Here is a 72,089-nt window from a genome sequence, read left to right on the forward strand (position 1 = left end):
CGTTGCCATGACGACCATTACGACGTCACCGTTGCCATGACGACCATTATGACATCACCGTTGCCATGACGACCATTATGACGTTGCCATGACGACCATTATGACATCATTGTTGCCATGACGACCATTATGACGTCATTGTTGCCATGACGACCATTATGACGTCATTGTTGCCATGACGACCATTATGACGTCATTGTTGCCATGACGACCATTATGACATCATTGTAACCATGACGACCATTATGGCATCACCGTTGCCGTGACGACCATTATGGCATCACCGTTGCCGTGACGACCATTATGGCATCACCGTTGCCGTGACGACCATTATGGCATCACCGTTGCCATGACGACCATTATGACGTTGCCATGACGTCCATTATGACATCACTGTTACCACGACGACCACTATGACATCATCGTTGCCACGGCGACCATTATGGCATCATCGTTGCCACGGCGACCATTATGGCATCATCGTTGCCACGGCGACCATTATGGCATCATCGTTGCCACGGCGACCAATATGGCATCATCGTTGCCACGGCGACCATTATGGCATCATCGTTGCCACGGCGACCATTATGGCATTATCGTCGCCATGACGACCATTATGACGTCGCCATGATGACCATTATGACAGCACGGTTGCCATGACAACCATTATGACAGCACGGTTGCCATGACGACCATTATGACGTTGCCATGACGACCATTATGACGTTGCCATGACGACTATTATGACGTTGCCATGACGACCATTATGACGTCACCGTTGCCATGACGACCATTATGACATCACCGTTGCCATGACGACCATTATGACGTTGCCATGACGACCATTATGACAGCACCGTCGCCATGACGACCATTATGACATCATTGTTGCCATGACGACCATTATGACGTCATTGTTGCCATGACGACCATTATGACGTCATTGTTGCCATGACGACCATTATGACGTCATTGTTGCCATGACGATCATTATGACGTCGCCATGACGACCATTATGACGTCGCCATGACGACCATTATGACGTCGCCATGACGACCATTATGACGTTGCCATGACGACTATTATGACGTTGCCATGACGACCATTATGGCATCACCGTTGCCGTGACGACCATTATGGCATCACCGTTGCCGTGACGACCATTATGGCATCACCGTTGCCGTGACGACCATTATGGCATCACCGTTGCCGTGACGACCATTATGGCATCACCGTTGCCGTGACGACCATTATGGCATCACCGTTGCCGTGACGACCATTATGGCATCACCGTTGCCATGACGACCATTATGACGTTGCCATGACGTCCATTATGACATCACTGTTACCACGACGACCATTATGACATCATCGTTGCCACGGCGACCATTATGGCATCATCGTTGCCACGGCGACCATTATGGCATCATCGTTGCCACGGCGACCATTATGGCATCATCGTTGCCACGGCGACCATTATGGCATCATCGTTGCCACGGCGACCAATATGGCATCATCGTTGCCACGTCGACCATTATGGCATCATCGTTGCCACGGCGACCATTATGGCATTATCGTCGCCATGACGACCATTATGACGTCGCCATGACGACCATTATGACAGCACGGTTGCCATGACGACCATTATGACATCATTGTTGCCATGACAGCCATTATGACGTTGCCATGACGACCATTATGACGTTGCCATGACGACTATTATGACGTTGCCATGACGACCATTATGACGTCACCGTTGCCATGACGACCATTATGACATCACCGTTGCCATGACGACCATTATGACGTTGCCATGACGACCATTATGACAGCACCGTCGCCATGACGACCATTATGACATCATTGTTGCCATGACGACCGTTATGACGTCATTGTTGCCATGACGACCATTATGACGTCATTGTTGCCATGACGACCATTATGACGTCATTGTTGCCATGACGACCATTATGACATCATTGTTGCCGTGACGACCATTATGGCATCACCGTTGCCGTGACGACCATTATGGCATCACCGTTGCCGTGACGACCATTATGGCATCACCGTTGCCGTGACGACCATTATGGCATCACCGTTGCCATGACGACCATTATGACGTTGCCATGACGTCCATTATGACATCACTGTTACCACGACGACCATTATGACATCATCGTTGCCACGGCGACCATTATGGCATCATCGTTGCCACGGCGACCATTATGGCATCATCGTTGCCACGGCGACCAATATGGCATCATCGTTGCCACGGCGACCATTATGGCATCATCGTTGCCACGGCGACCATTATGGCATTATCGTCGCCATGACGACCATTATGACGTCGCCATGACGACCATTATGACAGCACGGTTGCCATGACGACCATTATGACATCATTGTTGCCATGACGGCCATTATGACGTTGCCATGACGACCATTATGACGTTGCCATGACGACTATTATGACGTTGCCATGACGACCATTATGACGTCGCCATGACGACCATTATGACAGCACGGTTGCCATGACGACCATTATGACATCATTGTTGCCATGACGACCATTATGACGTTGCCATGACGACTATTATGACGTTGCCATGACGACCATTATGACGTCACCGTTGCCATGACGACCATTATGACATCACCGTTGCCATGACGACCATTATGACGTTGCCATGACGACCATTATGACAGCACCGTCGCCATGACGACCATTATGACATCATTGTTGCCATGACGACCATTATGACGTCATTGTTGCCATGACGACCATTATGACGTCATTGTTGCCATGACGACCATTATGACGTCATTGTTGCCATGACGACCATTATGACATCATTGTTGCCATGACGACCATTATGACGTCATTGTTGCCATGACGACCATTATGACGTCATTGTTGCCATGACGACCATTATGACGTCATTGTTGCCATGACGACCATTATGACGTCATTGTTGCCATGACGATCATTATGACGTCGCCATGACGACCATTATGACGTCGCCATGACGACCATTATGACGTCGCCATGACGACCATTATGACGTTGCCATGGCGACTATTATGACGTTGCCATGACAACCATTATGGCATCACCGTTGCCGTGACGACCATTATGGCATCACCGTTGCCGTGACGACCATTATGGCATCACCGTTGCCGTGACGACCATTATGGCATCACCGTTGCCGTGACGACCATTATGGCATCACCGTTGCCGTGACGACCATTATGGCATCACCGTTGCCATGACGACCATTATGACATCCATTATAACGTTGCCATGACGACCATTATGACATTGCCATGACGACCATTATGACAGCACCGTCGCCATGACGACCATTTTGACATCATTGTTGCCATGACGGCCATTATGACGTCGCCATGACGACCATTATGACGTTGCCATGACGACTATTATGACGTTGCCATGACGACCATTATGACGTCACCGTTGCCATGACGACCATTATGACATCACCGTTGCCATGACGACCATTATGACGTTGCCATGACGACCATTATGACAGCACCGTCGCCATGACGACCATTATGACGTCATTGTTGCCATGACGACCATTATGACGTCATTGTTGCCATGACGACCATTATGACATCATTGTTGCCATGACGACCATTATGGCATCACTGTTGCCGTGACGACCATTATGGCATCACCGTTGCCGTGACGACCATTATGGCATCACCGTTGCCGTGACGACCATTATGGCATCACCGTTGCCATGACGACCATTATGACGTTGCCATGACGTCCATTATGACATCACTGTTACCACGACGACCATTATGACATCATCGTTGCCACGGCGACCATTATGGCATCATCGTTGCCACGGCGACCATTATGGCATCATCGTTGCCACGGCGACCATTATGGCATCATCGTTGCCACGGCGACCATTATGGCATCATCGTTGCCACGGCGACCAATATGGCATCATCGTTGCCACGGCGACCATTATGGCATCATCGTTGCCACGGTGACCATTATGGCATTATCGTCGCCATGACGACCATTATGACGTCGCCATGACGACCATTATGACAGCACGGTTGCCATGACGACCATTATGACATCATCGTTGCCACGGCGACCATTATGGCATCATCGTTGCCACGGCGACCATTATGGCATCATCGTTGCCACGGCGACCATTATGGCATCATCGTTGCCACGGCGACCATTATGGCATCATCGTTGCCACGGCGACCAATATGGCATCATCGTTGCCACGTCGACCATTATGGCATCATCGTTGCCACGGCGACCATTATGGCATTATCGTCGCCATGACGACCATTATGACGTCGCCATGACGACCATTATGACAGCACGGTTGCCATGACGACCATTATGACATCATTGTTGCCATGACGGCCATTATGACGTTGCCATGACGACCATTATGACGTTGCCATGACGACTATTATGACGTTGCCATGACGACCACTATGACGTCACCGTTGCCATGACGACCATTATGACATCACCGTTGCCATGACGACCATTATGACGTTGCCATGACGACCATTATGACAGCACCGTCGCCATGACGACCATTATGACATCATTGTTGCCATGACGACCGTTATGACGTCATTGTTGCCATGACGACCATTATGACGTCATTGTTGCCATGACGACCATTATGACGTCATTGTTGCCATGACGACCATTATGACATCATTGTTGCCGTGACGACCATTATGGCATCACCGTTGCCGTGACGACCATTATGGCATCACCGTTGCCGTGACGACCATTATGGCATCACCGTTGCCGTGACGACCATTATGGCATCACCGTTGCCATGACGACCATTATGACGTTGCCATGACGTCCATTATGACATCACTGTTACCACGACGACCATTATGACATCATCGTTGCCACGGCGACCATTATGGCATCATCGTTGCCACGGCGACCATTATGGCATCATCGTTGCCACGGCGACCATTATGGCATCATCGTTGCCACGGCGACCAATATGGCATCATCGTTGCCACGGCGACCATTATGGCATCATCGTTGCCACGGCGACCATTATGGCATTATCGTCGCCATGACGACCATTATGACGTCGCCATGACGACCATTATGACAGCACGGTTGCCATGACGACCATTATGACATCATTGTTGCCATGACGGCCATTATGACGTTGCCATGACGACCATTATGACGTTGCCATGACGACTATTATGACGTTGCCATGACGACCATTATGACGTCGCCATGACGACCATTATGACAGCACGGTTGCCATGACGACCATTATGACATCATTGTTACCATGACGACCATTATGACGTTGCCATGACGACTATTATGACGTTGCCATGACGACCATTATGACGTCACCGTTGCCATGACGACCATTATGACATCACCGTTGCCATGACGACCATTATGACGTTGCCATGACGACCATTATGACAGCACCGTCGCCATGACGACCATTATGACATCATTGTTGCCATGACGACCATTATGACGTCATTGTTGCCATGACGACCATTATGACGTCATTGTTGCCATGACGACCATTATGACGTCATTGTTGCCATGACGACCATTATGACATCATTGTTGCCATGACGACCATTATGACGTCATTGTTGCCATGACGACCATTATGACGTCATTGTTGCCATGACGACCATTATGACGTCATTGTTGCCATGACGATCATTATGACGTCGCCATGACGACCATTATGACGTCGCCATGACGACCATTATGACGTCGCCATGACGACCATTATGACGTTGCCATGGCGACTATTATGACGTTGCCATGACAACCATTATGGCATCACCGTTGCCGTGACGACCATTATGGCATCACCGTTGCCGTGACGACCATTATGGCATCACCGTTGCCGTGACGACCATTATGGCATCACCGTTGCCGTGACGACCATTATGGCATCACCGTTGCCGTGACGACCATTATGGCATCACCGTTGCCATGACGACCATTATGACATCCATTATAACGTTGCCATGACGACCATTATGACATTGCCATGACGACCATTATGACAGCACCGTCGCCATGACGACCATTTTGACATCATTGTTGCCATGACGGCCATTATGACGTCGCCATGACGACCATTATGACGTTGCCATGACGACTATTATGACGTTGCCATGACGACCATTATGACGTCACCGTTGCCATGACGACCATTATGACATCACCGTTGCCATGACGACCATTATGACGTTGCCATGACGACCATTATGACAGCACCGTCGCCATGACGACCATTATGACGTCATTGTTGCCATGACGACCATTATGACGTCATTGTTGCCATGACGACCATTATGACATCATTGTTGCCATGACGACCATTATGGCATCACTGTTGCCGTGACGACCATTATGGCATCACCGTTGCCGTGACGACCATTATGGCATCACCGTTGCCGTGACGACCATTATGGCATCACCGTTGCCATGACGACCATTATGACGTTGCCATGACGTCCATTATGACATCACTGTTACCACGACGACCATTATGACATCATCGTTGCCACGGCGACCATTATGGCATCATCGTTGCCACGGCGACCATTATGGCATCATCGTTGCCACGGCGACCATTATGGCATCATCGTTGCCACGGCGACCAATATGGCATCATCGTTGCCACGGCGACCAATATGGCATCATCGTTGCCACAGCGACCATTATGGCATCATCGTTGCCACGGCGACCATTATGGCATTATCGTCGCCATGACGACCATTATGACGTCGCCATGACGACCATTATGACAGCACGGTTGCCATGACGACCATTATGACATCATTGTTGCCATGACGGCCATTATGACGTTGCCATGACGACCATTATGACGTTGCCATGACGACTATTATGACGTTGCCATGACGACCATTATGACGTCACCGTTGCCATGACGACCATTATGACGTCACCGTTGCCATGACGACCATTATGACGTTGCCATGACGACCATTATGACAGCACCGTCGCCATGACGACCATTATGACATCATTGTTGCCATGACGACCGTTATGACGTCATTGTTGCCATGACGACCATTATGACGTCATTGTTGCCATGACGACCATTATGACGTCATTGTTGCCATGACGACCATTATGACATCATTGTTGCCATGACGACCATTATGGCATCACCGTTGCCGTGACGACCATTATGGCATCACCGTTGCCGTGACGACCATTATGGCATCACCGTTGCCGTGACGACCATTATGGCATCACCGTTGCCATGACGACCATTATGACGTTGCCATGACGTCCATTATGACATCACTGTTACCACGACGACCATTATGACATCATCGTTGCCACGGCGACCATTATGGCATCATCGTTGCCACGGCGACCATTATGGCATCATCGTTGCCACGGCGACCATTATGGCATCATCGTTGCCATGGCGACCAATATGGCATCATCGTTGCCACGGCGACCATTATGGCATCATCGTTGCCACGGCGACCATTATGGCATTATCGTCGCCATGACGACCATTATGACGTCGCCATGACGACCATTATGACAGCACGGTTGCCATGACGACCATTATGACATCATTGTTGCCATGACGGCCATTATGACGTTGCCATGACGACCATTATGACGTTGCCATGACGACTATTATGACGTTGCCATGACGACCATTATGACGTCGCCATGACGACCATTATGACAGCACGGTTGCCATGACGACCATTATGACATCATTGTTGCCATGACGGCCATTATGACGTTGCCATGACGACCATTATGACGTTGCCATGACGACTATTATGACGTTGCCATGACGACCATTATGACAGCACCGTCGCCATGACGACCATTATGACATCATTGTTGCCATGACGACCATTATGACGTCATTGTTGCCATGACGACCATTATGACGTCATTGTTGCCATGACGACCATTATGACGTCATTGTTGCCATGACGACCATTATGACGTCATTGTTGCCATGACGACCATTATGACGTCATTGTTGCCATGACGACCATTATGACGTCATTGTTGCCATGACGACCATTATGACGTCATTGTTGCCATGACGATCATTATGACGTCGCCATGACGACCATTATGACGTCGCCATGACGACCATTATGACGTCGCCATGACGACCATTATGACGTTGCCATGGCGACTATTATGACGTTGCCATGACAACCATTATGGCATCACCGTTGCCGTGACGACCATTATGGCATCACCGTTGCCGTGACGACCATTATGGCATCACCGTTGCCGTGACGACCATTATGGCATCACCGTTGCCGTGACGACCATTATGGCATCACCGTTGCCGTGACGACCATTATGGCATCACCGTTGCCGTGACGACCATTATGGCATCACCGTTGCCGTGACGACCATTATGGCATCACCGTTGCCGTGACGACCATTATGGCATCCATTATAACGTTGCCATGACGACCATTATGACGTTGCCATGACGACCATTATGACAGCACCGTCGCCATGACGACCATTATGACATCATTGTTGCCATGACGGCCATTATGACGTCGCCATGACGACCATTATGACGTTGCCATGACGACTATTATGACGTTGCCATGATGACCATTATGACGTCACCGTTGCCATGACGACCATTATGACATCAACGTTGCCATGACGACCATTATGACGTTGCCATGACGACCATTATGACAGCACCGTCGCCATGACGACCATTATGACATCATTGTTGCCATGACGACCATTATGACGTCATTGTTGCCATGACGACCATTATGACGTCATTGTTGCCATGACGACCATTATGACATCATTGTTGCCATGACGACCATTATGGCATCACTGTTGCCGTGACGACCATTATGGCATCACCGTTGCCGTGACGACCATTATGGCATCACCGTTGCCGTGACGACCATTATGGCATCACCGTTGCCATGACGACCATTATGACGTTGCCATGACGTCCATTATGACATCACTGTTACCACGACGACCATTATGACATCATCGTTGCCACGGCGACCATTATGGCATCATCGTTGCCACGGCGACCATTATGGCATCATCGTTGCCACGGCGACCATTATGGCATCATCGTTGCCACGGCGACCAATATGGCATCATCGTTGCCACGGCGACCATTATGGCATCATCGTTGCCACGGCGACCATTATGGCATTATCGTCGCCATGACGACCATTATGACGTCGCCATGATGACCATTATGACAGCACGGTTGCCATGACGACCATTATGACATCATTGTTGCCATGACGGCCATTATGACGTTGCCATGACGACCATTATGACGTTGCCATGACGACTATTATGACGTTGCCATGACGACCATTATGACGTCACCGTTGCCATGACGACCATTATGACATCACCGTTGCCATGACGACCATTATGACGTTGCCATGACGACCATTATGACAGCACCGTCGCCATGACGACCATTATGACATCATTGTTGCCATGACGACCATTATGACGTCATTGTTGCCATGACGACCATTATGACGTCATTGTTGCCATGACGACCATTATGACGTCATTGTTGCCATGACGACCATTATGACGTCATTGTTGCCATGACGACCATTATGACACCATTGTTGCCATGACGACCATTATGACGTCATTGTTGCCATGACGACCATTATGACGTCATTGTTGCCATGACGATCATTATGACGTCGCCATGACGACCATTATGACGTCGCCATGACGTCGCCATGACGACCATTATGACGTTGCCATGGCGACTATTATGACGTTGCCATGACAACCATTATGACATCACCGTTGCCGTGACGACCATTATGGCATCACCGTTGCCGTGACGACCATTATGGCATCACCGTTGCCGTGACGACCATTATGGCATCACCGTTGCCGTGACGACCATTATGGCATCACCGTTGCCGTGACGACCATTATGGCATCACCGTTGCCATGACGACCATTATGACATCCATTATAACGTTGCCATGACGACCATTATGACATTGCCATGACGACCATTATGACAGCACCGTCGCCATGACGACCATTTTGACATCATTGTTGCCATGACGGCCATTATGACGTCGCCATGACGACCATTATGACGTTGCCATGACGACTATTATGACGTTGCCATGACGACCATTATGACGTCACCGTTGCCATGACGACCATTATGACATCACCGTTGCCATGACGACCATTATGACGTTGCCATGACGACCATTATGACAGCACCGTCGCCACGACGACCATTATGACGTCATTGTTGCCATGACGACCATTATGACGTCATTGTTGCCATGACGACCATTATGACATCATTGTTGCCATGACGACCATTATGGCATCACTGTTGCCGTGACGACCATTATGGCATCACCGTTGCCGTGACGACCATTATGGCATCACCGTTGCCGTGACGACCATTATGGCATCACCGTTGCCATGACGACCATTATGACGTTGCCATGACGTCCATTATGACATCACTGTTACCACGACGACCATTATGATATCATCGTTGCCACGGCGACCATTATGGCATCATCGTTGCCACGGCGACCATTATGGCATCATCGTTGCCACGGCGACCATTATGGCATCATCGTTGCCACGGCGACCATTATGGCATCATCGTTGCCACGGCGACCAATATGGCATCATCGTTGCCACGGCGACCATTATGGCATCATCGTTGCCACGGCGACCATTATGGCATTATCGTCGCCATGACGACCATTATGACGTCGCCATGACGACCATTATGACAGCACGGTTGCCATGACGACCATTATGACATCATTGTTGCCATGACGGCCATTATGACGTTGCCATGACGACCATTATGACGTTGCCATGACGACTATTATGACGTTGCCATGACGACCATTATGACGTCACCGTTGCCATGACGACCATTATGACATCACCGTTGCCATGACGACCATTATGACGTTGCCATGACGACCATTATGACAGCACCGTCGCCATGACGACCATTATGACATCATTGTTGCCATGACGACCGTTATGACGTCATTGTTGCCATGACGACCATTATGACGTCATTGTTGCCATGACGACCATTATGACGTCATTGTTGCCATGACGACCATTATGACATCATTGTTGCCATGACGACCATTATGGCATCACCGTTGCCGTGACGACCATTATGGCATCACCGTTGCCGTGACGACCATTATGGCATCACCGTTGCCGTGACGACCATTATGGCATCACCGTTGCCATGACGACCATTATGACGTTGCCATGACGTCCATTATGACATCACTGTTACCACGACGACCATTATGACATCATCGTTGCCACGGCGACCATTATGGCATCATCGTTGCCACGGCGACCATTATGGCATCATCGTTGCCACGGCGACCATTATGGCATCATCGTTGCCATGGCGACCAATATGGCATCATCGTTGCCACGGCGACCATTATGGCATCATCGTTGCCACGGCGACCATTATGGCATTATCGTCGCCATGACGACCATTATGACGTCGCCATGACGACCATTATGACAGCACGGTTGCCATGACGACCATTATGACATCATTGTTGCCATGACGGCCATTATGACGTTGCCATGACGACCATTATGACGTTGCCATGACGACTATTATGACGTTGCCATGACGACCATTATGACGTCGCCATGACGACCATTATGACAGCACGGTTGCCATGACGACCATTATGACATCATTGTTGCCATGACGGCCATTATGACGTTGCCATGACGACCATTATGACGTTGCCATGACGACTATTATGACGTTGCCATGACGACCATTATGACAGCACCGTCGCCATGACGACCATTATGACATCATTGTTGCCATGACGACCATTATGACGTCATTGTTGCCATGACGACCATTATGACGTCATTGTTGCCATGACGACAATTATGACGTCATTGTTGCCATGACGACCATTATGACATCATTGTTGCCATGACGACCATTATGACGTCATTGTTGCCATGACGACCATTATGACGTCATTGTTGCCATGACGACCATTATGACGTCATTGTTGCCATGACGACCATTATGACGTCATTGTTGCCATGACGATCATTATGACGTCGCCATGACGACCATTATGACGTCGCCATGACGACCATTATGACGTCGCCATGACGACCATTATGACGTTGCCATGGCGACTATTATGACGTTGCCATGACAACCATTATGGCATCACCGTTGCCGTGACGACCATTATGGCATCACCGTTGCCGTGACGACCATTATGGCATCACCGTTGCCGTGACGACCATTATGGCATCACCGTTGCCGTGACGACCATTATGGCATCACCGTTGCCGTGACGACCATTATGGCATCACCGTTGCCGTGACGACCATTATGGCATCACCGTTGCCGTGACGACCATTATGGCATCACCGTTGCCGTGACGACCATTATGGCATCCATTATAACGTTGCCATGACGACCATTATGACGTTGCCATGACGACCATTATGACAGCACCGTCGCCATGACGACCATTATGACATCATTGTTGCCATGACGGCCATTATGACGTCGCCATGACGACCATTATGACGTTGCCATGACGACTATTATGACGTTGCCATGATGACCATTATGACGTCACCGTTGCCATGACGACCATTATGACATCAACGTTGCCATGACGACCATTATGACGTTGCCATGACGACCATTATGACAGCACCGTCGCCATGACGACCATTATGACATCATTGTTGCCATGACGACCATTATGACGTCATTGTTGCCATGACGACCATTATGACGTCATTGTTGCCATGACGACCATTATGACATCATTGTTGCCATGACGACCATTATGGCATCACTGTTGCCGTGACGACCATTATGGCATCACCGTTGCCGTGACGACCATTATGGCATCACCGTTGCCGTGACGACCATTATGGCATCACCGTTGCCATGACGACCATTATGACGTTGCCATGACGTCCATTATGACATCACTGTTACCACGACGACCATTATGACATCATCGTTGCCACGGCGACCATTATGGCATCATCGTTGCCACGGCGACCATTATGGCATCATCGTTGCCACGGCGACCATTATGGCATCATCGTTGCCACGGCGACCAATATGGCATCATCGTTGCCACGGCGACCATTATGGCATCATCGTTGCCACGGCGACCATTATGGCATTATCGTCGCCATGACGACCATTATGACGTCGCCATGATGACCATTATGACAGCACGGTTGCCATGACGACCATTATGACATCATTGTTGCCATGACGGCCATTATGACGTTGCCATGACGACCATTATGACGTTGCCATGACGACTATTATGACGTTGCCATGACGACCATTATGACGTCACCGTTGCCATGACGACCATTATGACATCACCGTTGCCATGACGACCATTATGACGTTGCCATGACGACCATTATGACAGCACCGTCGCCATGACGACCATTATGACATCATTGTTGCCATGACGACCATTATGACGTCATTGTTGCCATGACGACCATTATGACGTCATTGTTGCCATGACGACCATTATGACGTCATTGTTGCCATGATGACCATTATGACGTCATTGTTGCCATGACGACCATTATGACACCATTGTTGCCATGACGACCATTATGACGTCATTGTTGCCATGACGACCATTATGACGTCATTGTTGCCATGACGATCATTATGACGTCGCCATGACGACCATTATGACGTCGCCATGACGTCGCCATGACGACCATTATGACGTTGCCATGGCGACTATTATGACGTTGCCATGACAACCATTATGGCATCACCGTTGCCGTGACGACCATTATGGCATCACCGTTGCCGTGACGACCATTATGGCATCACCGTTGCCGTGACGACCATTATGGCATCACCGTTGCCGTGACGACCATTATGGCATCACCGTTGCCGTGACGACCATTATGGCATCACCGTTGCCATGACGACCATTATGACATCCATTATAACGTTGCCATGACGACCATTATGACATTGCCATGACGACCATTATGACAGCACCGTCGCCATGACGACCATTTTGACATCATTGTTGCCATGACGTTCATTATGACGTCGCCATGACGACCATTATGACGTTGCCATGACGACTATTATGACGTTGCCATGACGACCATTATGACGTCACCGTTGCCATGACGACCATTATGACATCACCGTTGCCATGACGACCATTATGACGTTGCCATGACGACCATTATGACAGCACCGTCGCCACGACGACCATTATGACGTCATTGTTGCCATGACGACCATTATGACGTCATTGTTGCCATGACGACCATTATGACATCATTGTTGCCATGACGACCATTATGGCATCACTGTTGCCGTGACGACCATTATGGCATCACCGTTGCCGTGACGACCATTATGGCATCACCGTTGCCGTGACGACCATTATGGCATCACCGTTGCCATGACGACCATTATGACGTTGCCATGACGTCCATTATGACATCACTGTTACCACGACGACCATTATGACATCATCGTTGCCACGGCGACCATTATGGCATCATCGTTGCCACGGCGACCATTATGGCATCATCGTTGCCACGGCGACCATTATGGCATCATCGTTGCCACGGCGACCATTATGGCATCATCGTTGCCACGGCGACCAATATGGCATCATCGTTGCCACGGCGACCATTATGGCATCATCGTTGCCACGGCGACCATTATGGCATTATCGTCGCCATGACGACCATTATGACGTCGCCATGACGACCATTATGACAGCACGGTTGCCATGACGACCATTATGACATCATTGTTGCCATGACGGCCATTATGACGTTGCCATGACGACCATTATGACGTTGCCATGACGACTATTATGACGTTGCCATGACGACCATTATGACGTCACCGTTGCCATGACGACCATTATGACATCACCGTTGCCATGACGACCATTATGACGTTGCCATGACGACCATTATGACAGCACCGTCGCCATGACGACCATTATGACATCATTGTTGCCATGACGACCGTTATGACGTCATTGTTGCCATGACGACCATTATGACGTCATTGTTGCCATGACGACCATTATGACGTCATTGTTGCCATGACGACCATTATGACATCATTGTTGCCATGACGACCATTATGGCATCACCGTTGCCGTGACGACCATTATGGCATCACCGTTGCCGTGACGACCATTATGGCATCACCGTTGCCGTGACGACCATTATGGCATCACCGTTGCCATGACGACCATTATGACGTTGCCATGACGTCCATTATGACATCACTGTTACCACGACGACCATTATGACATCATCGTTGCCACGGCGACCATTATGGCATCATCGTTGCCACAGCGACCATTATGGCATCATCGTTGCCACGGCGACCATTATGGCATCATCGTTGCCATGGCGACCAATATGGCATCATCGTTGCCACGGCGACCATTATGGCATCATCGTTGCCACGGCGACCATTATGGCATTATCGTCGCCATGACGACCATTATGACGTCGCCATGACGACCATTATGACAGCACGGTTGCCATGACGACCATTATGACATCATTGTTGCCATGACGGCCATTATGACGTTGCCATGACGACCATTATGACGTTGCCATGACGACTATTATGACGTTGCCATGACGACCATTATGACGTCGCCATGACGACCATTATGACAGCACGGTTGCCATGACGACCATTATGACATCATTGTTGCCATGACGGCCATTATGACGTTGCCATGACGACCATTATGACGTTGCCATGACGACTATTATGACGTTGCCATGACGACCATTATGACGTCACCGTTGCCATGACGACCATTATGACATCACCGTTGCCATGACGACCATTATGACGTTGCCATGACGACCATTATGACAGCACCGTCGCCATGACGACCATTATGACATCATTGTTGCCATGACGACCATTATGACGTCATTGTTGCCATGACGACCATTATGACGTCATTGTTGCCATGACGACCATTATGACGTCATTGTTGCCATGACGACCATTATGACATCATTTTTGCCATGACGACCATTATGACGTCATTGTTGCCATGACGACCATTATGACGTCATTGTTGCCATGACGACCATTATGACGTCATTGTTGCCATGACGACCATTATGACGTCATTGTTGCCATGACGATCATTATGACGTCGCCATGACGACCATTATGACGTCGCCATGACGACCATTATGACGTCGCCATGACGACCATTATGACGTTGCCATGGCGACTATTATGACGTTGCCATGACAACCATTATGGCATCACCGTTGCCGTGACGACCATTATGGCATCACCGTTGCCGTGACGACCATTATGGCATCACCGTTGCCGTGACGACCATTATGGCATCACCGTTGCCGTGACGACCATTATGGCATCACCGTTGCCGTGACGACCATTATGGCATCACCGTTGCCGTGACGACCATTATGGCATCACCGTTGCCGTGACGACCATTATGGCATCACCGTTGCCGTGACGACCATTATGGCATCCATTATAACGTTGCCATGACGACCATTATGACGTTGCCATGACGACCATTATGACAGCACCGTCGCCATGACGACCATTATGACATCATTGTTGCCATGACGGCCATTATGACGTCGCCATGACGACCATTATGACGTTGCCATGACGACTATTATGACGTTGCCATGATGACCATTATGACGTCACCGTTGCCATGACGACCATTATGACATCACCGTTGCCATGACGACCATTATGACGTTGCCATGACGACCATTATGACAGCACCGTCGCCATGACGACCATTATGACATCATTGTTGCCATGACGACCATTATGACGTCATTGTTGCCATGACGACCATTATGACGTCATTGTTGCCATGACGACCATTATGACATCATTGTTGCCATGACGACCATTATGGCATCACTGTTGCCGTGACGACCATTATGGCATCACCGTTGCCGTGACGACCATTATGGCATCACCGTTGCCGTGACGACCATTATGGCATCACCGTTGCCATGACGACCATTATGACGTTGCCATGACGTCCATTATGACATCACTGTTACCACGACGACCATTATGACATCATCGTTGCCACGGCGACCATTATGGCATCATCGTTGCCACGGCGACCATTATGGCATCATCGTTGCCACGGCGACCATTATGGCATCATCGTTGCCACGGCGACCAATATGGCATCATCGTTGCCACGGCGACCATTATGGCATCATCGTTGCCACGGCGACCATTATGGCATTATCGTCGCCATGACGACCATTATGACGTCGCCATGATGACCATTATGACAGCACGGTTGCCATGACGACCATTATGACATCATTGTTGCCATGACGGCCATTATGACGTTGCCATGACGACCATTATGACGTTGCCATGACGACTATTATGACGTTGCCATGACGACCATTATGACGTCACCGTTGCCATGACGACCATTATGACATCACCGTTGCCATGACGACCATTATGACGTTGCCATGACGACCATTATGACAGCACCGTCGCCATGACGACCATTATGACATCATTGTTGCCATGACGACCATTATGACGTCATTGTTGCCATGACGACCATTATGACGTCATTGTTGCCATGACGACCATTATGACGTCATTGTTGCCATGACGACCATTATGACACCATTGTTGCCATGACGACCATTATGACGTCATTGTTGCCATGACGACCATTATGACGTCATTGTTGCCATGACGACCATTATGACGTCATTGTTGCCATGACGACCATTATGACGTCGCCATGACGACCATTATGACGTCGCCATGACGACCATTATGACGTCGCCATGACGACCATTATGACGTTGCCATGACGACTATTATGACGTTGCCATGACGACCATTATGGCATCACCGTTGCCGTGACGACCATTATGGCATCACCGTTGCCATGACGACCATTATGGCATCACCGTTGCCGTGACGACCATTATGGCATCACCGTTGCCGTGACGACCATTATGGCATCACCGTTGCCGTGACGACCATTATGGCATCACCGTTGCCGTGACGACCATTATGGCATCACCGTTGCCGTGACGACCATTATGGCATCACCGTTGCCATGACGACCATTATGACATCCATTATGACGTTGCCATTACGACCATTATGACGTTGCCATGACGACCATTATGACAGCACCGTCGCCATGACGACCATTATGACATCATTGTTGCCATGACGGCCATTATGACGTCGCCATGACGACCATTATGACGTTGCCATGACGACTATTATGACGTTGCCACGACGACCATTATGACGTCACCGTTGCCATGACGACTATTATGACATCACCGTTGCCATGACGACCATTATGACGTTGCCATGACGACCATTATGACAGCACCGTCGCCATGACGACCATTATGACATCATTGTTGCCATGACGACCATTATGACGTCATTGTTGCCATGACGACCATTATGACGTCATTGTTGCCATGACGACCATTATGACGTCATTGTTGCCATGACGATCATTATGACGTCGCCATGACGACCATTATGACGTCGCCATGACGACCATTATGACGTCGCCATGACGACCATTATGACGTCGCCATGACGACCATTATGACGTCGCCATGACGACCATTATGACGTTGCCATGACGACTATTATGACGTTGCCATGACGACCATTATGACATCACCGTTGCCGTGACGACCATTATGGCATCACCGTTGCCGTGACGACCATTATGGCATCACCGTTGCCGTGACGACCATTATGGCATCACCGTTGCCGTGACGACCATTATGGCATCACCGTTGCCGTGACGACCATTATGGCATCACCGTTGCCGTGACGACCATTATGGCATCACCGTTGCCATGACGACCATTATGACGTTGCCATGACGTCCATTATGACATCACTGTTACCACGACGACCATTATGACATCATCGTTGCCACGGCGACCATTATGGCATCATCGTTGCCACGGCGACCATTATGGCATCATCGTTGCCACGGCGACCATTATGGCATCATCGTTGCCACGGCGACCAATATGGCATCATCGTTGCCACGGCGACCATTATGGCATCATCGTTGCCACGGCGACCATTATGGCATTATCGTCGCCATGACGACCATTATGACGTCGCCATGACGACCATTATGACAGCACGGTTGCCATGACGACCATTATGACATCATTGTTGCCATGACGGCCATTATGACGTTGCCATGACGACCATTACGACGTTGCCATGACGACTATTATGACGTTGCCATGACGACCATTATGACGTCACCGTTGCCATGACGACCATTATGACATCACCGTTGCCATGACGACCATTATGACGTTGCCATGACGACCATTATGACAGCACCGTCGCCATGACGACCATTATGACATCATTGTTGCCATGACGACCATTATGACGTCATTGTTGCCATGACGACCATTATAACGTCATTGTTGCCATGACGACCATTATGACGTCATTGTTGCCATGACGACCATTATGACATCATTGTTGCCATGACGACCATTATGGCATCACCGTTGCCGTGACGACCATTATGGCATCACCGTTGCCGTGACGACCATTATGGCATCACCGTTGCCGTGACGACCATTATGGCATCATCGTTGCCATGACGACCATTATTACGTTGCCATGACGTCCATTATGACATCACTGTTACCACGACGACCATTATGACATCATCGTTGCCACGGCGACCATTATGGCATCATCGTTGCCACGGCGACCATTATGGCATCATCGTTGCCACGGCGACCATTATGGCATCATCGTTGCCACAGCGACCAATATGGCATCATCGTTGCCACGGCGACCATTATGGCATCATCGTTGCCACGGCGACCATTATGGCATTATCGTCGCCATGACGACCATTATGACGTCGCCATTACGACCATTATGACAGCACGGTTGCCATGACGACCATTATGACATCATTGTTGCCATGACGGCCATTATGACGTTGCCATGACGGCCATTATGACGTTGCCATGACGACTATTATGACGTTGCCATGACGACCATTATGACGTCACCGTTGCCATGACGACCATTATGACATCACCGTTGCCATGACGACCATTATGACGTTGCCATGACGACCATTATGACAGCACCGTCGCCATGACGACCATTATGACATCATTGTTGCCATGACGACCATTATGACGTCATTGTTGCCATGACGACCATTATGACGTCATTGTTGCCATGACGACCATTATGACGTCATTGTTGCCATGACGACCATTATGACATCATTGTTGCCATGACGACCATTATGGCATCACCGTTGCCGTGACGACCATTATGGCATCACCGTTGCCGTGACGACCATTATGGCATCACCGTTGCTGTGACGACCATTATGGCATCACCGTTGCCATGACGACCATTATTACGTTGCCATGACGTCCATTATGACATCACTGTTACCACGACGACCATTATGACATCATCGTTGCCACGGCGACCATTATGGCATCATCGTTGCCACGGCGACCATTATGGCATCATCGTTGCCACGGCGACCATTATGGCATCATCGTTGCCACGGCGACCAATATGGCATCATCGTTGCCACGGCGACCATTATGGCATCATCGTTGCCACGGCGACCATTATGGCATTATCGTCGCCATGATGACCATTATGACGTCGCCATGACGACCATTATGACAGCACGGTTGCCATGACGACCATTATGACATTATTGTTGCCATGACGGCCATTATGACGTTGCCATGACGGCCATTATGACGTTGCCATGACGACTATTATGACGTTGCCATGACGACCATTATGACGTCACCGTTGCCATGACGACCATTATGACATCACCGTTGCCATGACGACCATTATGACGTTGCCATGACGACCATTATGACAGCACCGTCGCCATGACGACCATTATGACATCATTGTTGCCATGACGACCATTATGACGTCATTGTTGCCATGACGACCATTATGACGTCATTGTTGCCATGACGACCATTATGACGTCATTGTTGCCATGACGACCATTATGACATCATTGTTGCCATGACGACCATTATGACGTCATTGTTGCCATGACGACCATTATGACGTCATTGTTGCCATGACGACCATTATGACGTCATTGTTGCCATGACGACCATTATGACGTCATTGTTGCCATGACGACCATTATGACGTCGCCATGACGACCATTATGACGTCGCCATGACGACCATTATGACGTCGCCATGACGACCATTATGACGTTGCCATGACGACTATTATGACGTTGCCATGACGACCATTATGGCATCACCGTTGCCGTGACGACCATTATGGCATCACCGTTGCCGTGACGACCATTATGGCATCACCGTTGCCGTGACGACCATTATGGCATAACCGTTGCCGTGACGACCATTATGGCATCACCGTTGCCGTGACGACCATTATGGCATCACCGTTGCCGTGACGACCATTATGGCATCACCGTTGCCGTGACGACCATTATGGCATCACCGTTGCCATGACGACCATTATGACATCCATTATGACGTTGCCATGACGACCATTATGACGTTGCCATGACGACCATTATGACAGCACCGTCGCCATGACGACCATTATGACATCATTGTTGCCATGACGGCCATTATGACGTCGCCATGACGACCATTATGACGTTGCCATGACGACTATTATGACGTTGCCATGACGACCATTATGACGTCACCGTTGCCATGACGACCATTATGACATCACCGTTGCCATGACGACCATTATGACGTTGCCATGACGACCATTATGACAGCACCGTCGCCATGACGACCATTATGACATCATTGTTGCCATGACGACCATTATGACGTCATTGTTGCCATGACGACCATTATGACGTCATTGTTGCCATGACGACCATTATGACGTCATTGTTGCCATGACGACCATTATGACGTCATTGTTGCCATGACGACCATTATGACGTCATTGTTGCCATGACGACCATTATGACGTCATTGTTGCCATGACGACCATTATGACGTCATTGTTGCCATGACGATCATTATGACGTCGCCATGACGATCATTATGACGTCGCCATGACGACCATTATGACGTCGCCATGACGACCATTATGACGTCGCCATGACGACCATTATGACGTTGCCATGACGACCATTATGACGTTGCCATGACGACCATTATGGCATCACCGTTGCCGTGACGACCATTATGGCATCACCGTTGCCGTGACGACCATTATGGCATCACCGTTGCCGTGACGACCATTATGGCATCACCGTTGCCGTGACGACCATTATGGCATCACCGTTGCCGTGACGACCATTATGGCATCACCGTTGCCGTGACGACCATTATGGCATCACCGTTGCCGTGACGACCATTATGGCATCACCGTTGCCGTGACGACCATTATGGCATCACCGTTGCCGTGACGACCATTATGGCATCACCGTTGCCATGACGACCATTATGACATCCATTATGACGTTGCCATGACGACCATTATGACGTTGCCATGACGACCATTATGACAGCACCGTCGCCATGACGACCATTATGACATCATTGTTGCCATGACGGCCATTATGACGTTGCCATGACGACCATTATGACATCACTGTTACCACGACGACCATTATGACATCATCGTTGCCACGGCGACCATTATGGCATCATCGTTGCCACGGCGACCATTATGGCATCATCGTTGCCACGGCAACCATTATGGCATCATCGTTGCCACGGCGACCAATATGGCATCATCGTTGCCACGGCGACCATTATGGCATCATCGTTGCCACGGCGACCATTATGGCATTATCGTCGCCATGACGACCATTATGACGTCGCCATGACGACCATTATGACAGCACGGTTGCCATGACGACCATTATGACATCATTGTTGCCATGACGGCCATTATGACGTTGCCATGACGACCATTATGACGTTGCCATGACGACTATTATGACGTTGCCATGACGACCATTATGACGTCACCGTTGCCATGACGACCATTATGACATCACCGTTGCCATGACGACCATTATGACGTTGCCATGACGACCATTATGACAGCACCGTCGCCATGACGACCATTATGACAGCACCGTCGCCATGACGACCATTATGACATCATTGTTGCCATGACGACCATTATGACGTCATTGTTGCCATGACGACCATTATGACGTCATTGTTGCCATGACGACCATTATGACGTCATTGTTGCCATGGCGACCATTATGACGTCATTGTTGCCATGACGACCATTATGACGTCATTGTTGCCATGACGACCATTATGACGTCATTGTTGCCATGACGACCATTATGACGTCATTGTTGCCATGACGATCATTATGACGTCGCCATGACGACCATTATGACGTCGCCATGACGACCATTATGACGTCGCCATGACGACCATTATGACGTTGCCATGACGACCATTATGGCATCACCGTTGTCGTGACGACCATTATGGCATCACAGTTGCCGTGACGACCATTATGGCATCACCGTTGCCGTGACGACCATTATGGCATCACCGTTGCCGTGACGACCATTATGGCATCACCGTTGCCGTGACGACCATTATGACGTCATTGTTGCCATGAGAACCATTATGACGTCATTGTTGCCATGACGACCATTATGACGTCATTGTTGCCATGACGACCATTATGACGTCATTGTTGCCATGACGACCATTATGGCATCATTGTTGCCGTGACGACCATTATGGCATCACCGTTGCCGTGACGACCATTATGGCATCACCGTTGCCGTGACGACCATTATGGCATCACCATTGCCGTGACGACCATTATGGCATCACCGTTGCCGTGACGACCATTATGACGTTGCCATGACGTCCATTATGACATCACTGTTACCACGACGACCATTATGACATCATCGTTGCCACGGCGACCATTATGGCATCATCGTTGCCACGGCGACCATTATGGCATCATCGTTGCCACGGCGACCATTATGGCATCATCGTTGCCACGGCGACCAATATGGCATCATCGTTGCCACGGCGACCATTATGGCATCATCGTTGCCACGGCGACCATTATGGCATTATCGTCGCCATGACGACCATTATGACGTCGCCATGACGACCATTATGACAGCACGGTTGCCATGATGACCATTATGACGTTGCCATGACGACCATTATGACGTTGCCATGACGACTATTATGACGTTGCCATGACGACCATTATGACGTCACCGTTGCCATGACGACCATTATGACATCACCGTTGCCATGACGACCATTATGACGTTGCCATGACGACCATTATGACAGCACCGTCGCCATGACGACCATTATGACAGCACCGTCGCCATGACGACCATTATGACATCATTGTTGCCATGACGACCATTATGACGTCATTGTTGCCATGACGACCATTATGACGTCATTGTTGCGATGACGACCATTATGACGTCATTGTTGCCATGGCGACCATTATGACGTCATTGTTGCCATGACGACCATTATGACGTCATTGTTGCCATGACGACCATTATGACGTCATTGTTGCCATGACGACCATTATGACGTCATTGTTGCCATGACGACCATTATGACGTCATTGTTGCCATGACGACCATTATGACGTCATTGTTGCCATGACGATCATTATGATGTCGCCATGACGACCATTATGACGTCGCCATGACGACCATTATGACGTCGCCATGACGACCATTATGACGTTGCCATGACGACCATTATGGCATCACCGTTGTCGTGACGACCATTATGGCATCACAGTTGCCGTGACGACCATTATGGCATCACCGTTGCCGTGACGACCATTATGGCATCACCGTTGCCGTGACGACCATTATGGCATCACCGTTGCCGTGACGACCATTATGGCATCACCGTTGCCGTGACGACCATTATGGCATCACCGTTGCCGTGACGACCATTATGGCATCACCGTTGCCGTGACGACCATTATGGCATCACCGTTGCCGTGACGACCATTATGGCATCACCGTTGCCGTGACGACCATTATGGCATCACCGTTGCCGTGACGACCATTATGGCATCACCGTTGCCGTGACGACCATTATGGCATCCATTATGACGTTGCCATGACGACCATTATGACGTTGCCATGACGACCATTATGACAGCACCGTCGCCATGACGACCATTATGACATCATTGTTGCCATGACGGCCATTATGACGTCGCCATGACGACCATTATGACGTTGCCATGACGACTATTATGACGTTGCCATGACGACCATTATGACGTCACCGTTGCCATGACGACCATTATGACGTTGCCATGACGACCATTATGACAGCACCGTCGCCATGACGACCATTATGACGTCATTGTTGCCATGACGACCATTATGACGTCATTGTTGCCATGACGACCATTATGACGTCATTGTTGCCATGACGACCATTATGACGTCATTGTTGCCATGACGATCATTATGACGTCGCCATGACGACCATTATGACGTCGCCATGACGACCATTATGACGTTGCCATGACGACTATTATGACGTCATTGTTGCCATGACGATCATTATGACGTCGCCATGACGATCATTATGACGTCGCCATGACGACCATTATGACGTCGCCATGACGACCATTATGACGTCGCCATGACGACCATTATGACGTTGCCATGACGACCATTATGACGTTGCCATGACGACCATTATGGCATCACCGTTGCCGTGACGACCATTATGGCATCACCGTTGCCGTGACGACCATTATGGCATCACCGTTGCCGTGACGACCATTATGGCATCACCGTTGCCGTGATGACCATTATGGCATCACCGTTGCCGTGACGACCATTATGGCATCACCGTTGCCGTGACGACCATTATGGCATCACCGTTGCCGTGACGACCATTATGGCATCACCGTTGCCGTGACGACCATTATGGCATCACCGTTGCCGTGACGACCATTATGGCATCACCGTTGCCATGACGACCATTATGACATCCATTATGACGTTGCCATGACGACCATTATGACATTGCCATGACGACCATTATGACAGCACCGTCGCCATGACGACCATTATGACATCATTGTTGCCATGACGGCCATTATGACGTTGCCATGACGACCATTATGACATCACTGTTACCACGACGACCATTATGACATCATCGTTGCCACGGCGACCATTATGGCATCATCGTTGCCACGGCGACCATTATGGCATCATCGTTGCCACGGCAACCATTATGGCATCATCGTTGCCACGGCGACCAATATGGCATCATCGTTGCCACGGCGACCATTATGGCATCATCGTTGCCACGGCGACCATTATGGCATTATCGTCGCCATGACGACCATTATGACGTCGCCATGACGACCATTATGACAGCACGGTTGCCATGACGACCATTATGACATCATTGTTGCCATGACGGCCATTATGACGTTGCCATGACGACCATTATGACGTTGCCATGACGACTATTATGACGTTGCCATGACGACCATTATGACGTCACCGTTGCCATGACGACCATTATGACATCACCGTTGCCATGACGACCATTATGACGTTGCCATGACGACCATTATGACAGCACCGTCGCCATGACGACCATTATGACAGCACCGTCGCCATGACGACCATTATGACATCATTGTTGCCATGACGACCATTATGACGTCATTGTTGCCATGACGACCATTATGACGTCATTGTTGCCATGACGACCATTATGACGTCATTGTTGCCATGGCGACCATTATGACGTCATTGTTGCCATGACGACCATTATGACGTCATTGTTGCCATGACGACCATTATGACGTCATTGTTGCCATGACGACCATTATGACGTCATTGTTGCCATGACGACCATTATGACGTCATTGTTGCCATGACGACCATTATGACGTCATTGTTGCCATGACGATCATTATGACGTCGCCATGACGACCATTATGACGTCGCCATGACGACCATTATGACGTCGCCATGACGACCATTATGACGTTGCCATGACGACCATTATGGCATCACCGTTGTCGTGACGACCATTATGGCATCACAGTTGCCGTGACGACCATTATGGCATCACCGTTGCCGTGACGACCATTATGGCATCACCGTTGCCGTGACGACCATTATGGCATCACCGTTGCCGTGACGACCATTATGACGTCATTGTTGCCATGACGACCATTATGACGTCATTGTTGCCATGACGACCATTATGACGTCATTGTTGCCATGACGACCATTATGACGTCATTGTTGCCATGACGACCATTATGGCATCATTGTTGCCGTGACGACCATTATGGCATCACCGTTGCCGTGACGACCATTATGGCATCACCGTTGCCGTGACGACCATTATGGCATCACCATTGCCGTGACGACCATTATGGCATCACCGTTGCCGTGACGACCATTATGACGTTGCCATGACGTCCATTATGACATCACTGTTACCACGACGACCATTATGACATCATCGTTGCCACGGCGACCATTATGGCATCATCGTTGCCACGGCGACCATTATGGCATCATCGTTGCCACGGCGACCATTATGGCATCATCGTTGCCACGGCGACCAATATGGCATCATCGTTGCCACGGCGACCATTATGGCATCATCGTTGCCACGGCGACCATTATGGCATTATCGTCGCCATGACGACCATTATGACGTCGCCATGACGACCATTATGACAGCACGGTTGCCATGACGACCATTATGACGTTGCCATGACGACCATTATGACGTTGCCATGACGACTATTATGACGTTGCCATGACGACCATTATGACGTCACCGTTGCCATGACGACCATTATGACATCACCGTTGCCATGACGACCATTATGACGTTGCCATGACGACCATTATGACAGCACCGTCGCCATGACGACCATTATGACAGCACCGTCGCCATGACGACCATTATGACATCATTGTTGCCATGACGACCATTATGACGTCATTGTTGCCATGACGACCATTATGACGTCATTGTTGCCATGACGACCATTATGACGTCATTGTTGCCATGGCGACCATTATGACGTCATTGTTGCCATGACGACCATTATGACGTCATTGTTGCCATGACGACCATTATGACGTCATTGTTGCCATGACGACCATTATGACGTCATTGTTGCCATGACGACCATTATGACGTCATTGTTGCCATGACGACCATTATGACGTCATTGTTGCCATGACGATCATTATGACGTCGCCATGACGACCATTATGACGTCGCCATGACGACCATTATGACGTCGCCATGACGACCATTATGACGTTGCCATGACGACCATTATGGCATCACCGTTGTCGTGACGACCATTATGGCATCACAGTTGCCGTGACGACCATTATGGCATCACCGTTGCCGTGACGACCATTATGGCATCACCGTTGCCGTGACGACCATTATGGCATCACCGTTGCCGTGACGACCATTATGGCATCACCGTTGCCGTGATGACCATTATGGCATCACCGTTGCCGTGAAGACCATTATGGCATCACCGTTGCCGTGACGACCATTATGGCATCACCGTTGCCGTGACGACCATTATGGCATCACCGTTGCCGTGACGACCATTATGGCATCACCGTTGCCGTGACGACCATTATGGCATCACCGTTGCCGTGACGACCATTATGGCATCCATTATGACGTTGCCATGACGACCATTATGACGTTGCCATGACGACCATTATGACAGCACCGTCGCCATGACGACCATTATGACATCATTGTTGCCATGACGGCCATTATGACGTCGCCATGACGACCATTATGACGTTGCCATGACGACTATTATGACGTTGCCATGACGACCATTATGACGTCACCGTTGCCATGACGACCATTATGACGTTGCCATGACGACCATTATGACAGCACCGTCGCCATGACGACCATTATGACGTCATTGTTGCCATGACGACCATTATGACGTCATTGTTGCCATGACGACCATTATGACGTCATTGTTGCCATGACGACCATTATGACGTCATTGTTGCCATGACGATCATTATGACGTCGCCATGACGACCATTATGACGTCGCCATGACGACCATTATGACGTTGCCATGACGACTATTATGACGTTGCCGTGACGACCATTATGGCATCACCGTTGCCGTGACGACCATTATGGCATCACCGTTGCCGTGACGACCATTATGGCATCACCGTTGCCGTGACGACCATTATGACAGCACCGTCGCCATGACGACCATTATGACATCACCGTTGCCATGACGACCATTATGACGTTGCCATGACGACCATTATGACATTGCTATGACGACCATTATGACGTCACCGTTGCCATGACGACCATTATGACATCACCGTTGCCATGACGACCATTATGACGTTGCCATGACGACCATTATGACAGCACCGTCGCCATGACGACCATTATGACATCATTGTTGCCATGACGGCCATTATGACGTCGCCATGACGACCATTATGACGTTGCCATGACGACTATTATGACGTTGCCATGACGACCATTATGACGTCACCGTTGCCATGACGACCAATATGACGTTGCCATGACGACCATTATGACAGCACCGTCGCCATGACGACCATTATGACGTCATTGTTGCCATGACGACCATTATGACGTCATTGTTGCCATGACGACCATTATGACGTCATTGTTGCCATGACGACCATTATGACGTCATTGTTGCCATGACGATCATTATGACGTCGCCATGACGACCATTATGACGTCGCCATGACGACCATTATGACGTTGCCATGACGACTATTATGACGTTGCCGTGACGACCATTATGGCATCACCGTTGCCGTGACGACCATTATGGCATCACCGTTGCCGTGACGACCATTATGACAGCACCGTCGCCATGACGACCATTATGACATCACCGTTGCCATGACGACCATTATGACGTTGCCATGACGACCATTATGACGTTGCCATGACGACCATTATGACGTCACCGTTGCCATGACGACCATTATGACATCACCGTTGCCATGACGACCATTATGACAGCACCGTCGCCATGACGACCATTATGACATCATTGTTGCCATGACGACCATTATGACGTCATTGTTGCCATGACGACCATTATGACGTCATTGTTGCCATGACGACCATTATGACGTCATTGTTGCCATGACGACCAATATGACGTCATTGTTGCCATGACGATCATTATGACGTCGCCATGACGACCATTATGACGTCGCCATGACGACCATTATGACGTCGCCATGACGACCATTATGACGTCGCCATGAAGACCATTATGACGTTGCCATGACGACCATTATGGCATCACCGTTGCCGTGACGACCATTATGGCATCACCGTTGCCGTGACGACCATTATGGCATCACCGTTGCCGTGACGACCATTATGGCATCACCGTTGCCGTGACGACCATTATGGCATCACCGTTGCCGTGACGACCATTATGGCATCACCGTTGCCGTGACGACCATTATGGCATCACCGTTGCCGTGACGACCATTATGGCATCACCGTTGCCGTGACGACCATTATGACATCCATTATGACGTTGCCATGACGACCATTATGACGTTGCCATGACGACCATTATGACAGCACCGTCGCCATGACGACCATTATGACATCATTGTTGCCATGACGGCCATTATGACGTCGCCATGACGACCATTATGACGTTGCCATGACGACTATTATGACGTTGCCATGACGACCATTATGACGTCACCGTTGCCATGACGACCAATATGACGTTGCCATGACGACCATTATGACAGCACCGTCGCCATGACGACCATTATGACGTTGCCATGACGACCATTATGACATTGCCATGACGACCATTATGACGTCACCGTTGCCATGACGACCATTATGACATCACCGTTGCCATGACGACCATTATGACGTTGCCATGACGACCATTATGACAGCACCGTCGCCATGACGACCATTATGACATCATTGTTGCCATGACGGCCATTATGACGTCGCCATGACGACCATTATGACGTTGCCATGACGACTATTATGACGTTGCCATGACGACCATTATGACGTCACCGTTGCCATGACGACCAATATGACGTTGCCATGACGACCATTATGACAGCACCGTCGCCATGACGACCATTATGACGTCATTGTTGCCATGACGACCATTATGACGTCATTGTTGCCATGACGACCATTATGACGTCATTGTTGCCATGACGACCATTATGACGTCATTGTTGCCATGACGATCATTATGACGTCGCCATGACGACCATTATGACGTCGCCATGACGACCATTATGACGTTGCCATGACGACTATTATGACGTTGCCGTGACGACCATTATGGCATCACCGTTGCCGTGACGACCATTATGGCATCACCGTTGCCGTGACGACCATTATGGCATCACCGTTGCCGTGACGACCATTATGACAGCACCGTCGCCATGACGACCATTATGACATCACCGTTGCCATGACGACCATTATGACGTTGCCATGACGACCATTATGACGTTGCCATGACGACCATTATGACGTCACCGTTGCCATGACGACCATTATGACATCACCGTTGCCATGACGACCATTATGACAGCACCGTCGCCATGACGACCATTATGACATCATTGTTGCCATGACGACCATTATGACGTCATTGTTGCCATGACGACCATTATGACGTCATTGTTGCCATGACGACCATTATGACGTCATTGTTGCCATGACGACCAATATGACGTCATTGTTGCCATGACGATCATTATGACGTCGCCATGACGACCATTATGACGTCGCCATGACGACCATTATGACGTCGCCATGACGACCATTATGACGTCGCCATGAAGACCATTATGACGTTGCCATGACGACCATTATGGCATCACCGTTGCCGTGACGACCATTATGGCATCACCGTTGCCGTGACGACCATTATGGCATCACCGTTGCCGTGACGACCATTATGGCATCACCGTTGCCGTGACGACCATTATGGCATCACCGTTGCCGTGACGACCATTATGGCATCACCGTTGCCGTGACGACCATTATGGCATCACCGTTGCCGTGACGACCATTATGGCATCACCGTTGCCGTGACGACCATTATGACATCCATTATGACGTTGCCATGACGACCATTATGACGTTGCCATGACGACCATTATGACAGCACCGTCGCCATGACGACCATTATGACATCATTGTTGCCATGACGGCCATTATGACGTCGCCATGACGACCATTATGACGTTGCCATGACGACTATTATGACGTTGCCATGACGACCATTATGACGTCACCGTTGCCATGACGACCATTATGACGTCACCGTTGCCATGACGACCATTATGACGTTGCCATGACGACCATTATGACAGCACCGTCGCCATGACGACCATTATGACATCATTGTTGCCATGACGGCCATTATGACGTTGCCATGACGACCATTATGACATCATTGTTGCCATGACGACCATTATGACATCACGGTTGCCATGACGACCATTATGACATCACCGTTGCCATGACGACCATTATGACGTTGCCATGACGACCATTATGACGTTGCCATGACGACCATTATGACAGCACCGTCGCCATGACGACCATTATGACATCATTGTTGCCATGACGGCCATTATGACGTTGCCATGACGACCATTATGACGTTGCCATGACGACTATTATGACGTTGCCATGATGACCATTATGGCATCACCGTTGCCGTGATGACCATTATGGCATCACCGTTGCCGTGACGACCATTATGGCATCACCGTTGCCGTGACGACCATTATGGCATCACCGTTGCCGTGACGACCATTATGGCATCATCGTTGCCACGGCGACCAATATGGCATCATCGTTGCCACGGCGACCATTATGGCATCATCTTTGCCACGGCGACCATTATGGCATTATCGTCGCCATGACGACCATTATGACGTCGCCATGACGACCATTATGACAGCACGGTTGCCATGACGACCATTATGACATCATTGTTGCCATGACGGCCATTATGACGTTGCCATGACGACCATTATGACGTTGCCATGACGACTATTATGACATTGCCATGACGACCATTATGACGTCACCGTTGCCATGACGACCATTATGACATCACCGTTGCCATGACGACCATTATGACGTTGCCATGACGACCATTATGACAGCACCGTCGCCATGACGACCATTATGACATCATTGTTGCCATGACGACAATTATGACGTCATTGTTGCCATGACGACCATTATGACGTCATTGTTGCCATGACGACCATTATGACGTCATTGTTGCCATGACAACCATTATGACGTCATTGTTGCCATGACGACCATTATGACATCATTGTTGCCATGACGACCATTTTGACGTCATTGTTGCCATGACGACCATTATGACGTCATTGTTGCCATGACGACCATTATGACGTCATTGTTGCCATGACGACCATTATGACGTCATTGTTGCCATGACGATCATTATGACGTCGCCATGACGACCATTATGACGTCGCCATGACGACCATTATGACGTCGCCATGACGACCATTATGACGTCGCCATGACGACCATTATGACGTTGCCATGACGACTATTATGACGTTGCCATGACGACCATTATGGCATCACCGTTGCCGTGACGACCATTATGGCATCACCGTTGCCGTGACGACCATTATGGCATCACCGTTGCCGTGACGACCATTATGGCATCACCGTTGCCGTGACGACCATTATGGCATCACCGTTGCCGTGACGACCATTATGGCATCACCGTTGCCGTGACGACCATTATGGCATCACCGTTGCCATGACGACCATTATGACGTTGCCATGACGACCATTATGACAGCACCGTCGCCATGACGACCATTATGACATCATTGTTGCCATGACGGCCATTATGACGTCGCCATGACGACCATTATGACGTTGCCATGACGACTATTATGACGTTGCCATGACGACCATTATGACGTCACCGTTGCCATGACGACCATTATGACATCACCGTTGCCATGACGACCATTATGACGTTGCCATGACGACCATTATGACAGCACCGTCGCCATGACGACCATTATGACAGCACCGTCGCCATGACGACCATTATGACATCATTGTTGCCATGACGACCATTATGACGTCATTGTTGCCATGACGACCATTATGACGTCATTGTTGCCATGACGACCATTATGACGTCATTGTTGCCATGACGACCATTATGACGTCATTGTTGCCATGACGACCATTATGACGTCATTGTTGCCATGACGACCATTATGACGTCATTGTTGCCATGACGATCATTATGACGTCGCCATGACGACCATTATGATGACGACCATTATGACGTCGCCATGACGACCATTATGACGTTGCCATGACGACCATTATGGCATCACCGTTGCCGTGACGACCATTATGGCATCACCGTTGCCGTGACGACCATTATGGCATCACCGTTGCCGTGACGACCATTATGGCATCACCGTTGCCGTGACGACCATTATGGCATCACCGTTGCCGTGACGACCATTATGGCATCACAGTTGCCGTGACGACCATTATGGCATCACCGTTGCCGTGACGACCATTATGGCATCACCGTTGCCGTGACGACCATTATGGCATCACCGTTGCCGTGACGACCATTATGGCATCACCGTTGCCGTGACGACCATTATGGCATCACCGTTGCCGTGACGACCATTATGGCATCACCGTTGCCATGACGACCATTATGACATCCATTATGACGTTGCCATGACGACCATTATGACAGCACCGTCGCCATGACGACCATTATGACATCATTGTTGCCATGACGGCCATTATGACGTTGCCATGACGACCATTATGACATCACTGTTACCACGACGACCATTATGACATCATCGTTGCCACGGCGACCATTATGGCATCATCGTTGCCACGGCGACCATTATGGCATCATGGTTGCCACGGCGACCATTATGGCATCATCGTTGCCACGGCGACCAATATGGCATCATCGTTGCCACGGCGACCATTATGGCATCATCTTTGCCACGGCGACCATTATGGCAGTATCGTCGCCATGACGACCATTATGACGTCGCCATGACGACCATTATGACAGCACGGTTGCCATGACGACCATTATGACATCATTGTTGCCATGACGGCCATTATGACGTTGCCATGACGACCATTATGACGTTGCCATGACGACTATTATGACGTTGCCATGACGACCATTATGACGTCACCGTTGCCATGACGACCATTATGACATCACCGTTGCCATGACGACCATTATGACGTTGCCATGACGACCATTATGACAGCACCGTCGCCATGACGACCATTATGACATCATTGTTGCCATGACGACCATTATGACGTCATTGTTGCCATGACGACCATTATGACGTCATTGTTGCCATGACGACCATTATGACGTCATTGTTCCCATGACGACCATTATGACGTCATTGTTGCCATGACGATCATTATGACGTCGCCATGACGACCATTATGACGTCGCCATGACGACCATTATGACGTCGCCATGACGACCATTATGACGTCGCCATGACGACCATTATGACGTTGCCATGACGACTATTATGACGTTGCCATGACGACCATTATGGCATCACCGTTGCCGTGACGACCATTATGGCATCACCGTTGCCGTGACGACCATTATGGCATCACCGTTGCCGTGACGACCATTATGGCATCACCGTTGCCGTGACGACCATTATGGCATCACCGTTGCCGTGACGACCATTATGGCATCACCGTTGCCGTGACGACCATTATGGCATCACCGTTGCCATGACGACCATTATGACGTTGCCATGACGTCCATTATGACATCACTGTTACCACGACGACCATTATGACATCATCGTTGCCACGGCGACCATTATGGCATCATCGTTGCCACGGCGACCATTATGGCATCATCGTTGCCACGGCGACCATTATGGCATCATCGTTGCCACGGCGACCATTATGGCATCATCGTTGCCACGGCGACCAATATGGCATCATCGTTGCCACGTCGACCATTATGGCATCATCGTTGCCACGGCGACCATTATGGCATTATCGTCGCCATGACGACCATTATGACGTCGCCATGACGACCATTATGACAGCACGGTTGCCATGACGACCATTATGACATCATTGTTGCCATGACGGCCATTATGACGTTGCCATGACGACCATTATGACGTTGCCATGACGACTATTATGACGTTGCCATGACGACCATTATGACGTCACCGTTGCCATGACGACCATTATGACATCACCGTTGCCATGACGACCATTATGACGTTGCCATGACGACCATTATGACAGCACCGTCGCCATGACGACCATTATGACATCATTGTTGCCATGACGACCATTATGACGTCATTGTTGCCATGACGACCATTATGACGTCATTGTTGCCATGACGACCATTATGACGTCATTGTTGCCATGACGACCATTATGACATCATTGTTGCCGTGACGACCATTATGGCATCACCGTTGCCGTGACGACCATTATGGCATCACCGTTGCCGTGACGACCATTATGGCATCACCGTTGCCGTGACGACCATTATGGCATCACCGTTGCCATGACGACCATTATGACGTTGCCATGACGTCCATTATGACATCACTGTTACCACGACGACCATTATGACATCATCGTTGCCACGGCGACCATTATGGCATCATCGTTGCCACGTCGACCATTATGGCATCATCGTTGCCACGGCGACCATTATGGCATCATCGTTGCCACGGCGACCAATATGGCATCATCGTTGCCACGGCGACCATTATGGCATCATCGTTGCCACGGCGACCATTATGGCATTATCGTCGCCATGACGACCATTATGACGTCGCCATGACGACCATTATGACAGCACGGTTGCCATGACGACCATTATGACATCATTGTTGCCATGACGGCCATTATGACGTTGCCATGACGACCATTATGACGTTGCCATGACGACTATTATGACGTTGCCATGACGACCATTATGACGTCGCCATGACGACCATTATGACAGCACGGTTGCCATGACGACCATTATGACATCATTGTTGCCATGACGGCCATTATGACGTTGCCATGACGACCATTATGACGTTGCCATGACGACTATTATGACGTTGCCATGACGTCCATTATGACGTCACCGTTGCCATGACGACCATTATGACATCACCGTTGCCATGACGACCATTATGACGTTGCCATGACGACCATTATGACAGCACCGTCGCCATGACGACCATTATGACATCATTGTTGCCATGACGACCATTATGACGTCATTGTTGCCATGACGACCATTATGACGTCATTGTTGCCATGACGACCATTATGACGTCATTGTTGCCATGACGACCATTATGACATCATTGTTGCCATGACGACCATTATGACGTCATTGTTGCCATGACGACCATTATGACGTCATTGTTGCCATGACGACCATTATTACGTCATTGTTGCCATGACGACCATTATGACGTCATTGTTGCCATGACGATCATTATGACGTCGCCATGACGACCATTATGACGTCGCCATGACGACCATTATGACGTCGCCATGACGACCATTATGACGTTGCCATGGCGACTATTATGACGTTGCCATGACAACCATTATGGCATCACCGTTGCCGTGACGACCATTATGGCATCACCGTTGCCGTGACGACCATTATGGCATCACCGTTGCCGTGACGACCATTATGGCATCACCGTTGCCGTGACGACCATTATGGCATCACCGTTGCCGTGACGACCATTATGGCATCACCGTTGCCGTGACGACCATTATGGCATCACCGTTGCCATGACGACCATTATGACATCCATTATAACGTTGCCATGACGACCATTATGACATTGCCATGACGACCATTATGACAGCACCGTCGCCATGACGACCATTATGACATCATTGTTGCCATGACGGCCATTATGACGTCGCCATGACGACCATTATGACGTTGCCATGACGACTATTATGACGTTGCCATGACGACCATTATGACGTCACCGTTGCCATGACGACCATTATGACGTCACCGTTGCCATGACGACCATTATGACGTTGCCATGACGACCATTATGACAGCACCGTCGCCATGACGACCATTATGACGTCATTGTTGCCATGACGACCATTATGACGTCATTGTTGCCATGACGACCATTATGACATCATTGTTGCCATGACGACCATTATGGCATCACTGTTGCCGTGACGACCATTATGGCATCACCGTTGCCGTGACGACCATTATGGCATCACCGTTGCCGTGACGACCATTATGGCATCACCGTTGCCATGACGACCATTATGACGTTGCCATGACGTCCATTATGACATCACTGTTACCACGACGACCATTATGACATCATCGTTGCCACGGCGACCATTATGGCATCATCGTTGCCACGGCGACCATTATGGCATCATCGTTGCCACGGCGACCATTATGGCATCATCGTTGCCACGGCGACCATTATGGCATCATCGTTGCCACGGCGACCAATATGGCATCATCGTTGCCACGGCGACCATTATGGCATCATCGTTGCCACGGCGACCATTATGGCATTATCGTCGCCATGACGACCATTATGACGTCGCCATGACGACCATTATGACAGCACGGTTGCCATGACGACCATTATGACATCATTGTTGCCATGACGGCCATTATGACGTTGCCATGACGACCATTATGACGTTGCCATGACGACTATTATGACGTTGCCATGACGACCATTATGACGTCACCGTTGCCATGACGACCATTATGACATCACCGTTGCCATGACGACCATTATGACGTTGCCATGACGACCATTATGACAGCACCGTCGCCATGACGACCATTATGACATCATTGTTGCCATGACGACCGTTATGACGTCATTGTTGCCATGACGACCATTATGACGTCATTGTTGCCATGACGACCATTATGACGTCATTGTTGCCATGACGACCATTGTGACATCATTGTTGCCATGACGACCATTATGGCATCACCGTTGCCGTGACGACCATTATGGCATCACCGTTGCCGTGACGACCATTATGGCATCACCGTTGCCGTGACGACCATTATGGCATCACCGTTGCCATGACGACCATTATGACGTTGCCATGACGTCCATTATGACATCACTGTTACCACGACGACCATTATGACATCATCGTTGCCACGGCGACCATTATGGCATCATCGTTGCCACGGCGACCATTATGGCATCATCGTTGCCACGGCGACCATTATGGCATCATCGTTGCCATGGCGACCAATATGGCATCATCGTTGCCACGGCGACCATTATGGCATCATCGTTGCCACGGCGACCATTATGGCATTATCGTCGCCATGACGACCATTATGACGTCGCCATGACGACCATTATGACAGCACGGTTGCCATGACGACCATTATGACATCATTGTTGCCATGACGGCCATTATGACGTTGCCATGACGACCATTATGACGTTGCCATGACGACTATTATGACGTTGCCATGACGACCATTATGACGTCGCCATGACGACCATTATGACAGCACGGTTGCCATGACGACCATTATGACATCATTGTTGGCATGACGGCCATTATGACGTTGCCATGACGACCATTATGACGTTGCCATGACGACTATTATGACGTTGCCATGACGACCATTATGACGTCACCGTTGCCATGACGACCATTATGACATCACCGTTGCCATGACGACCATTATGACGTTGCTATGACGACCATTATGACAGCACCGTCGCCATGACGACCATTATGACATCATTGTTGCCATGACGACCATTATGACGTCATTGTTGCCATGACGACCATTATGACGTCATTGTTGCCATGACGACCATTATGACGTCATTGTTGCCATGACGACCATTATGACATCATTGTTGCCATGACGACCATTATGACGTCATTGTTGCCATGACGACCATTATGACGTCATTGTTGCCATGACGACCATTATGACGTCATTGTTGCCATGACGACCATTATGACGTCATTGTTGCCATGACGACCATTATGACGTCGCCATGACGACCATTATGACGTCGCCATGACGACCATTATGACGTCGCCATGACGACCATTATGACGTTGCCATGGCGACTATTATGACGTTGCCATGACAACCATTATGGCATCACCGTTGCCGTGACGACCATTATGGCATCACCGTTGCCGTGACGACCATTATGGCATCACCGTTGCCGTGACGACCATTATGGCATCACCGTTGCCGTGACGACCATTATGGCATCACCGTTGCCGTGACGACCATTATGGCATCACCGTTGCCGTGACGACCATTATGGCATCACCGTTGCCGTGACGACCATTATGGCATCACCGTTGCCGTGACGACCATTATGGCATCCATTATAACGTTGCCATGACGACCATTATGACGTTGCCATGACGACCATTATGACAGCACCGTCGCCATGACGACCATTATGACATCATTGTTGCCATGACGGCCATTATGACGTCGCCATGACGACCATTATGACGTTGCCATGACGACTATTATGACGTTGCCATGATGACCATTATGACGTCACCGTTGCCATGACGACCATTATGACATCACCGTTGCCATGACGACCATTATGACGTTGCCATGACGACCATTATGACAGCACCGTCGCCATGACGACCATTATGACATCATTGTTGCCATGACGACCATTATGACGTCATTGTTGCCATGACGACCATTATGACGTCATTGTTGCCATGACGACCATTATGACATCATTGTTGCCATGACGACCATTATGGCATCACTGTTGCCGTGACGACCATTATGGCATCACCGTTGCCGTGACGACCATTATGGCATCACCGTTGCCGTGACGACCATTATGGCATCACCGTTGCCATGACGACCATTATGACGTTGCCATGACGTCCATTATGACATCACTGTTACCACGACGACCATTATGACATCATCGTTGCCACGGCGACCATTATGGCATCATCGTTGCCACGGCGACCATTATGGCATCATCATTGCCACGGAGACCATTATGGCATCATCGTTGCCACGGCGACCAATATGGCATCATCGTTGCCACGGCGACCATTATGGCATCATCGTTGCCACGGCGACCATTATGGCATTATCGTCGCCATGGCGACCATTATGACATTGCCATGATGACCATTATGACAGCACGGTTGCCATGACGACCATTATGACATCATTGTTGCCATGACGGCCATTATGACGTTGCCATGACGACCATTATGACGTTGCCATGACGACTATTATGACGTTGCCATGACGACCATTATGACGTCACCGTTGCCATGACGACCATTATGACATCACCGTTGCCATGACGACCATTATGACGTTGCCATGACGACCATTATGACAGCACCGTCGCCATGACGACCATTATGACATCATTGTTGCCATGACGACCATTATGACGTCATTGTTGCCATGACGACCATTATGACGTCATTGTTGCCATGACGACCATTATGACGTCATTGTTGCCATGACGACCATTATGACGTCATTGTTGCCATGACGACCATTATGACGTCATTGTTGCCATGACGACCATTATGACACCATTGTTGCCATGACGACCATTATGACGTCATTGTTGCCATGACGACCATTATGACGTCATTGTTGCCATGACGACCATTATGACGTCATTGTTGCCATGACGACCATTATGACGTCATTGTTGCCATGACGATCATTATGACGTCGCCATGACGACCATTATGACGTCGCCATGACGACCATTATGACGTCGCCATGACGACCATTATGACGTTGCCATGACGACTATTATGACGTTGCCATGACGACCATTATGGCATCACCGTTGCCGTGACGACCATTATGGCATCACCGTTGCCGTGACGACCATTATGGCATCACCGTTGCCGTGACGACCATTATGGCATCACCGTTGCCGTGACGACCATTATGGCATCACCGTTGCCGTGACGACCATTATGGCATCACCGTTGCCGTGACGACCATTATGGCATCACCGTTGCCATGACGACCATTATGACATCCATTATGACGTTGCCATGACGACCATTATGACGTTGCCATGACGACCATTATGACAGCACCGTCGCCATGACGACCATTATGACATCATTGTTGCCATGACGGCCATTATGACGTCGCCATGACGACCATTATGACGTTGCCATGACGACTATTATGACGTTGCCATGACGACCATTATGACGTCACCGTTGCCATGACGACCATTATGACATCACCGTTGCCATGACGACCATTATGACGTTGCCATGACGACCATTATGACAGCACCATCGCCATGACGACCATTATGACATCATTGTTGCCATGACGACCATTATGACGTCATTGTTGCCATGACGACCATTATGACGTCATTGTTGCCATGACGACCATTATGACGTCATTGTTGCCATGACGACCATTATGACGTCGCCATGACGACCATTATGACGTCGCCATGACGACCATTATGACGTCGCCATGACGACCATTATGACGTCGCCATGACGACCATTATGACGTTGCCATGACGACTATTATGACGTTGCCATGACGACCATTATGGCATCACCGTTGCAGTGACGACCATTATGGCATCACCGTTGCCGTGACGACCATTATGGCATCACCGTTGCCGTGACGACCATTATGGCATCACCGTTGCCGTGACGACCATTATGGCATCACCGTTGCCGTGACGACCATTATGGCATCACCGTTGCCGTGACGACCATTATGGCATCACCGTTGCCATGACGACCATTATGACGTTGCCATGACGTCCATTATGACATCACTGTTACCACGACGACCATTATGACATCATCGTTGCCACGGCGACCATTATGGCATCATCGTTGCCACGGCGACCATTATGGCATCATCGTTGCCACGGCGACCATTATGGCATCATCGTTGCCACGGCGACCAATATGGCATCATCGTTGCCACGGCGACCATTATGGCATCATCGTTGCCACGGCGACCATTATGGCATTATCGTCGCCATGACGACCATTATGACGTCGCCATGACGACCATTATGACAGCACGGTTGCCATGACGACCATTATGACATCATTGTTGCCATGACGGCCATTATGACGTTGCCATGACGACCATTATGACGTTGCCATGACGACTATTATGACGTTGCCATGACGACCATTATGACGTCACCGTTGCCATGACGACCATTATGACATCACCGTTGCCATGACGACCATTATGACGTTGCCATGACGACCATTATGACAGCACCGTCGCCATGACGACCATTATGACATCATTGTTGCCATGACGACCATTATGACGTCATTGTTGCCATGACGACCATTATAACGTCATTGTTGCCATGACGACCATTATGACGTCATTGTTGCCATGACGACCATTATGACATCATTGTTGCCATGACGACCATTATGGCATCACCGTTGCCGTGACGACCATTATGGCATCACCGTTGCCGTGACGACCATTATGGCATCACCGTTGCCGTGACGACCATTATGGCATCACCGTTGCCATGACGACCATTATTACGTTGCCATGACGTCCATTATGACATCACTGTTACCACGACGACCATTATGACATCATCGTTGCCACGGCGACCATTATGGCATCATCGTTGCCACGGCGACCATTATGGCATCATCGTTGCCACGGCGACCATTATGGCATCATCGTTGCCACGGCGACCATTATGGCATCATCGTTGCCACGGCGACCATTATGGCATTATCGTCGCCATGACGACCATTATGACGTCGCCATGACGACCATTATGACAGCACGGTTGCCATGACGACCATTATGACATCATTGTTGCCATGACGGCCATTATGACGTTGCCATGACGGCCATTATGACGTTGCCATGACGACTATTATGACGTTGCCATGACGACCATTATGACGTCACCGTTGCCATGACGACCATTATGACATCACCGTTGCCATGACGACCATTATGACGTTGCCATGACGACCATTATGACAGCACCGTCGCCATGACGACCATTATGACATCATTGTTGCCATGACGACCATTATGACGTCATTGTTGCCATGACGACCATTATGACGTCATTGTTGCCATGACGACCATTATGACGTCATTGTTGCCATGACGACCATTATGACATCATTGTTGCCATGACGACCATTATGGCATCACCGTTGCCGTGACGACCAATATGGCATCACCGTTGCCGTGACGACCATTATGGCATCACCGTTGCCGTGACGACCATTATGGCATCACCGTTGCCATGACGACCATTATTACGTTGCCATGACGTCCATTATGACATCACTGTTACCACGACGACCATTATGACATCATCGTTGCCACGGCGACCATTACGGCATCATCGTTGCCACGGCGACCATTATGGCATCATCGTTGCCACGGCGACCATTATGGCATCATCGTTGCCACGGCGACCAATATGGCATCATCGTTGCCACGGCGACCATTATGGCATCATCGTTGCCACGGCGACCATTATGGCATTATCGTCGCCATGATGACCATTATGACGTCGCCATGACGACCATTATGACAGCATGGTTGCCATGACGACCATTATGACATTATTGTTGCCATGACGGCCATTATGACGTTGCCATGACGGCCATTATGACGTTGCCATGACGACTATTATGACGTTGCCATGACGACCATTATGACGTCACCGTTGCCATGACGACCATTATGACATCACCGTTGCCATGACGACCATTATGACGTTGCCATGACGACCATTATGACAGCACCGTCGCCATGACGACCATTATGACATCATTGTTGCCATGACGACCATTATGACGTCATTGTTGCCATGACGACCATTATGACGTCATTGTTGCCATGACGACCATTATGACGTCATTGTTGCCATGACGACCATTATGACATCATTGTTGCCATGACGACCATTATGACGTCATTGTTGCCATGACGACCATTATGACGTCATTGTTGCCATGACGACCATTATGACGTCATTGTTGCCGTGACGACCATTATGACGTCATTGTTGCCATGACGACCATTATTACGTTGCCATGACGTCCATTATGACATCACTGTTACCACGACGACCATTATGACATCATCGTTGCCACGGCGACCATTATGGCATCATCGTTGCCACGGCGACCATTATGGCATCATCGTTGCCACGGCGACCATTATGGCATCATCGTTGCCACGGCGACCAATATGGCATCATCGTTGCCACGGCGACCATTATGGCATCATCGTTGCCACGGCGACCATTATGGCATTATCGTCGCCATGATGACCATTATGACGTCGCCATGACGACCATTATGACAGCACGGTTGCCATGACGACCATTATGACATTATTGTTGCCATGACGGCCATTATGACGTTGCCATGACGGCCATTATGACGTTGCCATGACGACTATTATGACGTTGCCATGACGACCATTATGACGTCACCGTTGCCATGACGACCATTATGACATCACCGTTGCCATGACGACCATTATGACGTTGCCATGACGACCATTATGACAGCACCGTCGCCATGACGACCATTATGACATCATTGTTGCCATGACGACCATTATGACGTCATTGTTGCCATGACGACCATTATGACGTCATTGTTGCCATGACGACCGTTATGACGTCATTGTTGCCATGACGACCATTATGACATCATTGTTGCCATGACGACCATTATGACGTCATTGTTGCCATGACGACCATTATGACGTCATTGTTGCCATGACGACCATTATGACGTCATTGTTGCCATGACGACCATTATGACGTCATTGTTGCCATGACGACCATTATGACGTCATTGTTGCCATGACGATCATTATGACGTCGCCATGATGACCATTATGACGTCGCCATGACGACCATTATGACGTCGCCATGACGACCATTATGACGTTGCCATGACGACCATTATGACAGCACCGTCGCCATGACGACCATTATGACATCATTGTTGCCATGACGGCCATTATGACGTTGCCATGACGACCATTATGACGTTGCCATGACGACTATTATGACGTTGCCATGATGACCATTATGGCATCACCGTTGCCGTGATGACCATTATGGCATCACCGTTGCCGTGACGACCATTATTGCATCACCGTTGCCGTGACGACCATTATGGCATCACCGTTGCCGTGACGACCATTATGGCATCATCGTTGCCACGGCGACCAATATGGCATCATCGTTGCCACGGCGACCATTATGGCATCATCTTTGCCACGGCGACCATTATGGCATTATCGTCGCCATGACGACCATTATGACGTCGCCATGACGACCATTATGACAGCACGGTTGCCATGACGACCATTATGACATCATTGTTGCCATGACGGCCATTATGACGTTGCCATGACGACCATTATGACGTTGCCATGACGACTATTATGACATTGCCATGACGACCATTATGACGTCACCGTTGTCATGACGACCATTATGACATCACCGTTGCCATGACGACCATTATGACGTTGCCATGACGACCATTATGACAGCACCGTCGCCATGACGACCATTATGACATCATTGTTGCCATGACGACAATTATGACGTCATTGTTGCCATGACGACCATTATGACGTCATTGTTGCCATGACGACCATTATGACGTCATTGTTGCCATGACGACCATTATGACGTCATTGTTGCCATGACGACCATTATGACATCATTGTTGCCATGACGACCATTTTGACGTCATTGTTGCCATGACGACCATTATGACGTCATTGTTGCCATGACGACCATTATGACGTCATTGTTGCCATGACGACCATTATGACGTCATTGTTGCCATGACGATCATTATGACGTCGCCATGACGACCATTATGACGTCGCCATGACGACCATTATGACGTCGCCATGACGACCATTATGACGTCGCCATGACGACCATTATGACGTTGCCATGACGACTATTATGACGTTGCCATGACGACCATTATGGCACCACCGTTGCCGTGACGACCATTATGGCATCACCGTTGCCGTGACGACCATTATGGCATCACCGTTGCCGTGACGACCATTATGGCATCACCGTTGCCGTGACGACCATTATGGCATCACCGTTGCCGTGACGACCATTATGGCATCACCGTTGCCGTGACGACCATTATGGCATCACCGTTGCCATGACGACCATTATGACATCCATTATGACGTTGCCATGACGACCATTATGACGTTGCCATGACGACCATTATGACAGCACCGTCGCCATGACGACCATTATGACATCATTGTTGCCATGACGGCCATTATGACGTCGCCATGACGACCATTATGACGTTGCCATGACGACTATTATGACGTTGCCATGACGACCATTATGACGTCACCGTTGCCATGACGACCATTATGACATCACCGTTGCCATGACGACCATTATGACGTTGCCATGACGACCATTATGACAGCACCGTCGCCATGACGACCATTATGACAGCACCGTCGCCATGACGACCATTATGACATCATTGTTGCCATGACGACCATTATGACGTCATTGTTGCCATGACGACCATTATGACGTCATTGTTGCCATGACGACCATTATGACGTCATTGTTGCCATGACGACCATTATGACGTCATTGTTGCCATGACGACCATTATGACGTCATTGTTGCCATGACGACCATTATGACGTCATTGTTGCCATGACGATCATTATGACGTCGCCATGACGACCATTATGATGACGACCATTATGACGTCGCCATGACGACCATTATGACGTTGCCATGACGACCATTATGGCATCACCGTTGCCGTGACGACCATTATGGCATCACCGTTGCCGTGACGACCATTATGGCATCACCGTTGCCGTGACGACCATTATGGCATCACCGTTGCCGTGACGACCATTATGGCATCACCGTTGCCGTGACGACCATTATGGCATCACAGTTGCCGTGACGACCATTATGGCATCACCGTTGCCGTGACGACCATTATGGCATCACCGTTGCCGTGACGACCATTATGGCATCACCGTTGCCGTGACGACCATTATGGCATCACCGTTGCCGTGACGACCATTATGGCATCACCGTTGCCGTGACGACCATTATGGCATCACCGTTGCCATGACGACCATTATGACATCCATTATGACGTTGCCATGACGACCATTATGACAGCACCGTCGCCATGACGACCATTATGACATCATTGTTGCCATGACGGCCATTATGACGTTGCCATGACGACCATTATGACATCACTGTTACCACGACGACCATTATGACATCATCGTTGCCACGGCGACCATTATGGCATCATCGTTGCCACGGCGACCATTATGGCATCATGGTTGCCACGGCGACCATTATGGCATCATCGTTGCCACGGCGACCAATATGGCATCATCGTTGCCACGGCGACCATTATGGCATCATCTTTGCCACGGCGACCATTATGGCAGTATCGTCGCCATGACGACCATTATGACGTCGCCATGACGACCATTATGACAGCACGGTTGCCATGACGACCATTATGACATCATTGTTGCCATGACGGCCATTATGACGTTGCCATGACGACCATTATGACGTTGCCATGACGACTATTATGACGTTGCCATGACGACCATTATGACGTCACCGTTGCCATGACGACCATTATGACATCACCGTTGCCATGACGACCATTATGACGTTGCCATGACGACCATTATGACAGCACCGTCGCCATGACGACCATTATGACATCATTGTTGCCATGACGACCATTATGACGTCATTGTTGCCATGACGACCATTATGACGTCATTGTTGCCATGACGACCATTATGACGTCATTGTTCCCATGACGACCATTATGACGTCATTGTTGCCATGACGATCATTATGACGTCGCCATGACGACCATTATGACGTCGCCATGACGACCATTATGACGTCGCCATGACGACCATTATGACGTCGCCATGACGACCATTATGACGTTGCCATGACGACTATTATGACGTTGCCATGACGACCATTATGGCATCACCGTTGCCGTGACGACCATTATGGCATCACCGTTGCCGTGACGACCATTATGGCATCACCGTTGCCGTGATGACCATTATGGCATCACCGTTGCCGTGACGACCATTATGGCATCACCGTTGCCGTGACGACCATTATGGCATCACCGTTGCCGTGACGACCATTATGGCATCACCGTTGCCATGACGACCATTATGACGTTGCCATGACGTCCATTATGACATCACTGTTACCACGACGACCATTATGACATCATCGTTGCCACGGCGACCATTATGGCATCATCGTTGCCACGGCGACCATTATGGCATCATCGTTGCCACGGCGACCATTATGGCATCATCGTTGCCACGGCGACCATTATGGCATCATCGTTGCCACGGCGACCAATATGGCATCATCGTTGCCACGTCGACCATTATGGCATCATCGTTGCCACGGCGACCATTATGGCATTATCGTCGCCATGACGACCATTATGACGTCGCCATGACGACCATTATGACAGCACGGTTGCCATGACGACCATTATGACATCATTGTTGCCATGACGGCCATTATGACGTTGCCATGACGACCATTATGACGTTGCCATGACGACTATTATGACGTTGCCATGACGACCATTATGACGTCACCGTTGCCATGACGACCATTATGACATCACCGTTGCCATGACGACCATTATGACGTTGCCATGACGACCATTATGACAGCACCGTCGCCATGACGACCATTATGACATCATTGTTGCCATGACGACCGTTATGACGTCATTGTTGCCATGACGACCATTATGACGTCATTGTTGCCATGACGACCATTATGACGTCATTGTTGCCATGACGACCATTATGACATCATTGTTGCCGTGACGACCATTATGGCATCACCGTTGCCGTGACGACCATTATGGCATCACCGTTGCCGTGACGACCATTATGGCATCACCGTTGCCGTGACGACCATTATGGCATCACCGTTGCCATGACGACCATTATGACGTTGCCATGACGTCCATTATGACATCACTGTTACCACGACGACCATTATGACATCATCGTTGCCACGGCGACCATTATGGCATCATCGTTGCCACGTCGACCATTATGGCATCATCGTTGCCACGGCGACCATTATGGCATCATCGTTGCCACGGCGACCAATATGGCATCATCGTTGCCACGGCGACCATTATGGCATCATCGTTGCCACGGCGACCATTATGGCATTATCGTCGCCATGACGACCATTATGACGTCGCCATGACGACCATTATGACAGCACGGTTGCCATGACGACCATTATGACATCATTGTTGCCATGACGGCCATTATGACGTTGCCATGACGACCATTATGACGTTGCCATGACGACTATTATGACGTTGCCATGACGACCATTATGACGTCGCCATGACGACCATTATGACAGCACGGTTGCCATGACGACCATTATGACATCATTGTTGCCATGACGGCCATTATGACGTTGCCATGACGACCATTATGACGTTGCCATGACGACTATTATGACGTTGCCATGACGTCCATTATGACGTCACCGTTGCCATGACGACCATTATGACATCACCGTTGCCATGACGACCATTATGACGTTGCCATGACGACCATTATGACAGCACCGTCGCCATGACGACCATTATGACATCATTGTTGCCATGACGACCATTATGACGTCATTGTTGCCATGACGACCATTATGACGTCATTGTTGCCATGACGACAATTATGACGTCATTGTTGCCATGACGACCATTATGACGTCATTGTTGCCATGACGACCATTATGACGTCATTGTTGCCATGACGACCATTATGACGTCATTGTTGCCATGACGACCATTATTACGTCATTGTTGCCATGACGACCATTATGACGTCATTGTTGCCATGACGATCATTATGACGTCGCCATGACGACCATTATGACGTCGCCATGACGACCATTATGACGTCGCCATGACGACCATTATGACGTTGCCATGGCGACTATTATGACGTTGCCATGACAACCATTATGGCATCACCGTTGCCGTGACGACCATTATGGCATCACCGTTGCCGTGACGACCATTATGGCATCACCGTTGCCGTGACGACCATTATGGCATCACCGTTGCCGTGACGACCATTATGGCATCACCGTTGCCGTGACGACCATTATGGCATCACCGTTGCCGTGACGACCATTATGGCATCACCGTTGCCATGACGACCATTATGACATCCATTATAACGTTGCCATGACGACCATTATGACATTGCCATGACGACCATTATGACAGCACCGACGCCATGACGACCATTATGACATCATTGTTGCCATGACGGCCATTATGACGTCGCCATGACGACCATTATGACGTTGCCATGACGACTATTATGACGTTGCCATGACGACCATTATGACGTCACCGTTGCCATGACGACCATTATGACGTCACCGTTGCCATGACGACCATTATGACGTTGCCATGACGACCATTATGACAGCACCGTCGCCATGACGACCATTATGACGTCATTGTTGCCATGACGACCATTATGACGTCATTGTTGCCATGACGACCATTATGACATCATTGTTGCCATGACGACCATTATGGCATCACTGTTGCCGTGACGACCATTATGGCATCACCGTTGCCGTGACGACCATTATGGCATCACCGTTGCCGTGACGACCATTATGGCATCACCGTTGCCATGACGACCATTATGACGTTGCCATGACGTCCATTATGACATCACTGTTACCACGACGACCATTATGACATCATCGTTGCCACGGCGACCATTATGGCATCATCGTTGCCACGGCGACCATTATGGCATCATCGTTGCCACGGCGACCATTATGGCATCATCGTTGCCACGGCGACCATTATGGCATCATCGTTGCCACGGCGACCAATATGGCATCATCGTTGCCACGGCGACCATTATGGCATCATCGTTGCCACGGCGACCATTATGGCATTATCGTCGCCATGACGACCATTATGACGTCGCCATGACGACCATTATGACAGCACGGTTGCCATGACGACCATTATGACATCATTGTTGCCATGACGGCCATTATGACGTTGCCATGACGACCATTATGACGTTGCCATGACGACTATTATGACGTTGCCATGACGACCATTATGACGTCACCGTTGCCATGACGACCATTATGACATCACCGTTGCCATGACGACCATTATGACGTTGCCATGACGACCATTATGACAGCACCGTCGCCATGACGACCATTATGACATCATTGTTGCCATGACGACCGTTATGACGTCATTGTTGCCATGACGACCATTATGACGTCATTGTTGCCATGACGACCATTATGACGTCATTGTTGCCATGACGACCATTGTGACATCATTGTTGCCATGACGACCATTATGGCATCACCGTTGCCGTGACGACCATTATGGCATCACCGTTGCCGTGACGACCATTATGGCATCACCGTTGCCGTGACGACCATTATGGCATCACCGTTGCCATGACGACCATTATGACGTTGCCATGACGTCCATTATGACATCACTGTTACCACGACGACCATTATGACATCATCGTTGCCACGGCGACCATTATGGCATCATCGTTGCCACGGCGACCATTATGGCATCATCGTTGCCACGGCGACCATTATGGCATCATCGTTGCCATGGCGACCAATATGGCATCATCGTTGCCACGGCGACCATTATGGCATCATCGTTGCCACGGCGACCATTATGGCATTATCGTCGCCATGACGACCATTATGACGTCGCCATGACGACCATTATGACAGCACGGTTGCCATGACGACCATTATGACATCATTGTTGCCATGACGGCCATTATGACGTTGCCATGACGACCATTATGACGTTGCCATGACGACTATTATGACGTTGCCATGACGACCATTATGACGTCGCCATGACGACCATTATGACAGCACGGTTGCCATGACGACCATTATGACATCATTGTTGGCATGACGGCCATTATGACGTTGCCATGACGACCATTATGACGTTGCCATGACGACTATTATGACGTTGCCATGACGACCATTATGACGTCACCGTTGCCATGACGACCATTATGACATCACCGTTGCCATGACGACCATTATGACGTTGCCATGACGACCATTATGACAGCACCGTCGCCATGACGACCATTATGACATCATTGTTGCCATGACGACCATTATGACGTCATTGTTGCCATGACGACCATTATGACGTCATTGTTGCCATGACGACCATTATGACGTCATTGTTGCCATGACGACCATTATGACATCATTGTTGCCATGACGACCATTATGACGTCATTGTTGCCATGACGACCATTATGACGTCATTGTTGCCATGACGACCATTATGACGTCATTGTTGCCATGACGACCATTATGACGTCATTGTTGCCATGACGATCATTATGACGTCGCCATGACGACCATTATGACGTCGCCATGACGACCATTATGACGTCGCCATGACGACCATTATGACGTTGCCATGGCGACTATTATGACGTTGCCATGACAACCATTATGGCATCACCGTTGCCGTGACGACCATTATGGCATCACCGTTGCCGTGACGACCATTATGGCATCACCGTTGCCGTGACGACCATTATGGCATCACCGTTGCCGTGACGACCATTATGGCATCACCGTTGCCGTGACGACCATTATGGCATCACCGTTGCCGTGACGACCATTATGGCATCACCGTTGCCGTGACGACCATTATGGCATCACCGTTGCCGTGACGACCATTATGGCATCCATTATAACGTTGCCATGACGACCATTATGACGTTGCCATGACGACCATTATGACAGCACCGTCGCCATGACGACCATTATGACATCATTGTTGCCATGACGGCCATTATGACGTCGCCATGACGACCATTATGACGTTGCCATGACGACTATTATGACGTTGCCATGATGACCATTATGACGTCACCGTTGCCATGACGACCATTATGACATCACCGTTGCCATGACGACCATTATGACGTTGCCATGACGACCATTATGACAGCACCGTCGCCATGACGACCATTATGACATCATTGTTGCCATGACGACCATTATGACGTCATTGTTGCCATGACGACCATTATGACGTCATTGTTGCCATGACGACCATTATGACATCATTGTTGCCATGACGACCATTATGGCATCACTGTTGCCGTGACGACCATTATGGCATCACCGTTGCCGTGACGACCATTATGGCATCACCGTTGCCGTGACGACCATTATGGCATCACCGTTGCCATGACGACCATTATGACGTTGCCATGACGTCCATTATGACATCACTGTTACCACGACGACCATTATGACATCATCGTTGCCACGGCGACCATTATGGCATCATCGTTGCCACGGCGACCATTATGGCATCATCATTGCCACGGAGACCATTATGGCATCATCGTTGCCACGGCGACCAATATGGCATCATCGTTGCCACGGCGACCATTATGGCATCATCGTTGCCACGGCGACCATTATGGCATTATCGTCGCCATGACGACCATTATGACATCGCCATGATGACCATTATGACAGCACGGTTGCCATGACGACCATTATGACATCATTGTTGCCATGACGGCCATTATGACGTTGCCATGACGACCATTATGACGTTGCCATGACGACTATTATGACGTTGCCATGACGACCATTATGACGTCACCGTTGCCATGACGACCATTATGACATCACCGTTGCCATGACGACCATTATGACGTTGCCATGACGACCATTATGACAGCACCGTCGCCATGACGACCATTATGACATCATTGTTGCCATGACGACCATTATGACGTCATTGTTGCCATGACGACCATTATGACGTCATTGTTGCCATGACGACCATTATGACGTCATTGTTGCCATGACGACCATTATGACACCATTGTTGCCATGACGACCATTATGACGTCATTGTTGCCATGACGACCATTATGACGTCATTGTTGCCATGACGACCATTATGACGTCATTGTTGCCATGACGACCATTATGACGTCATTGTTGCCATGACGATCATTATGACGTCGCCATGACGACCATTATGACGTCGCCATGACGACCATTATGACGTCGCCATGACGACCATTATGACGTTGCCATGACGACTATTATGACGTTGCCATGACGACCATTATGGCATCACCGTTGCCGTGACGACCATTATGGCATCACCGTTGCCGTGACGACCATTATGGCATCACCGTTGCCGTGACGACCATTATGGCATCACCGTTGCCGTGACGACCATTATGGCATCACCGTTGCCGTGACGACCATTATGGCATCACCGTTGCCGTGACGACCATTATGGCATCACCGTTGCCGTGACGACCATTATGGCATCACCGTTGCCATGACGACCATTATGACATCCATTATGACGTTGCCATGACGACCATTATGACGTTGCCATGACGACCATTATGACAGCACCGTCGCCATGACGACCATTATGACATCATTGTTGCCATGACGGCCATTATGACGTCGCCATGACGACCATTATGACGTTGCCATGACGACTATTATGACGTTGCCATGACGACCATTATGACGTCACCGTTGCCATGACGACCATTATGACATCACCGTTGCCATGACGACCATTATGACGTTGCCATGACGACCATTATGACAGCACCATCGCCATGACGACCATTATGACATCATTGTTGCCATGACGACCATTATGACGTCATTGTTGCCATGACGACCATTATGACGTCATTGTTGCCATGACGACCATTATGACGTCATTGTTGCCATGACGATCATTATGACGTCGCCATGACGACCATTATGACGTCGCCATGACGACCATTATGACGTCGCCATGACGACCATTATGACGTCGCCATGACGACCATTATGACGTTGCCATGACGACTATTATGACGTTGCCATGACGACCATTATGGCATCACCGTTGCAGTGACGACCATTATGGCATCACCGTTGCCGTGACGACCATTATGGCATCACCGTTGCCGTGACGACCATTATGGCATCACCGTTGCCGTGACGACCATTATGGCATCACCGTTGCCGTGACGACCATTATGGCATCAGCGTTGCCGTGACGACCATTATGGCATCACCGTTGCCATGACGACCATTATGACGTTGCCATGACGTCCATTATGACATCACTGTTACCACGACGACCATTATGACATCATCGTTGCCACGGCGACCATTATGGCATCATCGTTGCCACGGCGACCATTATGGCATCATCGTTGCCACGGCGACCATTATGGCATCATCGTTGCCACGGCGACCAATATGGCATCATCGTTGCCACGGCGACCATTATGGCATCATCGTTGCCACGGCGACCATTATGGCATTATCGTCGCCATGACGACCATTATGACGTCGCCATGACGACCATTATGACAGCACGGTTGCCATGACGACCATTATGACATCATTGTTGCCATGACGGCCATTATGACGTTGCCATGACGACCATTATGACGTTGCCATGACGACTATTATGACGTTGCCATGACGACCATTATGACGTCACCGTTGCCATGACGACCATTATGACATCACCGTTGCCATGACGACCATTATGACGTTGCCATGACGACCATTATGACAGCACCGTCGCCATGACGACCATTATGACATCATTGTTGCCATGACGACCATTATGACGTCATTGTTGCCATGACGACCATTATAACGTCATTGTTGCCATGACGACCATTATGGCATCACCGTTGCCGTGACGACCATTATGGCATCACCGTTGCCGTGACGACCATTATGGCATCACCGTTGCCGTGACGACCATTATGGCATCACCGTTGCCATGACGACCATTATTACGTTGCCATGACGTCCATTATGACATCACTGTTACCACGACGACCATTATGACATCATCGTTGCCACGGTGACCATTATGGCATCATCGTTGCCACGGCGACCATTATGGCATCATCGTTGCCACGGCGACCATTATGGCATCATCGTTGCCACGGCGACCATTATGGCATCATCGTTGCCACGGCGACCATTATGGCATTATCGTCGCCATGACGACCATTATGACGTCGCCATGACGACCATTATGACAGCACGGTTGCCATGACGACCATTATGACATCATTGTTGCCATGACGGCCATTATGACGTTGCCATGACGGCCATTATGACGTTGCCATGACGACTATTATGACGTTGCCATGACGACCATTATGACGTCACCGTTGCCATGACGACCATTATGACATCACCGTTGCCATGACGACCATTATGACGTTGCCATGACGACCATTATGACAGCACCGTCGCCATGACGACCATTATGACATCATTGTTGCCATGACGACCATTATGACGTCATTGTTGCCATGACGACCATTATGACGTCATTGTTGCCATGACGACCATTATGACGTCATTGTTGCCATGACGACCATTATGACATCATTGTTGCCATGACGACCATTATGGCATCACCGTTGCCGTGACGACCATTATGGCATCACCGTTGCCGTGACGACCATTATGGCATCACCGTTGCCGTGACGACCATTATGGCATCACCGTTGCCATGACGACCATTATTACGTTGCCATGACGTCCATTATGACATCACTGTTACCACGACGACCATTATGACATCATCGTTGCCACGGCGACCATTATGGCATCATCGTTGCCACGGCGACCATTATGGCATCATCGTTGCCACGGCGACCATTATGGCATCATCGTTGCCACGGCGACCAATATGGCATCATCGTTGCCACGGCGACCATTATGGCATCATCGTTGCCACGGCGACCATTATGGCATTATCGTCGCCATGATGACCATTATGACGTCGCCATGACGACCATTATGACAGCACGGTTGCCATGACGACCATTATGACATTATTGTTGCCATGACGGCCATTATGACGTTGCCATGACGGCCATTATGACGTTGCCATGACGACTATTATGACGTTGCCATGACGACCATTATGACGTCACCGTTGCCATGACGACCATTATGACATCACCGTTGCCATGACGACCATTATGACGTTGCCATGACGACCATTATGACAGCACCGTCGCCATGACGACCATTATGACATCATTGTTGCCATGACGACCATTATGACGTCATTGTTGCCATGACGACCATTATGACGTCATTGTTGCCATGACGACCATTATGACGTCATTGTTGCCATGACGACCATTATGACATCATTGTTGCCATGACGACCATTATGACGTCATTGTTGCCATGACGACCATTATGACGTCATTGTTGCCATGACGACCATTATGACGTCATTGTTGCCATGACGACCATTATGACGTCATTGTTGCCATGACGACCATTATGACGTCATTGTTGCCATGACGATCATTATGACGTCGCCATCATGACCATTATGACGTCGCCATGACGACCATTATGACGTCGCCATGACGACCATTATGACGTTGCCATGACGACTATTATGACGTTGCCATGACGACCATTATGGCATCACCGTTGCCGTGACGACCATTATGGCATCACCGTTGCCGTGACGACCATTATGGCATCACCGTTGCCGTGACGACCATTATGGCATAACCGTTGCCGTGACGACCATTATGGCATCACCGTTGCCGTGACGACCATTATGGCATCACCGTTGCCGTGATGACCATTATGGCATCACCGTTGCCGTGACGACCATTATGGCATCACCGTTGCCATGACGACCATTATGACATCCATTATGACGTTGCCATGACGACCATTATGACGTTGCCATGACGACCATTATGACAGCACCGTCGCCATGACGACCATTATGACATCATTGTTGCCATGACGGCCATTATGACGTCGCCATGACGACCATTATGACGTTGCCATGACGACTATTATGACGTTGCCATGACGACCATTATGACGTCACCGTTGCCATGACGACCATTATGACATCACCGTTGCCATGACGACCATTATGACGTTGCCATGACGACCATTATGACAGCACCGTCGCCATGACGACCATTATGACATCATTGTTGCCATGACGACCATTATGACGTCATTGTTGCCATGACGACCATTATGACGTCATTGTTGCCATGACGACCATTATGACGTCATTGTTGCCATGACGACCATTATGACGTCATTGTTGCCATGACGACCATTATGACGTCATTGTTGCCATGACGACCATTATGACGTCATTGTTGCCATGACGATCATTATGACGTCGCCATGACGATCATTATGACGTCGCCATGACGACCATTATGACGTCGCCATGACGACCATTATGACGTCGCCATGACGACCATTATGACGTTGCCATGACGACCATTATGACGTTGCCATGACGACCATTATGGCATCACCGTTGCCGTGACGACCATTATGGCATCACCGTTGCCGTGACGACCATTATGGCATCACCGTTGCCGTGACGACCATTATGGCATCACCGTTGCCGTGACGACCATTATGGCATCACCGTTGCCGTGACGACCATTATGGCATCACCGTTGCCGTGACGACCATTATGGCATCACCGTTGCCGTGACGACCATTATGGCATCACCGTTGCCATGACGACCATTATGACATCCATTATGACGTTGCCATGACGACCATTATGACGTTGCCATGACGACCATTATGACAGCACCGTCGCCATGACGACCATTATGACATCATTGTTGCCATGACGGCCATTATGACGTTGCCATGACGACCATTATGACATCACTGTTACCACGACGACCATTATGACATCATCGTTGCCACGGCGACCATTATGGCATCATCGTTGCCACGGCGACCATTATGGCATCATCGTTGCCACGGCGACCATTATGGCATCATCGTTGCCACGGCGACCAATATGGCATCACCGTTGCCACGGCGACCATTATGGCATCATCGTTGCCACGGCGACCATTATGGCATTATCGTCGCCATGACGACCATTATGACGTCGCCATGACGACCATTATGACAGCACGGTTGCCATGACGACCATTATGACATCATTGTTGCCATGACGGCCATTATGACGTTGCCATGACGACCATTATGACGTTGCCATGACGACTATTATGACGTTGCCATGACGACCATTATGACGTCACCGTTGCCATGACGACCATTATGACATCACCGTTGCCATGACGACCATTATGACGTTGCCATGACGACCATTATGACAGCACCGTCGCCATGACGACCATTATGACATCATTGTTGCCATGACGACCATTATGACGTCATTGTTGCCATGACGACCATTATGACGTCATTGTTGCTATGACGACCATTATGACGTCATTGTTGCCATGACGACCATTATGACGTCATTGTTGCCATGACGACCATTATGGCATCATTGTTGCCGTGACGACCATTATGGCATCACCGTTGCCGTGACGACCATTATGGCATCACCGTTGCCGTGACGACCATTATGGCATCACCATTGCCGTGACGACCATTATGGCATCACCGTTGCCGTGACGACCATTATGACGTTGCCATGACGTCCATTATGACATCACTGTTACCACGACGACCATTATGACATCATCGTTGCCACGGCGACCATTATGGCATCATCGTTGCCACGGCGACCATTATGGCATCATCGTTGCCACGGCGACCATTATGGCATCATCGTTGCCACGGCGACCAATATGGCATCATCGTTGCCACGGCGACCATTATGGCATCATCGTTGCCACGGCGACCATTATGGCATTATCGTCGCCATGACGACCATTATGACGTCGCCATGACGACCATTATGACAGCACGGTTGCCATGACGACCATTATGACGTTGCCATGACGACCATTATGACGTTGCCATGACGACTATTATGACGTTGCCATGACGACCATTATGACGTCACCGTTGCCATGACGACCATTATGACATCACCGTTGCCATGACGACCATTATGACGTTGCCATGACGACCATTATGACAGCACCGTCGCCATGACGACCATTATGACAGCACCGTCGCCATGACGACCATTATGACGTCATTGTTGCCATGACGACCATTATGACGTCATTGTTGCCATGACGACCATTATGACGTCATTGTTGCCATGACGACCATTATGACGTCATTGTTGCCATGACGATCATTATGACGTCATTGTTGCCATGACGACCATTATGGCATCACCGTTGCCATGACGACCATTATGGCATCACCGTCGCCATGACGACCATTATGACATCATCGTCACCATGACGACCATTATGACATCATTGTTGCCATGACGGCCATTATGACGTTGCCATGACGACCATTATGACGTTGCCATGACGACTATTATGACGTTGCCATGACGACCATTATGGCATCACCGTTGCCGTGACGACCATTATGGCATCACCGTTGCCGTGACGACCATTATGGCATCACCGTTGCCGTGACGACCATTATGGCATCACCGTTGCCGTGACGACCATTATGGCATCACCGTTGCCGTGACGACCATTATGGCATCACCGTTGCTGTGACGACCATTATGGCATCACCGTTGCCGTGACGACCATTATGGCATCACCGTTGCCGTGACGACTATTATGGCATCACCGTTGCCGTGACGACCATTATGACATCACCGTTGCCATGACGACCATTATGGCATCATCGTCGCCATGACGACCATTATGACATCATCGTCACCATGACGACCATTATGACATCATTGTTGCCATGACGGCCATTATGACGTTGCCATGACGACCATTATGACGTTGCCATGACGACTATTATGACGTTGCCATGACGACCATTATGGCATCACCGTTGCCGTGACGACCATTATGGCATCACCGTTGCCGTGACGACCATTATGGCATCACCGTTGCCGTGACGACCATTATGGCATCACCGTTGCCGTGACGACCATTATGGCATCACCGTTGCCGTGACGACCATTATGGCATCACCGTTGCCGTGACGACCATTATGGCATCACCGTTGCTGTGACGACCATTATGGCATCACCGTTGCCGTGACGACCATTATGGCATCACCGTTGCCGTGACGACCATTATGGCATCACCGTTGCCGTGACGACCATTTTGACATCACCGTTGCCATGACGACCATTATGACGTTGCCATGACGACCATTATGACGTTGCCATGACGACCATTATGACGTTGCCATGACGACCATTATGACAGCACTGTCGCCATGACGACCATTATGACAGCACCGTCGCCATGATGACCATTATGACAGCACCTTCGCCATGATGACCATTATGGCATCACCGTTGCCATGACGACCATTATGACATTTGCATGACGACCATTATGACATCATTGTTGCCATGACGACCATTATGACATCACCGTTGCCATGACGACCATTATGACATCACCGTTGCCATGACGACCAATATGACGTCGCCATGACGACCATTATGGCATCATCGTTGCCATGACGACCATTATGATGTTGCCATGACAACCATTATGGCATCACCGTTGCCATGACGACCATTATGACATCACTGTTGCCACGACGACCATTATGGCATCATCGTTGCCACGGCGACCATTATGGCATCATCGTTGCCACGGCGACCATTATGGCATCATCTTTGCCACGGCGACCATTATGGCATCATCGTTGCCACGGCGACCATTATGGCATCATCGTTGCCACGGCGACCATTATGGCATCATCGTTGCCACGGCGACCATTATGGCATCATCGTTGCCACGGCGACCATTATGGCATCATCGTTGCCACGGCGACCATTATGACATCATCGTTGCCACGGCGACCATTATGACGTTGGCATGACGACCATTATGACATCATTGTTGCCATGACGACCATTATGACATCACCGTTGCCATGACGACCATTATGGCATCATCGTTGCCACGGCGACCATTATGACATCATCGTTGCCACGGCGACCATTATGACGTTGGCATGACGACCATTATGACATCATTGTTGCCATGACGACCATTATGACATCACCGTTGCCATGACGACCATTATGACGTTGCCATGACGTCCATTATGACATCATTGTTGCCATGACGACCATTATGACATCACCCTTGCCATGATGACCATTATGCCATCACCGTTGCCATGACGACCATTATGACGTCGCCATGACGACCATTATGGCATCATTGTTGCCATGACGACCATTATGACATCATCGTTGCCATGACGACCATTATGACATCATCGTTGCCATGACGACCATTATGGCATCATCGTTGCCATGACGACCATTATGGCATCATCGTTGCCATGACGACCATTATGGCATCATCATTGCCATGACAACCATTATGGCATCATCGTTGCCATGACGACCATTATGGCATCATCGTTGCCATGACGACCATTATGGCATCATCGTTGCCATGACGACCATTATGGCATCATCGTTGTCATGACGACCATTATGACATCATCGTTGCCATGACGACCATTATGGCATCACCGTTGCCATGACCACCATTATAATGTTGCCAGGACGACCATTTTGACATCATCGTCACCATGACGACCATAATGACATCATCGTCGCCATGATGACCCTATGACATCACATTCGCCATGACGACAATTATGACATCATCGTCGAAATGACGACCAATATGATACCATAGTCGGCATTATGACATCATCGTCGCCATGAGGACCATTATCACATCATCGTCGCCATGACGACCATTATGACGTCGCCATGATGACCATTATGACAGCACGGTTGCCATGACGACCATTATGACATCATTGTTGCCATGACGGCCATTATGACGTTGCCATGACGACCATTATGACGTTGCCATGACAACCATTATGACGTTGCCATGACGACCATTATGGCATCACCGTTGCCGTGACGACCATTATGGCATCACCGTTGCCATGACGACCATTATGACATCACCGTTGCCATGACGACCATTATGACGTTGCCATGACGACCATTATGACGTTGCCATGACGACCATTATGACAGCACCGTCGCCATGACGACCATTATGACAGCACCGTCGCCATGACGACCATTATGACATCATTGTTGCCATGACGACCATTATGACGTCATTATTGCCATGACGACCATTATGACGTCATTGTTGCCATGACGACCATTATGACGTCATTGTTGCCATGACGATCATTATGACGTCGCCATGACGACCATTATGACGTCGCCATGACGACCATTATGACGTCGCCATGACGACCATTATGACAGCACCGTCGCCATGACGACCATTATGACGTTGCCATGACGACCATTATGACGTTGCCATGACGACCATTATAACAGCACCGTCGCCATGACGACCATGACGACCATTATGACGTTGCCATGACGACCATTATGACATCATTGTTGCCATGACGACCATTATGACATCACCGTTGCCATGACGACCATTATGACATCACCGTTGCCATGACGACCATTATGACGTTGCCATGACGACCATTATGACATTGCCATGACGACCATTATGACAGCACCGTCGCCATGACGACCATTATGACATCATTGTTGCCATGACGGCCATTATGACGTTGCCATGACGACCATTATGACGTTGCCATGACGACTATTATGACGTTGCCATGACGACCATTATGGCATCACCGTTGCCGTGACGACCACTATGGCATCACCGTTGCCGTGACGACCATTATGGCATCACCGTTGCCGTGACGACCATTATGGCATCACCGTTGCCGTGACGACCATTATGGCATCACCGTTGCCGTGACGACCATTATGGCATCACCGTTGCCGTGACGACCATTATGGCATCACCGTTGCCGTGACGACCATTATGACATCCATTATGACGTTGCCATGACGACCATTATGACGTTGCCATGACGACCATTATGACAGCACCGTCGCCATGACGACTATTATGACATCATTGTTGCCATGACGACCATTATGACGTCGCCATGACGACCATTATGACAGCACGGTTGCCATGACGACCGTGACGACCATTATGACGTCGCCATGACGACCATTATGACGTCGCCATGACGACCATTATGACGTCGCCATGACGACCATTATGACAGCACCGCCGCCATGACGACCATTATGACAGCACCGTCGCCATGACGACCATTATGACGTCGCCATGACGACCATTATGACGTCGCCATGACGACCATTATGACGTCGCCATGACGACCATTATGACGTCGCCATGACGACCATTATGACAGCACCGTCGCCGTGACGACCATTATGACAGCACCGTCGCCATGACGACCATTATGACAGCACCGTCGCCATGATGACCATTATGACAGCACCGTCGCCATGATGACCATTATGGCATCACCGTTGCCATGACGACCATTATGACGTTGGCATGACGACCATTATGACATCATTGTTGCCATGACGACCATTATGACATCACCGTTGCCATGACTACCATTATGACATCACCGTTGCCATGACTACCATTATGACGTCGACATGACTACCATTATGACGTCACCGTTGCCATGACTACCATTATGATGTTGCCATGACGTCCATTATGACATCATTGTTGCCATGACGACCATTATGACATCACCGTTGCCATGACGACCATTATGACATCACCGTTGCCATGACGACCAATATGACGTCGCCATGACGACCATTATGACAGCACCGTTGCCATGACGACCATTATGACAGCACCGTCGCCTTGACGACCATTATGACAGCACCGTCGCCATGACGACCATTATGACAGCACCGTTGCCATGACGACCATTATGACAGCACCGTCGCCATGACGACCATTATGACATCATTGTTGCCATGACGACCATTATGACATCATTGTTGCCATGACGACCATTGTGACGTCGCCATGACGACCATTATGGCATCACCGTCGCCATGACGACCATTATGACGTTGCCATGACGACCATTATGACAGCACCGTCGCCATGACGACCATTATGACGTCGCCATGACAACCATTATGACAGCCCTGTCGCCATGACGACCATTATGACAGCCCCGTCGCCATGACGACCATTATGACAGCCCCGTCGCCATGACGACCATTATGACGTTGCCATGACGACCATTATGACGTTGCCATGACGACCATATGACAGCACGGTTGCCATGGCGACCATTATGACAGCACCGTCGCCATGACGACCATGACGACCATTATGACGTTGCCATGATGACCATTATGACATCACCGTTGCCATGACGACCATTATGACATCACCGTTGCCATGACAACCATTATGACATCACCGTTGCCATGACGACCATTATGACATCACCGTTGCCATGACGACCATTATGACATCACCGTTGCCATGACGACCATTATGACATCACCGTTGCCATGACGACCATTATGACATCACCGTTGCCATGACGACCATTATGACATCACCGTTGCCATGACGACCATTATGAAGTTGCCATGACGACCATTATGACGTTGCCATGACGACCATTATGACGTTGCCATGACGACCATTATGACGTTGCCATGACGACCATTATGACATCATTGTTGCCATGACGACCATTATGACATCACCATTGCCATGACGACCAATATGACATCACCGTTGCCATGACGACCATTATGACGTCGCCATGACGACCATTATGACATCACCATTGCCATAACGACCAATATGACATCACCGTTGCCATGACGACCATTATGATGTCGCCATGATGACCATTATGGCATCACCGTTGCCATGACGACCATTATGACGTTGCCATGACGTCCATTATGACATCTTTGTTGCCATGACGACCATTATGACATCATTGTTGCCATGACGACCAATATGACATCACCGTTGCCATGACTACCATTATGACGTCACCATGACGACCATTATGGCATCATCATTGCCATGACGACCATTATGGCATCATTGTTGCCATGACGACCATTATGACATCACCGTTGCCATGACGACCATTATGACGTCGCCATGACGTCCATTATGACATCATTGTTGCCATGACGACCATTATGACATCACCATTGCCATGACGACCATTATGACGTCGCCATGACGACCATTATGACGTCGCCATGATGACCATTATGACATCATCGTTGCCATGACGACCATAATGGCATCACCGTTGCCATGACGATCATCATGACATCACCGTCGCCATGACGACCAATATGACGTCGCCATGACGACCAATATGGCATCATTGTTGCCATGACGACCATTATGGCATCACCGTTGCCATGACGACCATTATGGCATCACCGTTGCCATGACGACCATTATAATGTTGCCAGGACGACCATTTTGACATCATCGTCGCCATGACGACCATAATGACATAATCGTCGCCATGACGACCCTATGACATCACATTCGCCATGACGACAATTATGACATCATCGTCGAAATGACGACCAATATGATATCATAGTCGGCATTATGACATCATCGTCGCCATGAGGACCATTATCACATCATCGTCTGAATGACGACCTTTATGACATTATCGTCGCCATGACGACCATTATGACGTCGCCATGACGACCATTATGACAGCACGGTTGCCATGACGACCATTATGACATCATTGTTGCCATGACGACCATTATGACGATGCCATGACGACCATTATGACATCATCGTTGCCATGACGACCATTATGACATCATCGTTGTCATGACGACCATTATGACATCATCGTTGCCGTGACGACCATTATGGCATCACCGTTGCCGTGACGACCATTATGGCATCACCGTTGCCGTGACGACCATTATGGCATCACCGTTGCCGTGACGACCATTATGGCATCACCGTTGCCGTGACGACCATTATGGCATCACCGTTGCCGTGACGACCATTATGACATCCATTATGACGTTGCCATGACGACCATTATGACGTTGCCATGACGACCATTATGACAGCACCGTCGCCATGACGACTATTATGACATCATTGTTGCCATGACGACCATTATGACGTCGCCATGACGACCATTATGACAGCACGGTTGCCATGACGACCGTGACGACCATTATGACGTCGCCATGACGACCATTATGACATCATTGTCGCCATGACGACCATTATGACGTCGCCATGACGACCATTATGACAGCACCGCCGCCATGACAACCATTATGACAGCACCGTCGCCATGACGACCATTATGACAGCACCGTCGCCATGACGACCATTATGACGTCGCCATGACGACCATTATGACGTCGCCATGACGACCATTATGACGTCGCTATGACGACCATTATGACGTCGCCATGACGACCATTATGACAGCACCGTCGCCGTGACGACCATTATGACAGCACCGTCGCCATGACGACCATTATGACAGCACCGTCGCCATGATGACCATTATGACAGCACCGTCGCCATGATGACCATTATGGCATCACCGTTGCCATGACGACCATTATGACGTTGGCATGACGACCATTATGACATCATTGTTGCCATGACGACCATTATGACATCACCGTTGCCATGACTACCATTATGACATCACCGTTGCCATGACTACCATTATGACGTCGACATGACTACCATTATGACGTCACCGTTGCCATGACTACCATTATTATGTTGCCATGACGTCCATTATGACATCATTGTTGCCATGACGACCATTATGACATCACCGTTGCCATGACGACCATTATGACATCACCGTTGCCATGACGACCAATATGACGTCGCCATGACGACCATTATGACAGCACCGTCGCCATGACGACCATTATGACAGCACCGTCGCCTTGACGACCATTATGACAGCACCGTCGCCATGACGACCATTATGACAGCACCGTTGCCATGACGACCATTATGACAGCACCGTCGCCATGACGACCATTATGACATCATTGTTGCCATGACGACCATTATGACATCATTGTTGCCATGACGACCATTGTGACGTCGCCATGACGACCATTATGGCATCACCGTCGCCATGACGACCATTATGACGTTGCCATGACGACCATTATGACAGCACCGTCGCCATGACGACCATTATGACGTCGCCATGACAACCATTATGACAGCCCTGTCGCCATGACGACCATTATGACAGCCCCGTCGCCATGACGACCATTATGACAGCCCCGTCGCCATGACGACCATTATGACGTTGCCATGACGACCATTATGACGTTGCCATGACGACCATATGACAGCACGGTTGCCATGGCGACCATTATGACAGCACCGTCGCCATGACGACCATGACGACCATTATGACGTTGCCATGATGACCATTATGACATCACCGTTGCCATGACGACCATTATGACATCACCGTTGCCATGACAACCATTATGACATCACCGTTGCCATGACGACCATTATGACATCACCGTTGCCATGACGACCATTATGACATCACCGTTGCCATGACGACCATTATGACATCACCGTTGCCATGACGACCATTATGACATCACCGTTGCCATGACGACCATTATGACATCACCGTTGCCATGACGACCATTATGAAGTTGCCATGACGACCATTATGACGTTGCCATGACGACCATTATGACGTTGCCATGACGACCATTATGACGTTGCCATGACGACCATTATGACATCATTGTTGCCATGACGACCATTATGACATCACCATTGCCATGACGACCAATATGACATCACCGTTGCCATGACGACCATTATGACGTCGCCATGACGACCATTATGACATCACCATTGCCATAACGACCAATATGACATCACCGTTGCCATGACGACCATTATGATGTCGCCATGATGACCATTATGGCATCACCGTTGCCATGACGACCATTATGACGTTGCCATGACGTCCATTATGACATCTTTGTTGCCATGACGACCATTATGACATCATTGTTGCCATGACGACCAATATGACATCACCGTTGCCATGACTACCATTATGACGTCACCATGACGACCATTATGGCATCATCATTGCCATGACGACCATTATGGCATCATTGTTGCCATGACGACCATTATGACATCACCGTTGCCATGACGACCATTATGACGTCGCCATGACGTCCATTATGACATCATTGTTGCCATGACGACCATTATGACATCACCATTGCCATGACGACCATTATGACGTCGCCATGACGACCATTATGACGTCGCCATGATGACCATTATGACATCATCGTTGCCATGACGACCATAATGGCATCACCGTTGCCATGACGATCATCATGACATCACCGTTGCCATGACGACCAATAAGACGTCGCCATGACGACCAATATGACGTCGCCATGACGACCAATATGACGTCGCCATGACGACCAATATGGCATCATTGTTGCCATGACGACCATTATGGCATCACCGTTGCCATGACGACCATTATGGCATCACCGTTGCCATGACGACCATTATAATGTTGCCAGGACGACCATTTTGACATCATCGTCGCCATGACGACCATAATGACATAATCGTCGCCATGACGACCCTATGACATCACATTCGCCATGACGACAATTATGACATCATCGTCGAAATGACGACCAATATGATATCATAGTCGGCATTATGACATCATCGTCGCCATGAGGACCATTATCACATCATCGTCTGAATGACGACCTTTATGACATTATCGTCGCCATGACGACCATTATGACGTCGCCATGACGACCATTATGACAGCACGGTTGCCATGACGACCATTATGACATCATTGTTGCCATGACGACCATTATGACGATGCCATGACGACCATTATGACATCATCGTTGCCATGACGACCATTATGACATCATCGTTGTCATGACGACCATTATGACATCATCGTTGTCATGACGACCATTATGGCATCACCGTTGCCATGACGACCATTATGGCATCACCGTTGCCATGACGACCATTATAATGTTGCCAGGACGACCATTTTGACATCATCGTCACCATGACGACCATAATGACATCATCGTCGCCATGACGACCCTATGACATCACATTCGCCATGACGACAATTATGACATCATCGTCGAAATGACGACCAATATGATATCATAGTCGGCATTATGACATCATCGTCGCCATGAGGACCATTATCACATCATCGTCGCCATGACGACCATTATGACGTCGCCATGACGACCATTATGACAGCACGGTTGCCATGACGACCATTATGACATCATTGTTGCCATGACGGCCATTATGACGTTGCCATGACGACCATTATGACGTTGCCATGACGACTATTATGACGTTGCCATGACGACCATTATGACGTCACCGTTGCCATGACGACGTTTATGACATCATCGTTGTCATGACGACCATTATGACATCATCGTTGCCATGACGACCATTATGACATCATCGTTGTCATGACGACGTTTATGACATCATC

Source organism: Phyllobates terribilis, unplaced genomic scaffold, assembly GCF_046119375.1.
Source record: "Phyllobates terribilis strain yellow unplaced genomic scaffold, ASM4611937v1 Scaffold_67__1_contigs__length_7525285, whole genome shotgun sequence".
In the NCBI taxonomy this organism is placed as follows: Eukaryota; Metazoa; Chordata; class Amphibia; order Anura; family Dendrobatidae; genus Phyllobates; species Phyllobates terribilis.